Genomic DNA, 72089 nt, shown 5'->3' with positions numbered 1-72089 from the left:
GACCCACTGGATAGCACAGGGAGCTATATTCAATATCTTGCGATAACCTATAATTGGAAAGAATCTGAAAAAGTATTATATACAAGTGAATCACTTTGATGTAGACCTGAAACTAACAAAATTATAAACTAACTAGACTTCAGTAATAAAAAATAGTTTGAGGGCAAGCAGCTCATCCAGGTGGCGACTGTGAGAATCATGATGAACCAATGAGGAGAGGTCGGAAAGGAGCGGAAGCGACAGTACTAGTAACTCATAGGCTGATGACCGGGAAACTGCCATGACGACAAAGCTCAACCCCCAGGGAACCTCTGCAAAACTTGAGGAACAGGTCTCAGAACGTCTTCCTCCTGGGACTAGGAATATAAATCCTCTACCTCTTACCCCTCTTTATCTGCGGGTTACTGAGGATTAGGGTTCACCAGGGACCTTACTCCCCAGCACGTGCAAAGGCCAGGAATGCTCTAACAGCCAGAGAAGGCCTTGGTCTGGGGAGATGCAGATACATGAGGTGAGAAGCTGTGGACATGTGAAGAAATCATTCACCAAGATACACACGGCCTGGGAGAGAGCTGAAAAGAATGTCCGGGGTGGCCGCAGGCTGTACCCTAACCCACCCAGTCAGTTATGACACAGCACTTACTTCACGGCAGACCATGTGCCAGACGTGGGCACCACAGGAAACAAACAAATTCATTCTCTTCTTCTTCTCCTCTTGGCAATTTTCTAATGCTCCAAATAAAAACTTCAATCCCTCTAGCCAGGCTTTCCCCACCATCCAAATGTAGGGCGCTCTCTTTTCTGTACCCCACAGCATTTTGGTCACATTTCCATTTTAACACCTACCATGCCACAGAATTGAGTAGGTGCCATGTCTCATTTATCCAACACTCAAAAATGTTTTCTGAACTAATGAATGAGATGGTCATTGTGTTAGTTTTCTATCACTGCTGTAACTAGCTACCAACCACAAAGGTAGTGGCCTAAGACAAAGGGATGTTGTATACTTCTGGAGGTCAGAAGTCCCACACAGGTTTCCCGGGCTACACTTGAGGTGTCAGCGAGGCTGTGCTCATTCTGGACGCGGATCTGTGTCCTTGCTACGCCCCGCTTCTGGCTGATGCCCGCACTCCTTGGCTTGTGGACCATTCCTCCCTCTTAGAGCCATCAGTGCCGCCCGTCCCTGACCATCCTTGCACAGTCACATCCCTTGTCTGACTACAGCTCACTCGGTCCCAGAGACTGCAAGGAGAGATGTGCGAACCCAGTAACCCGCAGGTTTTTACTCCGTTCTACAGGGTCCGTGGTTGTGTCCTCTGGGCAAAGTATTGCCAATGGAAGCACAGCATTGTTCTCCTCTCCTCGGTAGAAGGAGAGGCAGCCCTGACCCTTGGTTTCCGAGTTTTCTTCCCACTCCTTTCACTCTCCTCTTCCTTTATGCTACTTTGGCCAATGAGGAATGTGCAACATGATTGTCTGCAGTTCATAATTCTGTCTATAACATTCATCAGGTGATTTCTTGCCTTCTACTCATCTGTGCTGGTTGAATGTGATGCTACTTCATGGGTTGAAGAGGCAAGCCCGGGGCACAGCGGGTCGGAGATCACTGGCTTGGACACTTTGTAATGAAGGGGTAACGCTCTCATGAGTTCAGGAGGGCCCCTCTTGCGGAAGAAAGGAGCCCAGGAACGGCTGTAACCTTATCAAAGTACTCCAGCGTACGCTGGTTATAACACCATGTCTTTCTCCTCACCCCCACCAAGCAGTGTCGAAGGCAGTATTCATATATCAGCATGCTGTTACCACTAGTATTAAAAGGAAAGTCGGACACACAGTTCAGCATTAACTGCACGCACGCACACACACACACATTTCATGAAAGTATGGGATTTAGTGTAATATTTTTCATTCTGTATTGAGTGATAATAGAGATACTGTGATATTAAAAAAAATTAAATATATTGCAGCCTCAATATGAAATACCAAACCTGATTATTTTAAAATATTAGTATGCATTAGAATAAAAATGTTAGATATTAAATATTTTATAAATGGATTATAAATTGTGATAATGATAGGAAAATTAGCAACAGGTATCTCAGAATAAACGTTTAACCCCAAAGGGTAGCAACTAAAACCACTATCACATATTCAAAAATGCCTCCCATGTGCATTCAAAATGACTTCATGCATATTATTTCCTATGTACACGTCATACCTCTTCAAGCTACGTTCCCCTTGCATGGATGGGAAAACGGAGGCCCGGAGAAGTTAAGAAGCTTACTAACCATCACAAAATAATTGGGTCCTCCAGCTGTACTTAAAAAGGACCTGAAGAAGTTAAGTTAATTATATTTTAGCCGAAGCTACCAATGGCAAAGGACTATGAATAATTATAGGAATTATTTCCTTTTGTAATAGGCTTTGTCTTTTAGAGCCGATTTAGCTTCACTGCAGAATTGAGCAGCAAATAGAGAGAGCTCCCATATACAGCCTGCCCCCTATACACCTACAACCTCCCCCTTTAGCAATATCTTCCACCAGAGTGGGACATTTCTTATCATCTGTAAACTTTCACTGACACGTCATCATCACCCAACTCCCAGAGTTTACATTAGGGCTCACTCTCAGTGTTGTACATTCTATGAGATTTGACAAATATATAATGACTTGTATCCACCATTAAAGTATCATGCAGAATAGTAGCACCGTATCAAAGAGTACCAATCCACTTCACTCTGTTTATTCATGATTATTTCCTTCTCAACGTTATAACCTATATTATTTTTTTACTAATTTTTTTTAAAGTCTTTACTGAATTTATTACATTATTGCTTTTGTTTTATGTTTTGCTTTTTTGAGAGGCATGTGGGATCTTAGCTCCCCGACCAGGGATCGAACCCACACCCCCTGCATTGGAAAGAGAAGTCTTAACCACTGGACCGCCAGGGAAGTCCCAATCCTATATTATTTTTTAAAAGCTTGTTAGATCACGGTTCTCTCAATTGTAAAATGAGGCATCAAATTATCCCTCTGTTTCCTGCAAAGATATTATGAATGCATTTGCAAATGGAAAAATCTATCTCATCTATAGAACTTTGAAAAAAACTATGGATCAGGTTTCTTCAATATCACATAAGTTATTCAGTATTAGTTCTAGCTCTATGAAATTCAAAGAAACCACGTTGCACACTGGCAGTAATCCAGAGTTACAGGCCTAACTCACCCACAGCAGTCCCAGAAGGAAGCTGAAGCCATCTCTACAAAGTGCCCAGTCCGTTTAATCTAATATATTAAATGACAGCAAATATTAAAGACACAGCATTCCCTCAAGGCTCAAATTATATATCAATCTCAGGATGACTTAAAGAAGGAATTAGGTATATGAAAATAAACAATTTTACTTCAAGCATGGAGTTGATAACAGAGTTACATGGAGCTATGGCTAATTGGTTATGCATAGTTGATTGAACTAAAATTCACTGGGTGAGCTGTATGTAAGGAAAATGGCAAACAGTAAAAGAGGAAAAATGGAGACTTTTAATAAAGTAGAGTCCTTGCTCTTAGAGAAAGAAGTCGACAAATAAATATGTTTTTCCCCAAAGCATGCCAAACTTTAAAAAAACCCTGCTATTTAAAGTTAATGGCTGTAATAAAGAATACTTTGTGTTCAGTGTATATACGTAGCATGATTTGAAAGTTGGATGCTTCCAATTAACATGACTAATGCCAGCTACTAAACTACTGAATAAAAGAACTACAAGTATGATACCAAAATGGGTCATGGAACTATCACCCAAATGAAATTATAAAACCCTCTTTCTGTCCCATGGTCGTACAGTGTCTGAATTCCCTTCCACCGGTCGTGTCTTTGAGGCAAGGCAATTCTGTTTTGGGGAGGATGAGCTCGTTAGACTGTTATTAATCATCAAAAACCAGCGTAGTGCTCAACTGTTTATTCTCCTACTCAAAGAAAATTATGAAAGAAGCAGTTTTTTGAAATTATGAAAGAAGCACCTCATACTCATTTTTGTAATGTCATCAAAGATAGAAAAGTGCACTGTACACAGTAGGTTTTGCTGAGTGGATGAATGAGTGAATGGATGGATGAATGAGTGGACGGACACATGAATGATGATTATATACTAGGACACAGAAGAGGCTTTTACAAAAGTTCACAGACTATTGGGAAGCAAAGAGATGAGACTGCTCATTTGTAGCAAGGACATCATATATAGAATTACATATCCAAGTACTAGGACATAAGTAATTTCAGCAGGAGGTCATGTGCCTCAGCTGAACTAGGTAGGCAATCAAGGCACACTGAGGTCAGCTGTGTGTATCCCATGCAAAGCTGCCGTTCTTTTAGTGCCTGTCTACAATGAGCAACTACCAAGCACTAGCTCTGCCTTCATCCAGTGAAATGTTTTACTGGACAAAAGTCACTTTTGAAAGAAGAAATAAATTACTCATTTGCTTCCCGAAGATAAGCCTTCAAAATATCTGCCACCTGGAGACCTTACTAGACATTTTTCCCAAGAAGACATACAGATGGCCAGTAGGCACATGAAAAGATGCTCAACATCACTAATTATTACAGAAATGCAAATCAGAACTACAAGGAGGTATCACCTCACAATGGTCAGAATGGTCATCATTAAAAAGTCTACAAATAACAAATGCTAGAGAGGGTGTGGAGAAAAGGGAACCTCCTACACTGTTGGTGGGAATGTAAACTGGTGCAGCCATTATGGAAAACAGTATGGAGGTTCCTCAGAGGACTAAAAATAGAACTACCATACGATCCAGCGATCCCATTCCTGGGAATATACCTGGACAAAACTATAATTCAAAAAGATATGCTATGTTCATAGCAGCACTACTTACAATAACCAAAACATGGAAACTACCTAAATGTCCATCGACAGGTGAATGGATAAAGAAGATGTGGTATATATACACAATGGAATACTACTCAGCTATGAAAAAGAACAAAATAATGCCATTTGCAGCAACACAGAGAAAGACAAATACCATATGATATCACTTATATGTGGAATTTAAAATATGGCACAGATGAACCTATCTACAAAACAGAAACAGACTCACAGACATAGAGAAGGGACTTGTGGTTGCCAAAGGGGAAGGGGAGAGGAAGAGGAAAGCACTGGGAATGTGGGGTTGGTAGATGCCAAGTATTACATTTGGAATGGACAGGCAACAGGCTCCTAATTATACTACAAGGAGCTGTATTGAATACCCCGTGATAGACCACAGTGGAAAAGAATATGAGAAGGGAGTGTGTATACGTGTATAACTGAGTCACTGTGCTGCACAGCAGAGACTGGCACAAAATTAGTTCAATAAAAAAATTTAAAACGAAAATCTGCCTCCCACTTGTAGAAGAGAAAAGTCATAATCGGCACAGAATTATCAAAAAATGAAAGCCTTGAGTGTGTGTTTGTAACACATGAACTTTGCCAGCTGATTCTATAGATAGATGCCAAAGAGAAATCTGTCCAAGAAAAAGGCCTACATATATTTTTAATCCCCAGCTTTTAAAGAACTAATATCCCACATGTCACGCAGCTTGGCCAAAAAATAAAGTTAAAAAAATAAATTGTTGAAATTAACTAAGCAAAATATGCCATGTACAGAGGCTTTAAATCATTCACAAAATAAAGGTGCATGGCCCTGCATATTCCTTGAATCTCAATCAGGGGGCTAAGATGTTTTTTTTTCTCTTCTTAATAAATTATCATTTCATTGCCATGGCACATAAGGCTCTCATTTTATCTCCATTTGCAGAATGGATAGAATGCTCTATTGTGAGTACACACACACACGTTTTTTAATATTTTTTAGAGTAATTTTAGGTTCATGGCAAACTTGAGCACAAGGTGCGAAGACTTCCCATGTATATACCATGTCCTGCCTCAGGCCCTGCCTCAGGCCCAGCCTCAACTATCACCATCCCCCAACAAATCATATTTGTTCTAATTGATGAACCTCCACTAACACATCATCACCACCCAAAGTGCATGGTTTACATTAGGGGTCACGCTCGGTGCCATACATGCTGTGAGTTTGGACGAATGCATAACGACACACATCCATCTTCTAGCATCATGCAGAGTGGCTGCACTGCTCCAGGGACACATCCCTTCCTCCCCCACCCCAACCCCTGGCAACCACTGATCTTTTTACTGTCTCCATCGTTTTGTCTTTTCTAGAATGCCAAAGTAGGAATCATACAACATGTGGACTTTTCAGATGGGCTTCTTCACCTAGTAACATGCTTATTAAGATTCCTTCGCATCTCTTCATGGTTTGATAGCTCTTTTTAGCACTGAATAATATTCCACTGTCTGGATGGACCATAGTTTATCTATCCCCTACTGAAGGACAGCTCTGTTGCTTCCCAATTTTGGCAATTGTGAATAAAGCTGCTATAAGCATCCACGTGCAGGTTTCTGTGTGGGCATAAAGCAGAGGCCTGAGCCATGAAATCAAGGGGTATCAGTATTCTTTTTGAAGAGCTTTAGGGCACTTACCAAACTCATAAGCCCAATATCAACAACACACGTCACACACACAGACACACACACATATACACACACGAAAAACCAACCACAAAAAGACATACACAATGCTTGGCCTTGCTATGTAAACTTGCATACTACACATTAGTTACATATTTCCCACTGAAGTAACCAGATTATCGCTAAGCGTATATTTTCCTTTTCTTTGAAAAGCAAACGAAAGCACATTAAATTAGTACGATTCCCCTTTTGTGGGGTATTTGAATTGTTATTATATTTTGAGGTAAAGTAGGTCATTGTGCAAAAATGAGATTGATGACTTGCTTTGAAATAGCTGGCATTTCTGAAGGTTGACTATGAACCACCTTAGAGTACATTATTACGCAAGTTGTCTGCAATAAAATTATGGAGTTTTGTGGCCGTGAGGTTACTTGATAACTCACCATGCTGTCATTTTAGAGCACCGTCATGTTAACTTTCAAAGTCAGAAACCACAGGTCAATTGTACTTCCCTTAGCACAGGAGATCAGAAGAAACTCACCTTCTCTCACCTGAAGGACTTAAAAATATCTTCTCTTACAAATGGAAAACAGCAATAGGTAGGATAATTTAAAGGTGTGAACAAATGTTCTCACAGACATTGATCTAAAACTAAAACTTATTTTTGAATATTCATTACGTTTCCTTGACCTCTCAGAAAGAGTCGTAAAATCTACTTTTTCATTTATTTTTCAAATGTATGTAAAACAAGGAGCTTTGTATCTTTTAAGTATCTCTTATGTAATATCATTAGTGATAAGAGAGAAAAAAACAGCATATCATGGCTTCGATTTAATGTTATGTCTCTGAAACTAGCCATATATAACTTAAAATGGAATATAAAATAACCACGTCTCAAAAGCAGTGCAAATTTAGAATTTAATGAAGAAAACTAATATAAAATTAGATTGACTACATCATTCCATATGGTGTCTTTTTAAGTAAAGTGAAACTTTTTTTTTTTCTTTTTGTTGTTCATTTCCTCCCCGCTCTCCCTGTCATCAGAAATGAAACTTTCAATTTTACTATTTGGGGCATCATGTTAATAGTTTGCATGGTATTTGCTGGCATTAAAACTCTTCTTCAGAAGACAACACAATTAGGAAAAATAATATGAAAGTAAAGATTTCCAGGGCAAACAATTTATGAGGAAAAAAACATTATTGTACTTCCATATTCATTTACTATTTCTAAACCTTCAATTCGATGATTATAGAATTACAGATCTTTAACATGGATTTAACATGGAAAGCAACATTTTCCAAACCCTTCACATCACAGAACCAATGAAATTTTTCAAATTGATTTTTAAAATAAAGTGCAATTTTTCCAGAAAAAAATAAATAGGAAAATAAAATAAATAATCCTAATTATCTGGAAAGAATTTTTACTGCAGAATATCTTATTCTCTAATTTTCTGGGATTCTTTCCCCCTCATGCTTCTGGGAATTTAAAAGTTGTTTTAAGCCATGCAATAGAAAGTCTTTTGAAACACAGTAAATGATTATTTTTCGAGGCAACTTGGGGGTAAGACAGTGAGGCAGCTATGTTTCCAATGCAGTGAGGAGAGGGATTTCTGTGTCTTGGGTCTGAATCTGTGTCCTAGTGAGGAGGACAGATGGGTGAGAGTGACCATTAACCCAACACCCTGCACGGAAAATGGGAAAAGCAGATGCTCATACAGACAGAAACCTGAAGACCCAGGGAAACCGAGCTTGTTGATGAGGACACTCAGGATGCGAAATTTCCTACACTCTTCCCCCAACCCCACAGCATTCCTGACTCTCTCTTTATCACTGATTTTCCCCTTGGTACCGAGTGTTAGCCAAATCCCCTTACATAATGGGTGGAAAAACTCCAACTGCAGTGCTAAAAACCAGGAAGTAAATTCCAGCTCTATCACTTAGGAGCTGAGTGACCTGCCTGAAAGCAGCCCTCAATGCCTTTGAAAATTAAAGACATGATAACTTAAGAAAGTGCCAGAAATGGCTTTTGTAAAATGTTGGTTGAATCCCATGTTCAGAGAAAGGACATCCAGTACTCGGGGCAGATTTGGATTTCTACTGCAAGTTGCTCTTATCAGATGACAGGGTTGGTATCGTTTTCATTACAAAAACACGATTTATTATTGTATCACTAACTAGATTGTTTCTCCCAGCACAGCAAAAGCCAAGTTAATTTTAGCATCAAGCAAGTACCAGTTCCTGGAAGTGGAATCTTAGGATCTTCGCAAAAGCTCCTTCCTACAATCTTGTATTCCCAGGAGGCTTAATCGTTTTCAACTTTTCCCTGTCATGTCAAAGCCCCTGGCACAATCATTGCCTTTGTTAACATCTGTGTCAAGTAAACATTGTGTCAAATGACAGGAGACCTTTGAATAACCAAAAAGTGTGTTCCAAAAGACGCTTTCCCACAAAACCAAAGGAGACTATCCTTAAAGGACATGTCTATTTCCTGATCATTTTAAAATCTAGCCACTTGAGGTTCCCGTAAAACTGCAACTGTGATTTCTTTAAAATATTAAGATGTAAAAATTATTCCAGGTGAGTATTTTTAGGTAACAAAGAGTAAGTATTCCCTCTGGAATTATCCAGAATCCCTACAAAAAGTTTCCTGACTTTATCCTCACTGATTTTTCATTATTAATGAGTATAATTAATTTTCGAATAAATGTTATCTGGTTATGCAAAATATTATTATTGAAATTTATCTGGCATAGACTTTTAACGATCACAACTGTGAAAGTCTTAATCTTTTGAGGCAAGCTTGGAACTTCAAAAGAGCTACAGCTAATTTGGCATTCAAAAAGAATGAAACGGGACTTCCCTCGTGGCACAGTGGTTAAGAATCCACCTGCCAATGCAGGGGACATGGGTTCGAGCCCTGGTCCAGAAAGATCCCACATGCCATGGAGCCACTAAGCCCGTGTGCCGCAACTACAGAGCCTGCGCGCTAGAGCCCGTGAGCCACAACTACTGGGCCTTCGCGCCACAACTACTAAAGCCCACGCGCCTAGAGCCCGTGCTCCGCAACAAGAGAAGCCACAGCAATGAGAAGCCCGCGCACCACAACGAAGAGTAGCCCCCGCTCGCCACAACTAGAGAAAGCCCGTGTGCAGCAACGAAGACCCAACTCAGCCAAAATAATAATAATAATAATAAAATAAAATTAATGTTAAAAACCCAAAAAGAATGAAATAATGTCATTTGCAGCAACATGGGTGTATCTACAGATTATCATACTAAGCGAAGTAAGTCAGAAGGAGAAAGGTAAATACCATATGATATCATTTACATGTGGACTCTAAGATACGATACAAATCAACATATCTATGAAAGAGACTCACAGACACAGAGAACAGACTGGTGGTTGCCAAGGCGGCTGGGTAGGAGAGGGATGGACTGGGAGTTCGGGATTCGCAGATACAAACTATCATATACAGGATGGATAAGCAACAAGGTCCTACTGTGTAGCACAGGGAACTATATTCAATATTCTGTGACAAACCGTAATGGAAAAGAATATGAAAAAGAATATCCATATACATGAATAACTGAGTTACTTTGCTGTACAGAAGAAATTAACACAACATTGTAAATCAACTATACTTCAATAAAATTTTTTAAAAAGTTTACTTGGTATCGAGATGGATAGGTGAAGTGATTTTTTTGGATGATATTAATTTGTGAATAGAAAAGGAGAAACTATGAAATATTTCAATCAGACTTTTTTTGACAACTTACATTCTCAGGACTCATTTCTTATTTGTAGAAAACGGAATAATATTTACTTCATCTGAGATATTCTATGTGAAAGTATTTCAACAGTGTCTGGGACACATTTTTCCAATGCATGTCACTTATCTTCCTTCACATGACTCATAAGCTGGTTCTGATACCAATTAAAAACACACAGAAAAGGTTTCAGCATTGTTTAGGGCCATAATAACATTTCTGGAATACAGGTGTAGCCTCTCGAGGGACCACTTTGAAGGAAAATACTCATTTATATGCGTAAGTTCTCACATCACTTTTTTCATAGTCATCTCTCAGGTTGATAGCATTCCAGAAACCTTGTTTGTAGACACTGGACTGACTAGCGTTTGGTATTCGTGGCATCCAAAGGGAAGGTTTTGAGAGGTCAAACCTTCCTGCTGCTTCTGATTCCTATTCCCCTGAGATAGTTTAGGAATGGGGAGGGTTAAGGACCTACCAAAATTAGGAATGCATTTCCTTCCTGGAAGGAGCTTTCAATGTTTTGAAATGGATGTATGCGGTGACCAAGACTGAGAGGACAGGCAGTCCCGCGTTTCCACATATGATTTACGTGGTAAGGAACTAGGACCCGGATCCTGACTGCTGGCCAATGCTTTCTGAAGGTGGGAGTGTGCTGCTGGCCAGATCCAGGATCCCACGAAGGAGTGCCAGCCTCAGGGCTTGCCTATGTATCCCCGTGACCTCCACGGAAAGACTACTCCTAATCCGTCTACTCATTTAGAACTCTGCTAACGCTGAGAAGCACCGTTTCCTCTCTGCTCCAATAGAGCCACGACACAGCAAGCATGCACGCCCTACCAGCAAGAAGATACCTCCCAGGGAACTTGACAACCCATCTTCTCTTTCCTTATGACTCTGCTTTGTAGAAAAAGACACACAAATCACTGGAGTACCTTGCTCAGGTGACTTCCTCTATGGCATGAAGGAAAGAAAAACAATATAAGGGTTTCCTGTGGCTTGCTCGTGAAAGGAGATTTGTAGCACAAAACTACTGGGAACACGGGACACTTATGGGGAATTTCGAAGTTGAAGTCACTATGGACTCTTTTGATTTAAATGACCCTCACGTATGGTGTTCATAAGTGAGACGGTCCAATTGCTTTTTTATGTCAGATGGTTCTATGATTTATGTGTGCAGCTTCCCGACATTTTAATTTTTTTTTCCAGAACAAGCTATATACAAAGATACACCACAGGGATTATCTTCTCATTGACATGGGCCCTGGTACTGTTTGGGAGAGAGTTACTTATTTAGCCTGTGTTTCTTTTATTATCCTAGATTTATTCAGGGATTTGACTGCTTCTTGGATCAAATATGATACTTAATATTTTGATTTTATCAATATCTCTTCTTGGTTTTTACAATGTTCTGAGCTTGGTTTTGCCTCATGTGACACTGATGTCATCATGCTTGCTTTTTTGATGTCTGCCTTTGGCTGATGAGACCTGGCCCAGGCCATTCTATTTAACCTTCCTTCCTCAGTTAGTTTTAGATGTGACGATTGCACAGAAGGAACACTGCTTAGTATGTTAACCTAATCTGACTGCCTTTGCCTTCTGATCAACAGATCAATCAAATATCACTCTAGTTATTTATTAGGACAGCTGATATATCTGCTTTTATTCCTCTCATTTTATTTTATATTTAATAAATGTGTGCATTTTTATTGAGGCACAATTTACATACAGTAGAACGCCCACATTGTGAGGGTGATGTTTGGTAACTTTTTACACAGGCACCTGCTCAAGCAACTACCACTCAGATCAAGGTACAGAGAACAGTTCAATGATCACGAAATGGTGTCGTGGCCCTTCCCAGCCAACAATTCCCTCTCCCAGGTGACCACTGTTCTGAATCGCACTCCGGAATTTAGTTGTGCATGCTCTAGAAACTGATGTAACAGTTTCTCATAGGTATGTCCTCATTTTGGTCTTTTTTCACGCAGCATAATATTTTCAGCATTCATCAGTGTTGTTCCAGGTATGGTTTGTTTGTGCCTCTTTTTTCCTAAGTAGTATTCCATGGTATGATTAGATGGAAGTTTATTCATTCTCCAGGTGATGGGTGTTTTGGTTGTTTTTATTTCTGCTTATTATGAATTAAGGTTCTCTATATCTTCTTATTAACTCTTTTTGTGAAGAAATGCATTCATTTATTTTGTGTATACAGCTAGGAGTGGAATTGCCAGATCACTGAGTGGGCATCTATGTAATTGTATCAGAGACTGTCAAGTAATTTTCCAAAGTATCATTTTATAATCCTACCAGCAAAGTATGAGAGTTCTAGTTACTCTGTATCCTTGCTAATACGTCATATTGTCATTTTAAAAAACTTTTTACGTGTTCTGCTGTGTATGTTCTGGTATCTCCTTGTGATTTTAATTTTAGTAAGCACCAGCTGGTCATGATACATCCTTTGTAATATATCACTGAATTCAATATGGTGTTGTTTTATTAGGATGTTTATATCTATATTCATGAGAGATATTGCTATAATTAATTTTTTCACGTACCGTGCTTGTCAAATTTTGGTATCAAGTGTCAGTTGGTGTCATAAAGCTGAGAAGAAATCCTTCTTTCTCTATTTTCTGAGAGAATGTGTATGATTGTATCGTTAATTAACTTAGTTCACTAGTGATAAATCTGAACAGTTAAAGTGAAGTGTGGGCTTTTATTTATTATTATTATTAAGGCTTTTTAAAAAATTAAATTTATTTTATAGATACAAAAATATTTAGTTTCTTTTCTCCGTTCCCTGAAGTTTAATAACTTGTGTTTTCCTTCTACAATTTTCTCCATACCATCTAAGATGTAAATGTTATTAGCATAACATATGCTAATAAATAACATTTAACACCTATAGAATCTCTAGTAATGTCTTCCACATATTTTTGGTATTTGTTTTACTTGTGTGTGAGTGTGTATGTGTTTATGCATGTGTATGAGTGTTGTAATTTCCAAATATATGGATGTTTTTTAATGTATCTTTATGTTATTGACTTCTACATGGACTGCATCTGTGAAATTGGTTCTGGGAAATTCGCAGCTTTTCTCTTTAAATTTTGTTTGTTCTCCATTGTCTCCATTCTTTCCTTCTGGGCCCTCCACTTTTACAAATGTCACATTTTCTTTTTCAATACCCTGAATCTCTTAACTTGTGTTTTATATTTCCCATTGCCTTTTCTCTCTGAGATACATTCTAGGGGAATTTCCCTAAATAATTGTGATGGTTAATTTTATGTATGTCAACTTACCAGCTAAGGGATGCCCAGATAGCTGGTACAGTATTATTTCTGGGTGTGAGGGTGTTTCTAGAAGAGATTAGCATTTGAATCTTAAGGATGATCCATCCTCACCTCTGGGGTGGGGCAGGGTGGGGGTGCGCATCATCCAATTCCTTCAGGGCCCAAAAAGAACAAAAGGCAGAGGAGGAGCAAATTTGCACTCTGTTTGAGCTGAGACTTTGGTCTTCTCCTGCCCTCAGACATCAGGGCCCTGGAGTTTGGATTGAGCTACACCACGGGCTTTCCCTGGTCTCCAGCTTGCAGACGGCAGATCTTAGGACCTCTCAGCCTCCATAAGTGCATGAGCCCATCCCTCATAATAAATCTCTTTCTATCTATCTCTATATAGCCTACAGGTTCTGTTTCTCTGGAGAACCTCAGCTAATGAATTACCTTTTCCAGCGAACTAATTTTCAGTTAAGTCGTCCATTCATATTTAGCCTGTCAATTGAGCTTTTTTTTTTTTTTTTTCGGGACGCGGGCCTCTCACTGCTGTGGCCTCTCGTGTTGCGGAGCACAGGCTCCGGACGCGCAGGCTCAGCAGCCATGGCTCACGGGCCCAGCTGCTCTGCGGCATGTGGGATCTTCCCGGACCGGGGCACGAACCCGTGTCCCCTGCATCGGCAGGTGGACTCTCAACCACTGCGCCACCAGGGAAACCCTGAGCTTTTTTTAATTTTAGCAATCATGGTTTACATTTCTAGTTCTTTTTTAAAATTTCCAAATGTTTATCTTCATTCCTAATAACCTCTAGTTACATCCATATTTTTGTGAACTGATTCTTATTTCAACATCTTACAACCATCTGTCCTATATTCCGTATCTAAAGGTTCTAAAATCTATAACGAAATCTGCTCTTTGCTCTATTTCTTAACTCCCAGTACAGGGGTTTTCCTTCAGGTCCACCCAATAATCTCCAACTGTGAGCTCACTGCTGATCTGAGTCATCATTAGTCCTGAAGGCCTAAGCTGAGATATGCTTTTGTTTCTACTGGTAGCCGGAGAGTAACACACAGCTGTAAGCTTTCCGTGCCTTCTGTAGGGACTGTGCTGAGGGTGGGGTCATGGGTTAGGCTTCCCCACCTCTTCTGTGTCCTAAGGTTTACTGTTTCCATTGCATATGCCCTTAGAAAAGCTTTATCTCTACCAGAGCTTCTTCATCAGTCCTCAGCGCCCTGACTCTGGACACAGCTCAGGTTTGTTTTCTCTTTGTAGGATGTAGTCCGTAAAAAATTCCACTGCCACTTGTGAGGCCAGGTATGTTTTTTGCCATTGTCTTTCTACCATTTAATTTTCAGTCTATAATGCAATATACATATATATTACATATGAATAATGTTAAATATATCATTAAATAATATATTATGTATATTTGTTAATATAAATATGATATTTAATATATTATATAATATATAATTATATTATAAATAAATGCATAATATGTTCACATATATGTTATAAATATTAAAATACAAATATATGTATTATATACTTATATATAATAATGTATTATATACATATAAAAATATATTTACTTCCTTGTCTTGTATTGCTTTTCATGCACTTGTTACTATTTTCTTAGAGGCCAAACCCCTCAATAAATTTTTTTTCAATTCACAGAAACAAGGGTAATGCTATGTAACACCACAACAAAAAAGTTTGTGTTTTAAAACAAAATGTTTGAACTTGTGACTAGGTTTTAATTCTAAAATTTATACTTCATGATATATTTATAAACATTCAAAGGCACTGGTGTCAACTTTACTCATTCTATTAGGACAAACCTTGTTAATGGGTTGGTTGAAGGGATTAAATAATGAAATTATACATTAGGGTAAAAGTTAAAAAGAAAAGGAAAAGTTTTATCTTTGAAATGAAAAGCTGGCTCTTTGAAAAGATAAACAAAATTGATAAACCTTTAGCAAGACTCATCAAGAAAAAAAGGGAGAGGACTCAAATCAATAAAATTAGAAATGAAAAAGAAGTTACAACTAATACCACAGAAATACAAAGGACCATACGTGACTGCTACAAGCAACTATATACCAATAAAATGGACAACCTAGAAGAAATGGACAAATTTTTAGGAAGGTACAATCTCCCAAGACTGAACCAGGAAGAAATAGAAAATATGAACGGACCAATTACAAGTACTGAAATCAAATCTGTGATTAGAAAACTCCCAGCACAGAGAAGTCCAGGACAAGATGGCTTCACAGGCAAATTCTATTAAACATTTAGAGAAGAGTTAACACCTATCCTTCGGAAACTGTTCCAAAAATTGCAGAGGAAGCAACACTTCCAAACTCATTCCATGAGGCCACCATCACCCTCATACCAAAACCAAAGATATCACAAAAAAAGAAAATTACAGGCCAATATCACTGATAAACGTAAAAACAAAAATCCTCAACAAAAATCCTAGCAAACCAAATCCAACAATACATTAAAGGGATCAGACTTCCCTGGTGGCACAGTGGTTAAGAATCTGCCTACCAATACAAGGGACATGGGTTTGAGCCCTGGTCTGGGAAGATCCCACATGCCGCAGAGCAACTAAGCCCGTGTGCCACAACTACTGAGCCTGCACCCTAGAGCCCACAAGCCACAACTACTGAGCCCACGTGCCACAACTACTGAAGCCCACGCACCGCAACGAAGAGTAGCCCCCGCTTGTCACAACTAGAGAAAGCCCGTGCACAGCAATGAAGAGCCAACACAGCCAAAAATAAAAATAAATAATTTTTTTAAAATGCAAGGGCTTTTCAATATCCGCAAATCAATCAGTGTGATACACCGCATTAACAAATTGAAGAATAAAAACTATATGATCATCTCAATAGGCACAGAAAAAGCTTTTGATAAAATTCAACATCCATTTATGATAAAAACTCTCCAGAAAGTGGGCATGGAGGGAACCTAACTCAACACAGTAAAGGCCATATATGACGAACCCACAGCTAACATCAAACTCAACAGCGAAAAGCTGAAAGCATTTCCTCCAAGATCAGGAACAAGACAAGGATGTCCACTCTCACCACTTTTGTTCAACATAGTTCTGGAAGTCCTAGCCAAGGCAATCAGAGAAGAAAAAGAAATAAAAGGGATCCACATCGGAAAAGAAGACCTAAAACTGTCACTGTTTGCAGATGACATGATAGTATACATAGAAAATCCTAAAGACACTACCAGAAAACTACTAGAGCTCATCAGTGAATCTGGTAAAGTTGCAGGATACAAAATTAATACACAGAAATCTATTGCATTTCTATACACAAACAATGAAAGATCAGAAAGTGAAATTAAGCAAACAATCCCATTTACCATCACATGCTTAAGAATAAAATACCTAGGAATAAATTTACCCAAGAGACAAAGACCCGTACTCTGAGAACTATAATTTGCTGATGAAAGAAATCAAAGGTGACACAAACAGATGTAAAGATACACCATGCTCTTGGATTTGAAGAATCAATACTGTCAAAATGACTATACTACAGGCAATCTACAGATTCAATGCAATCCCTACCAAGTTACCAATGGCGTTTTTTCACAGAACTAGAACAAAATTTTTTTTAATTTGTATGGAAACACAAAAGACCTCAAATAGCCAAAGCAATCTTGAGAAAGAAAAACGGAGCTGGAGCAATCAGGCTCCCTGACTTTGCACTATACTACAAAGCTACAGTAGTGGTGTGGGCACAAAAACAGAAATATAGATCAATGGAACAGAAAAAAAAGCCCAGAAATAAACCCACACACCTAGTTCAATTAATCTGCGACACAAAAGGCAAGAATATACAATGGAGAAAATATACAGTCTCTTCAATAAGTGGTGCTGGGAAAACTGGACAGCTACATGTAAAAGAATGAAATTAGAACATTCTCTAACACCATACACAAAAATAAACTCAAAGTGGATTAAAGACCTAAATGTAAGACCGGATACTATTAAACTCCAAGAGGAAAACACAGGCAGGACACTCTTTTGACATGAATTGCCTCAATATCTTTTTGGATCTGTCTCCTAGAGTAATGAAAATAAAAACAAAAATAAACAAATGGGACCTAATGAAACTTAAAAGCTTTTGCACAGCATAAACAAAAAGATAACCTACAGAATGGGAGAAAATATTTGCAAACGATGCAACTGATGAGGGACTAATCTCCAAAATATACAAACAGCTCATGCAGCTCAATATCAAAAAAAACAAACAACCCAGTCAAAAGGTGGGCAGAAGACCTAAATAGACATTTCTCCAAAGATGACATACAGATGGCCAAAAGGCACATGAAAAGATGCTCAACATCACTAATTATTAGGAAATGCAAACCAAAACTACAATGAGGTATCACCTCACACCAGTCAGAATGCCCATCATCAAAGAGTCTAAAATAATAAATGCTGGAGAGGGTGTGGAGAAAAGGGAACCCTCCTACATTGTTGGTGGGAATGTAAATTGGTGCAGCATCTATGGAGAACAGTATGAACATACCTTAAAAACTAAAAATAGAGCTACCATATGACCCAGCAATCCCACTCCTGGGCATATATCTGGAGAAAGCCATACTTTGAAAAGATACATGCACCCCAGTGTTCACTGCAGCACTATTTACAATAGCCAAGACATGGAAACACCCTAAATGTCCATCTAAAGAGGAATGGATAAAGAAGATGTGGTATATAGAGACAATGGAATATTACTCAGTCATAAAAAAGAATAACTCCATTTGTAGCAACCTGGATGGACCTAGAGATTATCATACTAAGTGAAGTAAGTCAGAGAAAAACAAGTATCGTATAATATCACTTATATGTGGAATCTAAAAAAAATGATACAAATGAACTTATTTACAAAACAGAAACAGACTCACAGAGACAGAAAACAAACTTATGGTTACCAAAGCAGAACAATGGGGGTGAGGGATAACTTAGGAATTTGGGAGTAATACATACACACCATTATATATAAAATAGGTAAACAACAAGGACCTACTGTACAGCACAGGGAATGCTACTCAATATTTTATAATTACCTATATGGGAAAATTATCTGAAAAAGAATATATGTGTGTATGTGTATATATAAATATATGTATACATGTATACATATGCATATATATATACACACATATATATATAACTGAATCACTTTGCTGTGCACCTGAAACTAACACAACTTTGTAAATCTACTTCGATTAAAAAAATAAAGACTAAAAGTAAAATAAAATGTTTGAGCTTGTGATTAATTTTTAATTCTAAAATTTATACTTCTTGAAATATTTATAAACATTCAAAGGTATTGGTGTGAACTTTATCCATTCTGTTAGGACAAACCTGGTTGATGGGTTGATTGAAGGGATTAAATAATGAAATTTTACATTTAGGTAAAAGTTAAAAGGAAAAGTTTTATATTTTCGTTTATGTACTTTAAGGAATGGACTGAATTTGTACTTAACTGGAGTGATTTATAAAGGATATTTACTGATTTAAGCAGGGGTTTTAACTATCAAAGTCCAAGTGGATATGACAGCCCTTTGCTCTTTGTTACATCCATTTATAACGTAACCCGAAAAGGTAAGTGCTACGCATCACTTTGAAATGCTTCAAAATTTTAATCTTCTATAAATGGAACTTACACAAAAGTTATTATATAACCTTAGATAGCAGAATGCAACTATTTATGAACAATTTTCATTTTAGCACCTTCGTTTTATCATCACACGTATCTCTTAATTATTTTTGTTACCAGCAATATTGTGTCAATGCTAAAACTTTAGTGAAGATATATTTTCCAGGAAATATAAGGTTGTGGAATTTATCATTCAAGAAGACTTTTGCATAATTATATAGAGAAAGTGATGACCCAGATTTGATTTCTATGTAAGAAAATCAAACCTGGGTCATCTATCTCCATATCATGCTCATTATCTTCATACCATTACCTTTTATTAAAACTCAAGTACTAGGGCCTCCCTGGTGGCGCAGTGGTTGAGGGTCCGCCTGCCGATGCAGGGGATACGGGTTCGTGCCCCGGTCTGGGAGGATCCCATGTGCCGCGGAGCGGCTGGGCCCGTGAGCCATGGCCGCTGGGCCTGCGCGTCCGGAGCCTGTGCTCCGCAACGGGAGAGGCCACGACGGTGAGAGGCCCGCGTACCACAAAAAAAAAAAAAAAAAAAAAAAACTCAAGTACTAGCTTTCAAATGAAAATGGTACACTGACAATATCGAACTAAGGGGAGCAATTCAATGGAATAGACAAGCTTCTTAAATCTTTAAATTATCTGAATTCAATTTTTGGTGTATGATTTTAGGCAAAAATAAGACCTGTAAAAATTTCCCATGAAACAAAACAGTGATAAGTTGTGAAAATACAGTCCTTTTATTGATCATGACCTTCTTAAAAATTTCAACCACCATTGTCCACATAGCAAACACTGAAATGTTCTGTCACTCAATTTCAGGTTGTGACATGACAACTATACAACCTACTGTATGGCTCCTGCTCACATGTTCTTTGTAGCTGGGCTAAAAGCTCATCCATCTACTTTCTTCATGATGTTTTCAGATCATCTCTCTCACTTATAGAGAGACTTCATAAGATTTCCAACATTCATATGTTTTTGCTCCTATCCTCATAAACTTGCTTGTGCATGTTGTCTAAACATTTTCAGGCCATGGTTTCAATACCAGTGTCTTTGTAGAGGCATACACACTAAGTAACTCACCAAGAAAGCATCTGGCAGCCTCGTCATCTTCACATTTGTGAAAATATACTAAGATTTTTTTTATATGAGATTATGGATTTTCCAGGTCGAATGTCTACATCTTTCCTCCAACGCATTTCTGACAACTGTTCTCTTAGTTCCGGGAGTACAAGGGGCTACATCAGCGAGAACCTCCCCGGCTCCACCTCCATACACACAGGAACATTAAACTCTCTGTGGTTGTTTCAGTTGGAATCACACCATCTGCAAAGCTTCATAAAGTGTCTGATTTATTCCAGCTAACACACTCCTAACCTTCACCCCACATTACTCAGAAGAATACAGTCCAGACCTGCATCTCTGCCCACCCATCACCTACTCCAACCTGACTTCAGGCTCCATTTCTGGGCCGATGAAGGGTCTTCCTGGGTCCACTGGTGTCTTCTCCTTCACTGAATTTAAGAAGGAGAATAAAATTTGTTGCACATTGTGTGCTGTTCACATTTACTAGGTACCTCAACACTTTTTCAAAGTGCTATTAATATTTTATTCCCCCAACCATGGTATCTCACCATTTCACATCCTCTCTCATACTGATAAGACATTTAGATTTTGGCCAAGCAGATGAATGCAAAATTGTACCTCATCATAGTTTTAACTTGCATTTTATCCATTAACAGTGAGAATGGGCATCTCTTCTTTTATTTATTAGCCATTTGTGTTTCTTCTTCTATGAAATGCTTTCTCAATTATCTTCTTATTTTCGCTTTGTTTTGTTTGAATTTTCCTTACTGATTTCTGGAAGTTATTCATCCATTTTGAAGAATCATCTTTTGCAGACAATATGTGCTGCAAATATCTCCTCTCAGCTTGCGCCTTGTCTTATTTTTATGATTCCCTCTACCTCCTTTTTTAGGATATTAGCTATAACTTTTTCATTTTAGTAGTTGCTGTGGGATTCACATTATGCATGTGAATCCTACTTTTTTTTTTTTTTTTTTTTTTGCTGTATGCAGGCCTCTCACTGTTGTGGCCTCTCCCGTTGCAGAGCACAGGCTCCGGACGCACAGGCTCAGCGGCCATGGCTCACGGGCCCAGCCACTCCGCGGCATGTGGGATCTTCCCAGACTGGGGCACGAACCCGCGTCCCCTACATCGGCAGGCGGACTCTCAACCACTGCGCCACCAGGGAAGCCCCAAATCCTACCTTTATATATGTTATATCCTACCTTTAATGACACGATACCACTGCACACTTAGTATAGGAACCTTAAAATAGGTTACTTCAATGTCCTATCCTGGAGTTGACACTGCTGTTGTTATGCATTTTACTCTTACAGGGGTTAAAAACCTCACAATGCATTCCTATAATTTTAGTTACAACAGTCAACTATATTCTAAATATATTTAAATGATGAAAAATATTATATATTTACGTGCACACTTACTATCCCCAGTGCTTTCACTCCTTTCTGTAGATGCATACATTTATCCTGATAATTGACATCTTGGGCCTAAACCCACACTATTGTTTGCAACGTCTTTTTGTCTTTTTCTCCTCTTTTTCTTGCCTCCTTGATCATTCATTGTGTTTTATTTATATTATTTTAGTGGCTTCTTTATGGGACTTACCTGCATGTTTATCTTAATAAAGCCTGGCGCTAATGACTATCTTCATTTTCTTTGTGCCTAAACAGTTCTAATCTCATACACTTTTATCTTTCAAGATCATTAAAATTTAATAAACTGAAAAGTACAGTAGAAAGAATACTGGCTATGAAATAAGACAGTCCTGATTTTTAATCTTAGTTTCATCTTTTCTTGGCTAGAAACCTTGGTAAATAACTTATCTTCTTTGAGACTTGGTCTTCTGATATATAAAACTGAGACATAATATTTAATTACATAATTGAAGGAACAGGATTTAAAGGCACATGGTAGGTTCTCATAAGTTCTAGTGACTTTCCCCTTCCTACAAAATTTAATGAGGCAGATTTTAATAAGGGAATCATATCCACCTGATTTGAAATACTCAAGCTAACACTGAAGCACATTTCTACCAACTCATGATACAATGTGAACCTAGCATCATGCTTACACAGAGAAGGAAATGAAAAACAATGCCTCAATGAATTAAAGAATGAATGAATACACTAGACTTGAGCACGGAAGTGATAGAATAAACACCAGTAACCGACTATACTTCAAAACTAGAAACAGAATCATGGAAAGTAGTCTATTTTCATCTTGTTTGTTGAATTACCATATTAGACAAGTCCTTTACTTTGATGAGTGTCAGTTTCTTAATCTATACAAATGCAGATATTAGATTATAACATATTCAATGTGGATTTGCAAATTTTTAGGATTTTCTGATTTGACAATTTGGGAAAGTAAACTGTATGTCTCTTTGTGAATGAAACCATGAACATGTCTAACATTTCAATTAGTAACATAATCCCACAAAGATACTTTTAGAAATACAGTTACAATCAAGGAAATATTTTAGATGAATAAAATTACCCCATGTATTCTTTTTTAACATCTTTAATGGAGTATAATTGCTTTACACTGTTTAGTTTCTGCTGTGTAACAAAGTGAATCAGCTATACATATACATGTATCCCCATATTCCCTCCCTCATGCGTCTCCCTCCCACCCTCCCTATCCCACCCCTCTAGGTGGTCACAAAGCACCAAGCTGATCTCCCTGTGCTATGCGGCTGCTTCCCACTAGCTATCCATTTTACATTTGGTAGTGTATATATGTCCATGCCACTCTCTCACTTTGTCCCAGCTTACCCTTCCCCCTCCCTGGGTCCTCAAGTCCATACTCTACATCTGTGCCTTTATTCCTGTCTTGCCCCTAGGTTCTTCAGAACCTTTTTTTTTTTTTTTTTAGATTCCATACATATGTGTTAGCATACAGTATTTGTTTTTCTCTTTCTGACTTACTTCACTCTGTATGACAGACTCTAGTTCCAACCACCTCACTACAAATAACTCAATTTCGTTTCTTTCTATGGCTGAGTAGCATTCCGTTGTATATATGTGCCACCTCTTTATCCATTCATCTGTCAATGGACACTTAGGTTGCTTCCATGTCCTGGCTACTGTAAATAGTGCTGTAATAAACACTGTGGTACATGACTCTTTTTGAGTTATGCTTTTCTCAGGGTATCTGCCCAGTAGTGGGATTGCTGGGTAGTATGGTAGTTCTATTTTTAGTCTTTTAAGGAACCTCCATACTGTTCTCCATAGTGGCTGTATCAATTTACATTCCCACCAACAGTGCAAGAGGGTTCCCTTTTCTCTACACCCTCTCCAGCATTTACTGTTTATAGATTTTTTGATGATGGCCATTCTGATCAGTATGAGGTGATTCCTCACTGTAGTTTTGATTTGCATTTCTCTAATGATTACTGATGTTGAGCATCCCTTCATGTGTTTGTTGGCAATCTGTATATCTTCTTTGGAGAAATGTCTATTTAGGTCTTCTGACTATTTTTGGATTGCATTGTTTGTTTTTTGATATTGAGCTGCATGAGCTGTTTGTATATTTTGGAGAGTAATTCTTTCTCAGTTGCTTTGTTTGCAAATATTTCCTCCCATTCTGAGGGTTGTCTTTTGGTCTTGTTTATGGTTTCCTTTGCTGTGCAAAAGCTTTTAAGTTACATTAGGTCCCATTTGTTTATTTTTGGTTTTATTTCCATTTCTCTAGGAGGTGGGTCCAAAAGGATCTTGCTGTTATTTATGACATGGAGTGTTCTGCCTATGTTTTCCTCTAAGAGTTTTATAATGTCTGGCCTTACATTTAGGTCTTTAATCCATTTTGAGTTTATTTTTGTGTATGGTGTTAGGGGGTGTTCTAATTTCATTCTTTTACATGTAGCTGTCCAGTTTTCCCAGCACCACTTATTGAAGAGGCTGTCTTTTCTCCATTGTATATTCTTGCCTCCTTTATCAAAGATAAGGTGACCATATGTGCCTGGGTTTATCTCTGGGCTTTCTATCCTGTTCCACTGACCTCTATTTCTGTTTTTTGTGCCAGTACCACACTTTCTTGATTACAGTAGCTTTGTAGTATAGTCTGAAGTCAGGGAGCCTGATTCCTCCAGCTCTGTTTTTCTTTCTCAGGATTGCTTTGACTATTCAGGGTCTTTTGTGTTTCCATACAAATTGTGAATTTTTGGTTCTAGTTCTGGGAAAAATGCTATTGGTAGTTTGACAGGGATTGCACTGAATCTGTAGATTGCATTGGGTAGTAGAGTCATTTTCAGGGTTGATTCTTCCAATCCAAGAACATGGTATATCTCTCCATCTGTTTGTATCATCTTTAATTTCTTTCGTCAGTGTCTTATAGTTCTCTGCATACAGGTCTTTTATCTCCTTAGGTTTCCCCATGTGTTTTAAAGACTTTTTTCAGTTGAAATAGGTATCTTCTTGCTCAAAAGCCGTAAGGACCCTACTTACTGTCCTCTGATCTCTCAGAGAAAAGTGTTTCATTAACGTGTGTTAAAATTGTGCCTTTCATCCTGAAGACGCTACACTTTGATGCATTTTTGCTATTCCTCTTCAGAATGCCAGTACATAAAGCCCTTTTATGACAGTGCACTAGGCTGTGCTGTTATTAACTGCTTTTTCCATGTTAGGTTTAGATGGTGTAAGACATTATTGACTTTCTTTCTAATGAGGAGTTGAATCTCATTACTGTCCTGACTCATGGTTATTCCTTTAAATTAGCGATAATGAATCAAAATATGTTGCCATAAGTTGACTGAATCCCTAAGAATATGACACACTTTTTTTACATCCAAGTAAAATCGCTTTATCTAGTGCTGCTTTTTCAAAAAAATGCAATACTGTTTGAACATCCCTTTATTGTAGAAACTAAATGCGTCAATTTCCTCTACTCCTGCTTGCTCTTGTCATATCAAGAGGGATATATTAATAACGTGCTCGATCTAATATTTACCAGCATTTCTTTGTGTTACTAAACTAAGTGAACATGTTTATGCTTTATTTCATGGCATAGTAATTAACAATTTTTATATCACTGAATAAATAAATGAATATGAAGTGCTAATCATCGGTGTTCAGTTTTGCGTAGAAAACTAATTTTATTTTTATGCCTGAGACCATTCTTTTTCACACAGGTCCCTAACTCATAAGAAACAGATTTTTCATATTTTGAATTCTTTGCTTTAATACTATGATTGTCATCCAGCACAACATCACTTGCTATCACCCCTTCCATCTCGAATGTTCCCTGTATTGTTACCCCTTCCTTCACACCTGAGCAAAATTCACAGCCCTTCTCCACATCAATACAAAACCTCTATCTCGGGCTCCCCTGGTGGCGCAGTGGTTGAGAGTCCGCCTGCCGATACAGGGGACACGGGTTCGTGCCCCGGTCCGGGAAGATCCCACATGGCGCGGAGCGGCTGGGCCCGTGAGCCATGGCTGCTGAGCCTGTGCGTCTGGAGCCTGTGCTCCGCAACGGGAGAGGCCGCAACAGTGAGACGCCCGCGTACCGCAAAAAAGAAAAAAAAAACAAAAAAACCTCTATCTCTTTCCCTCCTCTCCGGTCCTTCAATCTTCTCTGGAATTTTGCCCCATTTACAACCCGACTTCCCTCCATCCACAGTTTCTACTCTTCCCTCGCTCACTTCCCTACAAACTTGAACATATGCTCAACTTTTCTGCGTTCAAAGAAACCCACCTCAATTCCTTTCTCTTAAATTTGTACACTCACTCTTCCCTTCGAGGAAATAAAAGAATACTGTGAAATAATACTCTAGCATCAATAACGCCTCCTCTTTTCCCTCTCCACTACTTTTAAAGCTTCTTGCAATACAGATTCCTCCTCTACTGCAGAACTGAAGTTGTTTTTGGAGTTAGCTTCACCAGTTAATTTTTTTTAATCATTTTTAACCTGATGGGTTTTGCAGCATTTGAAACCATAGAGTGTACTTCCTGGTTTCTGTTCTTCTCCGCTTTCCCAGCTCCCTCCCTCCCTCTCTCCCTCCCTCCCTCTCTCTCTCTCTTTCCAGGCTTGCACTTTCTAAAGCTGTCCAGCTGGATCCTCTGTCTTCTGACCCCACATGCCCCTCAGTGCTGACATTTATTCAGGGTTTATAACCCGTTCTCATCTTTTCACTCTGAACCCTTGGCAGAATCACCGACCAGCATGGCTACAACTACATCTCCAGCCCAGTAACTTCCTCTTTTTAGCCTCATATTTTCCTTCCAGATTTCTCTTTCCAACTGCCTCCTGGGCATGTCCACACGTATGTGCCCCAGATGACTGAGATGCATTTTATTGGAGAGAGAATTCATATTCAAATGTCCAAACATACTACTCTTCCCAGTGCACGCCTCGATTATGAACACCGCTAAACACCCCCAGCCCCCAGAGATGAAAGCTAACGGCGCTGTGACTTCTCTCCTTTGACTTCTAACCAACCAGGTGTCAGTCTGTCTAGAGCTCTCGTCTTACTTCACATCCACGCTAACAGCGCCCTCTCAGGTCTCTATCACTGTTCTCTTGAACTATCCCTTATTTACGTGTGTGTTCATGCACAAGTATTCGCTGAGAGCCGAGAAGGTGCCCCATATTAGTGCAGACTCTGGGTACGGAAGCGCTTTAGCAGGTAAGCAAGAGGAGGTGGTAAAGGCACAGAAATAAACAATTATGAGCACCGGTACAAATGCCTGATGGCGATGCCTGGAGGGCACGACTGGGCACGTGTGGATGTCTGTGTACCTAAGAACTCTACCCAGGGGAGGGGAGACTTCAGTGGGGATTTGAACGTTAGCATAGACAAGCACACAGGGGAAACTGCAGGTCATTCAGAATGACCAGAACACCTGGCTACGTGCGGTGTGACCCAGGTGGAAATTTAGAGGTTGCCGGGGACACAATTACGAAAGGCCTTTTCCAACTGTGCTGAAGAAGTTAGACTTTATCTCAATGTGAATGAGGTGCCACTGAAAGAACTGAAGTAAGGGTTTTAAGCAATCGATTTCTTTGTGCTGCTCACCCCAGCACTTGACTGCAGCGTGGTTTGGTGTGGAGGTAGTTTAAAGATACAGCTGCTTTTTTTGTTAAAAAGCAGCAGCTGTATGAAAGAAGAGATGGCTTAGAGAATAAGGAGGATGAATCTTTTAGGACTTGTAATGTGATTAAGCATCAATTCATTGAATGTAAGTGGTAAGCCAGAAGGTGTAGGCAACATTTGGGACTTGACCCATCACGTGGACGGTGGAGCTTTTAATTGAGGAGAAGAATGTGGAAGGAGGCACGGATATAAGGGAAATATAAATAATGAAATTGAATTGAGAATCTTTAACTTCAGGGATCCTTGGTAGAAACAGTCTAACAGTTTCTAGGTTAGAAGGATGAGGAAGTTAGTTTCAGAGGGACCGAGTTAGAAATGTGTGGGTTTTCAGTCATCGGTGTGTATGTACTATTGGGAACAATGGAGATTTGGGAGAGAGTTTCCATTACTGAGAAAATGAGGAATATTTTTCAGAGCCTTAAGCGTAACAATGTAGCTGAGAATGCCACTCTGCTTTGTAAGAAAGCACAACAGAACTTTGTAAGGAAGTACATCCTGAAAAGAAAATTGAGATGGAAGACGGGAAAAAAATGTCATGACAGAAAATGAGGGTAGGGTCATAGGAAGAGGTACCTGGGAAGAGTTAAACAGGATGGAGCCTGGACATCCTTCCCCTTGGACCAGATTTGTCCACTTTCAGTATCTCCGTTGGAATCATCTCAATCACTCTCTGGCCCAAGTCAATGTAAACAAATCTACTGAGATCCTCTTCCTGAAGCACAGGGCTCTGCATTTCATCCCCTCACGCTAACCATGATATGGTTCTCATCAAGTTACCAAGATGGACTGAAACTTGAACTCGACATCCAAAACGTCTCACTACTTGGCCCCAACCAATTGGTGCCTCTTCCAAAAAGCAATCAAGAAAGAATCTCCCTAGTTTCAATCCCTCTCTCCCTTTCTTCAGCCTCTACATCACTGCCCGTGGGACTGTGTAACAGCAAAAACAATTTTATTATCCACTTCGTTCTGGGTGCATTTATTTGTGCCGCTCCCTGTCTCACTGGAAATCTGAAAGGGTTACTTTAGTGCACGTCTGCCCTTAATTAGTGGGGGAATTATTGTCAATTTTATTAAGTCCTAATGGCAACTGTTTTAAGCACTGATTTCCATCTAACATTTAGAATTATAGTTTTCAAGAGTCAAAGCACCTTAGAGATCCTTTAGCTCAAACAGCTCATTTTCCAGACAAAACCAAGGCCAAAAGTTATTTGCTCCAAGACATGAAGCAATCGGTGTCAAAGCAGACATAAACACCAGCTCTTGTGGTACAAAATGGAAATGAAAATTATTTCAGCTCACGTGATTAATGTGACTTTGGCACAATCCGTACTGAAAGATCTCATATAAAATGTCATAAATTGGAGAGCTTATGAGAGTATCCTGACCAGAAATGTACTGAGAGTGGTTTGTTCTGCAAAATAAAATGAGTTATTTACACATATAAAGTTGATTATGAGTAACTCTCACACTATACCTTACAGGTTAGGAAAGTTTATGTTTTGAAATTTTTTTTTTTTAATTTTTATTTATTTATTTATTTATTCATTTATTTATGGCTGTGTTGGCTCTTCGTTTCTGTGTGAGGGCTTTCTCTAGTTGCGGCAAGTGGGGGCCACTCCTCATTGCGGTGCGCGGGCCTCTCACTATCGCGGCCTCTCGTTGCGGAGCACAGGCTCCAGACGCGCAGGCTCAGTATTTGTGGCTCACGGGGCTAGTTGCTCCGCGGCATGTGGGATCTTCCCAGACCAGGGCTCGAACCCGTGTCCCCTGCATTGGCAGGCAGATTCTCAACCACTGTGCCACCAGGGAAGCCCCAGGAAAGTTTATGTTTTAATTTTTATTAATTTTTTAAATATTACAGCTATGTAGTTACATTTATAAAGTTCCTTGTTTTGCCTGGCATCTTAAAAACGTTTCTTTATATCATTTTAGGTTTTCAACTGACAAAGGTCAACTAGGTCTGCCCAACACTGATGAAAAACTTAGTCCAAAAACTGGAGAATTTGCCTTCAAAACCAGGTATTTCTACCAAAGTAGAAAAAAGGGTACTGTTGTTGGATTAAACTACAATTTTATTTTAAAATGTCACAGCCTCTCAGCAAACATCACTATAGCTTGAAAAATCACATTCCCTTACAGCTCACATTCTTGATCCTTGAAGTGACATTTCGTAACTCCAATATATGGCATGCTTCTCTGAGTCAGTCGTTTTATCTTGGAAGCCCTTTAAAGCAGCATTCCTAAATGTTAAAATGATGTATGACTTCTTATTAAGTTTACCAGCCAATACCGCTATCAAAAGTAACATTTCCTTTTCTTAAAAAGAAACACTTAGTTTTAATTTACACGGTTAGAAATGGTATGTGCTTGAAGTTCTAAATCATGCGGTTTTATCATCTGAACTAGCCAGTAATGTTGCGAGGAAGAAACCGTAGTATTTTAACGTACATTTAACTTCTTGGGCCTACTGTCACTTTAGATTCAGCAAAACAGCAAATGAGTTCCTGTTCTTAATCCCCGCCCTCCACCGCTGGCTGTCTTCTGCTGCACTAACGTTGACAATCTCTAGACAGAAATTTCGTGCAAGTTGTCTGTAACCTATTAGTTCTGGAGCTTAGCATCTATACTTCACTGCTTACTTAGAGAAGAAGGTAATTATCAAGTTAACAGGAAAAATAAAATATGACCCAAATTAAGAAAGCGACCGCTTTGTTTGACAGAGACGCCCCGACTGATATATAAATTGCATTGAGAGATAAGTTACACATGGAGGTGGAACAAAGGTATCAGGCTGAACCTCCCGTCTGCTGCGGGTTAGGTGGGTCGGTTATGACACTGTGCTAACAAGGTCAAGTGCAGGTTAAAAGCCCAAGTGGGCATCTAACTTTGCTCTGATCCACGGCCATAAAAGGTACCTTCAATTTCAGCTGTTTCAGAATCCTCTTTTTAGGGACAACAATTCTTAAGTATAGAAACACAGCAAGTATTTACATATGTACTCATAACATATGTCATTGGCGAAGCATATACGTGAATTTATCGTATGAATTTAGGTAACTGGGAGAAAAATGGTAAATTATCCAATTACAAATGACACTCTCTCTCATATGAGCGCCATCTGAAGGGGACCCTTCCACAGGCTCTATGATGGGCTGCCGACAGGGCAGGCGTGTATTTAACGTTCCATCTTTCCATAACCAGTTTCCTTCATTTTCTTAAGAATGTGCCATACCATGCTCCTGGATTGGAAGAATCAATATTGTGAAAATGACTCTACTACCCAAAGCAATCTACAGATTCAATGCAATCCCTATCAAACTACCACTGGCATTTTTCACAGAACTAGAACAAAAAATTTCAAAATTTGTTTGGAAAAACAAAAGACCCCGAATAGCCAAAGCAATCTTGAGAATGAAAAACGGAGCTGGAGGAATCAGGCTCCCTGACTTCAGACTATACTACAAAGCTACAGTAATTAAGACAGTATGGTACTGGCATAAAAACAGAAAGATAGATCAGTGGATCAGGATAGAAAGCCCAGAGATAAACCCACGCACATATGGCCAACTTATCTTTGATAAAGGAGGCAGGAATGTACAGTGGAGAAAGGACAGCCTCTTCAATAAGTGGTGCTGGGAAAACTGGACAGGGACATGTAAAAGTTTGAGATTAGATCATTCCCTAACACCATACACAAAAATAAGCTCAAAATGGATTAAAGACCTAAATGTAAGGCCAGAAACTATCAAACTCTTAGAGGAAAACATAGGTAGAACACTCTATGACATAAATCACAGCAAGATCCTTTTGGACCCACCTCCTAGAGAAATGGAAATAAAAACAAAGATAAACAAATGGGACCTAATGAAACTTCAAAGCTTTTGCACAGCAAAGGAAACCATAAACAAGATGAAGAGACAACCCTCAGAATGGGAGAAAATATTTGCAAATGAAGCAACTGACAAAGGATTAATCTCCAAAATTTATAAGCAGCTCATGCAGCTCAATAGCAAAAAAACAAACAACCCAATCCAAAAATGGGCAGAAGACTTAAATAGGCATTTCTCCAAAGAAGATATACAGACTGCCAACAAACACATGAAAGAATGCTCAACATCATTAATCATTAGAGAAATGCAAATCAAAACTACAATGAGATATCATCTCACACCAGTCAGAATGGCCATCATCAAGAAATCTAGAAACAATAAATGCTGGAGAGGGTGTGGAGAAAAGGGAACACTCTTGCACTGCTGGTGGGAATGTGAATTGGTACAGCCACTATGGAGAACAGTATGGAGGTTCCTTAAAAAACTAAAAATAGAACTACCATATGACCCAGCAATCCCACTAATAGGCATATACCCTGAGAAAACTATAATTCAAAAAGAGACATGTACCAAAATGTTCATTGCAGCTCTATTCACAATAGCCCGGAGCTGGAAACAACCTAAGTGTCCATCATCAGATGAATGGATAAAGAAGATGTGGCACATATATACAATGGAATATTACTCAGCCATAAAAAGAAACGAAACTGAGCTATTTGTAATGAGGTGGATAGACCTAGAGTCTGTCATACAGAGTGAAGTAAGTCAGACAGAGAAAGACAAATACCGTATGCTAACACATATATATGGAATTAAAAAAAAAATGTCATGAAGAACCTAGGGGTAAAACGGGAATAAAGACACAGACCTACTTGAGAATGGACTTGAGGATATGGGGAGGGGGAAGGGTAAGCTGTGACAAAGCGAAAGAGAGGCATGGACATATATACACTACCAAACGTGAGGTAGATAGATAGTGGGAAGCAGCCGCAGAGCACAGGGAGATCAGCTCGGTGCTTTGTGACCGCCTGGAGGGGTGGGATGGGGAGGGTGGGAGGGAGGGAGATGCATGAGGGAAGGGATGTGGGAACAGATGTATATGTATGACTGATTCACTTTGTTATAAAGCAGAAACTAATTTAAAAAAATAAAATTAAAAAAAAAAAAAAAAAAGAATGTGCCAACATGGCTCTCTGTTAGGTAAGTCATGCAGACCGGCCTTTAACTGTTAACAGAAAACACTCCCAACTATTTTCTTACCACTGGCTACCAGCATACTTTCTGCAGCCAGATTTTCAGCAAAACTAGGTTATCAATTTTCATATTCATGGAGAATTGCTGGAAGGTTATGCAAGCTGTACTTTAGAGGGTCACCCTTGGTTCCTGCCTTTAGAAACGGGATTCGACAATAAAGCTTCCGTTACAACAAGCATTTAGCTCAAGCTTGGGTTTATTATCCTAACTTCACTTTCTTTTACTCTGATTACATCTACTTTCCCTAGCCTTTGAATGTTTCTGTAAGTTACCACTAATTGTTTTACAGTGAGGTAAGCCAAGTAAACCTAATTGAATGAGTTAAAACCAATAAGAAAAATAACTGCAGACACGGTGGCCTCTGGGAACTAGTAAGATTTGTTTATCCATCCTGGTCTTTCCTCCTTCTACACCTCTGACATCAGAGGGAGAATGTGAATACTTGTTTTGTAAAATGCATTGCAATACCCTGGAAAGGACCTTTTGACTGTACTGAAATTGAGAGTGCAAAAACTAGTCAGAGAACAACGCCAATATTCTCATTTTCAGCTTCCTGGCCTCTCAGAGGATCTCAACACCACTCTGAGTGCCGGGAAATAATTTATCCCATTGGTAGATGTATCCATTTTGACAACAATACAATTCAGTCCAGTTCACATTACTGAATCCAGGAAAAACAAACAAACAAACAAACAAAATTGTCCCTAAAAGAACTCCTGGGCTTCCCTGGTGGCGCAGTGGTTGGGAGTCCGCCTGCCGATGCAGGGGACACGGGTTCGTGCCCCAATCCGGGAGGATCCCACGTGCCGCGGAGCGGCTGGGCCCGTGAGCCATGGCTGCTGGGCCTGCGCGTCCGGAGCCTGTGCTCCGCAACGGGAGAGGCCGCAGCGGTGAGAGGCCCGCGTACCGCAAAAAAAAAAAAAAAAAAAAAAAAAAAAAAAAAAAAAAAAAAAGAACTCCTGGTTGAGGAGGTTGACCTGACAGGAAGAAAGTAATTACTCCTTTTAATACTACTTCCAAACACACTGGCTATTCCAGTTGGATGGTGAAGAAAACCTTCCAGGGGTTGCCCGATAGAAATTCCTACAGTGATGGACATGTTCTACAACTGTACTTTCCAAGAAGGAATCACATTTTGAAATGTGGCTCGTGCACCTGAGGAACTGATTTTTAAATTTTATTTGGTCTTCAATAATGCAGATGCAGCCCCTGGTGACTGGTGGCTACCATACTGGACAGCACAGCTGCAGACTTCAGAAGGATACACACTGGCCCGTCTCCATTCCGACATCTCACTGTGTAGGTTTGCTGTCCATCCCTGTTATCTCTTCTAATTATTTAGTAATTAACTGCATTAATAAAATTCTCCAGTTCTATGCTTTTAATGCCTAAAGGCACTGTACCCACAAAACTAAAATTTGTCAGGATTACCTAGGGTCCCAAGAAAATTTAGGACTGATACCCTAAAGGTTCTCTAAAGTAACTGATGTAATTTAAGCTCTAAATTATACCCTATCACATTTATCTCTTTAATCACATAGATTTTTGAAAACAGGAGATATCTGAGCACTGTGGTGCCTATCAGTTTACAGATATAAAATTATATAAATAAATAAAATAACTCCAATCCTACAAATCTCTATATCGGCTCCTTAATATGAAGCCATTCCCCTCAGGCTTGGTAGAACATGCTAGTAAAGTTGATTACAAGTTAAGGACATACTGGTTTTGATCATTTGATGTATTTTTTAACTGAGTAAGAAGCAAGTGATAGTGATTCTAATGTGAGTGCTGGTGGCATTTCTGTTGTTTACACTCAGGATTTCCTTGTATAATTTCTAAATTATCCATCTATTCACACTCCATGATCTAATATATGATTGTCTTTTCAAGACACAGGGGGACAATGTGAGACAAATAATCTTGTCTATTTCTCCTTTGAGACATAAAAGCAGCAGATTTATCCTAGTATGTATGACCAAGCAAATACTGCAAAGGATTTTTAATTTAATAGCTTTTTTTTCTCTTCCCAACAGATTTGAAAAGATAGACTCTCTCTTTTAAATTAGTAAAAACAGCAACATGCACATGCATGGCCTTGAAAGTCAAATCCTTATATAAAAGTATTAAGATAAACATGAACAATTCCAATGTCAAGTATATTCATCATATAGAAATGGTGGGCTAATTTAATATTAAATACTCATACGAATTCTGTTTCTTTAAAAAATACACAAGTCAGGCTTCCCTGGTGGCGCAGTGGTTGAGAGTCCGCCTGCTGATGCAGGGGACACAGGTTCGTGCCCCAGTCCGGGAAGATCCCACATGCCGTGGAGCGGCTGGGCCCATGAGCCATGGCCGCTGAGCCTGCGCGTCCGGAGCCTGTGCTCCGCAACGGGAGAGGCCACAACAGTGAGAGGCCTGCGTACCGCAAAAAAAAAAACAAAAGAAAACTACACAAGTCAGAGACAGTTCTTATTCCTTCCTGGCTATTTCCTTTGTTACATTGGGCCTACTTGAGCTACTAGGGGAAAAATCAAGAAAATATCCTCTTAGTGAAAGATTAATAGGTGCATACACATTTTTAGCAGGGTGCCCTGTCAATTAAAAATAAACCTGAGACTTCCCTCAGTGTCTGTGCAATATGAAGCAGGATATTTCTGGGCCACCCTCTCAGTCTGTGGTTGTGCTAGGATTTTGATGATTTTTCTCCCGTTTCCAAGGAGTCTCCAGGGAACTGGATTGAGTTTTACTTCTGGGTTCCCATGGTTAAAGCCTAATTTGATTGACAACTGTTTGTAGAGAGCCTGCCGAATGCCCAGGAATTTGGCATTACGGACCGAGAAACGACAGACAGCCTCTCTCCACAAGGAGACGCATAGATGCATGCAGTAACGACAGTGCGAGGCAACGTGTGACGTAGAGTATCTAAGACGATGGTGTTCTAATGGAAGTACGGAGCCCGAGGAACGGGGAAAATGTGCAGAAATGCCTCTTCGTTACATGGCTGTGAGTCCTCCCCGTCTCTACCCGACTGCATCATTCCCTGGAGGCTCTCACCCCTGAGAAGAGGTTTCCTCTTGGAAGTCACCGTTCATTTTTCAAAATTAAAAGAAAGTGTTATGAATGGAAAAATAAACACACAAAGTTGAAGAGAACACACAACAGGCAAAACACTAGCTTTAAAACGAGAGTAGTAGAAATCAAGCTGAGAGTCATACACATTAGACTGGAAGTTGATATAAACTCATGAGAAGGAAAGTGTCCTCTCTACCAATTGACAGACCCTGGGGCTTCCCATTTTTCTTGGGATTTCATTAGGTCTGACTTGACTACTGAGTCCAGAAGTAGGTGGTGGGTGTCCGCTGAGTCACAGCAGCCCCGGTGCCCTGAGGCACTGGCTCACATCTTCCTCCCACTCCTTCCACGTAAAATATATCGCCTCCCTGTAGAGTTCCATATTTATATGATTTTTTTTTGGCGCCTAAATCAGAGGTTACCCAGGACAGATCAAACCTGACTCACTGTTTCCTCCATCGTGCGCCTCCTAGACTCTTGGTGAGTTTCTCACTAGTCTCACAGAGTCCAAACGTCTTCCACTGGCAGAAGGATCACGTGTGGTCTGGCCACCCCTTCCGTCTGCATGCCTGTCGGTCGTGGAACCCTCTCCCTTCAGCCCCTTTTCTGCAACAAAAAGCTGAAAAGGGCACTAACTGTTCTCTCTCACCCCACCCTGCCAAACCCGTGTCAGCAGGCGGGCATCTGCTTACCCTCCTGTCCCCAGCTAAACCCTAAGACTCTGGGCAGTCTTTCCCGCCCACCAGCAGGTGGGTCCCCCAGTTTTGTGTTTACAGGACCCTGTGTACCTTTCTGTCATAGCGTGTTTCACACTGTTCGATTAAACACAGAGCTGAATGGTAACATGAGTTGCACCTGTTTGCCAAACTCACCGTAGGTTTCATAAAGATGGACACATTTCTTGCACATGTTTTTCATTATTTCAAACCCTCAAGCAGCATGACTGCTGCAGAGAAGGTGTTCAGGATATTTTTCTAACTGAAGATTAATATGTATAATATCAGTTTATATAAATAAAATGTTTATGAATACAAGTTTATAATATCAATTGATGGCAACTCCAATCCTTCACACTGAGTGAATTTTCAGACTTAAATTTAAATGTCCCTCAGACGAGTGCAAATCCAACATACAGTTCTTGTAGAAGGGAACCAGTAACTCAAATGGAAGGGGACCAGTATTCAACTTGATGTTTTTCTGCACCTGATAGGTAATATCAACAACAAGAAGTGAAAACATGCCTCCTCAGAGTGTCACGCAGAACTTTAGAACCTTTACTAAATAGGTACATTATCAAGAATTTCAGGAAATGTTTGTCTTAATTCATCTGTGATCAAGATTTAAGACCAAAATTATACCAGATTATTGGAATGTAAATTGGTACAGCCACTATGGGAAACAGAATGGAGGTTCCTCAAAAAACTAAAAAAAGAACTACCTTATGATTCAGTGATCCCACTCCTGGGCATATACCCAGACAAAACTATAACTCGAAAAGATACATGCACCCCTATGTTCACAGCAGCACTATTCACAATAGCCAAGACATGGAAGCAACCTAAATGTCCATCAACAGAGGAATGGATACAGAAGATGTGATACATATATACAATGGAATATTACTCAGCCATAAAAAAGAATGAAATAATGTCATTTGCAGCAACATGGATGGACCTAGAGATGATCATACTAAATGAAGTAAGTCAGACAGAGAAAGACAAATATCATACGATATCACTTATACGTGGAATCTAAAATATGACACAAATGAACTTATCTACAAAACAGAAACAGACTCACATAGAGAGCAGACTTGTGGTTGCCAAGGGGTAGGGGAGTGGGGTAGGGAAGGACTGGGAGTTTGGGGTTAGCAGATGCAAACTACTATATATAGGATGGATAGACAACAAGGTCCTACTGTATAGCACAGGGAACTATATTCAATATCCTGTGATAAGCCACAATGGAAAAGAATATGAAAAAGAAAAAAATATATATATATATATATAAAATGAGTGACTTTGCTGTACAGCAGAAATTAACACACTGTAAACTGTAAATCAACTATACTTCAATAAAAATAAAAAATAAATAAATTATACCAGATTACCATAAGGCACCCTCAGCTGTTCTATGTGACACAAAAGAAAATAATCTTAAAAATAACTTCACTGGGGCTTCCCTGGTGGCGCAGTGGTTAAGAATCCACCTGCCAATGCAGGGGACATGGGTTCGAGCCCTGGTCCAGGAAGATCCCACATGCCGCAGAGCAACTAAGCCTGTGCGCCACAACTACTGAGCCTGCGCTCTAGAGCCCACGAGCCACAATTACTGAGCCCACGTGCCACAACTACTGAAGCCTGTGCACCTAGAGCCCGCTCTCCGCAACGAGAGAAGCCACCGCAATGAGAAGCCCGCGCACCACAACAAAGAGTAGCCCCCGCTCACTGCAACTAGAGAAAGCCCACGCACAGCAACGAAGACCCAACACAGCCCAAAATTAAATAAATAAAATAAATTTTAAAAAAGTAATTTCACTTTACAGAAATACAGATGGAACATTATATACACAAAATTGTTTTGGCATTTTCCTTTCAATCACTGATTTCCTCCAATTCAATGTGTTAAAATACACATTGAGATATATTAGCACTACTGAATACACATAACAATCATGTGAGAAACTTGCCCACGGCATGCCCTAGACTAATAATATACAAATCCCTGGCAGATGTGACAGAGGCACCAGTATTGTAAAACTTCTCAGGTAAGTCCCACGTACAGCCAGGTTGAGAAGCGCTGGGCTGGATCAATACGTCTCGAAATTTAATGTGCACACAGGTCACCAGGGCAAGTGGATAAAATGCTGATCCTAATTTCAGGGTGAAATCTGAGATTCTGTATCTTAACAAGCTCTAGGTGATGCGTGGAATACACTCTGAGTCGCATGGGGCCAGATGACCCTAAATGGGGAGAGACATCCTCATTCTAGAATATGCAGGGGTATTTAGAATTGAGTTCTCAATTATTTGGGGTCTGTATTCTTTATGACCAACCTACTTTAACCAAGTATTCCATTTGCTTCCACTGAAAAAGAGGACTACTGTAAAACCATAACATGCAATGTAAGAGGGCATAATACAAACGTGGTGAGCCACATGGTGGGCCAGGCCCCGTGACCCTCCCCCACCCCTGCTGTTTATGTCCTTGTAGAGTCCCCTCCCGGTCGGGTGCGGGCTTCACCAAGCGAGTCCACTCTAACTCAGTGAAGCATGTGGAAAAGGTGACGGGAGCTCACTCCTGTGACGAGGCTACCGAACACTGTGACTTCCATCTTGCTAGTAGATGCTCTGTGTTCTGTGCTAGGATTGTAGGCTGACAAAGCAAGCTGCCATGCAGGAGAAGCTCACGGGGCAAGGAACTGCAGGCATCCTTTAGCCAACATCCAGCTAAGAACTGAAGCTTGCAGCCCAACAACCTGGGAGGGACTGAAGCCTGCCAACAACCAGGGAACTGGCTCCACTAACAAGGCAGATACTGAAGCGTGCAGGGCACACCACCCGTCATCTGGAAATGAACGTACTATGTCCTGTCTGTGTACCAAATGGGTAGGCCCTTCAACACCATTAACGTGTTTGACTCTCTTATTTCTCAAAACTGCTACAAGATGTAAAATTGCTTCTGTTCTTTTTCAACTGCTATTTTGGCATCTGAAATTACAGGGTGAAGAAAATTTTCTGTTTATTAAGACAGAAATTTTAAAAACACTGATGCTGTAATTATTAATTTAAATGCCTAATGTATACATGTTTTTTGAGTTTTAACTACCTGACCAGCCCCCGCCCAGCTGCGATCCCTCTTTTATTTTTCCTTTATTCACAGTACTCTCCGAACTCCTAACCGTAGCTGGTTTGATACCCAACCTGTGACTATAAAGGGCGCGCACCCACTTAGTCACCAAGATGGTGGTAATTGAATGGAAGCTTCCATCTGGATTCATTACTTCGTCTTTAGCCAGCAGTTGCTTTTCTCCATAAACTTTCTTTCCCACTCACAAGAAACTCAAACTGCATGGTGATATCAAAAAACTGTTGTGTGCCCAGCTCTTCTCAGATAATCTGCTGCCATGTTTTCAGCTTTGCCTATGTCCTTGCTCCATCTGAGAAGTACTGGGATTTATCTCCCTTGTAAAAGGTAAGGAAATAAAACGGATTAAAAAAAAAAAAAGAGTCTAAACCATGCATTGCATATGTCAGAGTCCTCCAGGGGAGCTCTAAGCCCAGGTGCACATTCAGAAATGGACAGGAGAACCAACATATACCCAATTTATTCTCAGCTTAACTTTATAATCTGAGGTGTAAATTGTACAACGTTCAGGTTATAAAGTATCTTTCAAAGGTTGTATTTTAAACATTGTTTATTTAGAGATACTGTTATCTCTTTTACAATGTATGCCAATAATTCTGAGCCCTTTGAACATCTTTTATGAGACATGTCATATCCAATGGTTCACTCTTGAGTGATGCTTTGAAATTTTTAGGACCAAACTGAGAGATCACACACAAACGTATGTCAGTCATCTTTAACTGTTGCGAGTCAAAGTGATTTTGAAACCATGAATATTGTGCGATATTATTCATTGTAACTGAGTTATATATGAGGGAGAGGCATCATGCCCAAGAATTTCTTAGCTCACGCTCTTCCATCTACACAGATGCCTGTTTGGTTGTGCCTGTCTCCTGGGTGCCTGAATCTGCCCGTTTACCTCTCAGGTGCTGTCGTCTTTTAAGGACACAGGCAAAACCTAGGCTCTGTCCAGTATCCTCTGGTGCTGATTATGAGCATGACGCCCAAACTTTCTCACACCTCTTTGGTTCACAAATGCTGCTTGTTTTCCTTGCTATGAGGTCACATATGAGATCCTCTCAGCCACGGTAAAAACATGATGGGGGTCTCATCTCTACCGAGAAACGTTTCATGTCCTTTAAAGAAAAATGTAATTGTCCCTGGAATTAGAGAATTCTGCATGGGACTCTGCTGTTCTATGGAGTGTGAAAGAGATTTAATGTTTCTCTGGGCTAAAATCCTTTCTCAAGCAATACTTGACTGTTAACTTGCCATTCCATGCTAGTGGTTCCATAGGCTGGAATTTCCCCTCTTCATTCTCACTTCCCTGGTTCCTTCTCCCAACCACAGGCATCTAATAAGCACAGATTCCAGGGCATTCCCAAGCTTTTGAGCCAGCTCTTACGTGGGCGTGACAATATGCTTCTTGGGTTCATAATGCATCTGTGCTTTGGTTCTGGAAAATGAAGCCAGCTACTAGCTGGCGGCTGCGTTTGAGGTTTCAAAGTTTACTTTGAGAAAATGTAGGCAAATAAGCCTACACACATCTTTCTCTTTCCCACAAGGAGAAAGCTGACTGTGTTCCAACGTGATTTTCCCTTGGGCTAAGAACAAAATGTGGAACACAGCATGGAGATTACTTCAACTTTAATATTGGAATTTTGTTCCAAATCCACACTCATGACAGCTAAGAAATACTGTACAGGAGTATGTTTACAACATCTAACAAATGTCACTTTGATGCCATCATCTATAAATTACTCAGAGATTATAGAGAATGTATCTACAGTTAAATAATTTGCTCCTTTACTCATTCAATTAAATAGCTAATGCCTAAAACAAGATTTCAGACAAGTAGAAGCAATTTGATTTAAATTTGAAATGTGATATAATTCTGTTAATAGCACCACACTTTCATATTAAAGAGGGCAGACCACAGCACTACATCATATTTTAAAAATACTTAACTCCATTGTATAGATCTGTGAAATTTGTTTTCCCATGAAGACAAACTCACGCTTCTCAAAGGTAGCTTTCATGTTAATATGACTTCTTTTAGTCTATCAGTCTTTATCCATATGTAGTTTCCAGTAAACTAAGTTTAAAGGCATAAATGGTTCTGTAGTTATGTATGGGTCTATTATTAATATCACAGCTGGAATTTTATAACACTTTGAACTGATCTGAAACAAGCTGGTTGTATAGTTGCATCACTGTTGAAATTATGACAGCCAGTTGTCAGGGAAGCTACAGCTTGCTATGATATTTCATAGCAATATCTGAGCCCCAGAATGAATATATTGAGAATAAACAGAGCCATCTTGATCAGAAGAAAAACTATAAGAGATCTGACATAAATGTGTGGCAAAGAAAAACCAAAGATTGTATGAGAATTTTTAAACTCCAAGAAAATCTAAACATAAAATCTAAATGATAAAGATTTTAAAAATACACATGGCAGAGCATGTAAAGAGAGAGAGAGAGAACAAAAGTAAACTATAAAGAAGGAATATGTGCTTTCTGATTTGCCTCAAGGTCAATGGGAAGGCCCCTTGGCTGTCCTGTCAGAGAGCTGTCTTTACAGCAACTGACTCCAAAATCATACCATGACTTGCCATCACAATCTGGTAGTATATTATTAAAGTAAAAAAAAAAAAATCTCAAGGAAGGAACAAGTCCCATTAGAAATTCTATTTCCATTCAATATCAATTCCATTTTTGACTCTCCAATCCTTTTGCTTTTCTAAATATGGAGCCAAGTTGACACCCCATCCTAGAATTTACTTCCGCAATTTCTCTTAATGTGAGCAGCCAGCAATTAAAAGACAAAGATTATTCTATCCAGTGGAATGCAATGATTCCACAGCACAGTCCTCAAAGACAGACAGATGGAGGTAAATAGTCTATGGATTTTAATCCACCTCTAGGAGACAGAAGACTATTATAGCCACACGCACCAAAAAAAGTCAAAATTCTACGCTTGCGATGGTTATAAACTTCAAATGACTGTTTTTTTGTTTTTAATCTTGTAGCCGTAAAACAAGCACTGTAATTCTCAGGTTGTAGATCGGGCCAGTTTTTAAATCTACATGTATAATTCTCTATTTTTATCACATTACTGCAACCCAATTCATACAGCCATGGCTGATACCCATGCTGGTCTGAAGTTTCTGTTGGCACGAGCTGAGTGGTGACAGATTTCTTCATTTTTGAATATCTTCCCAGCCTGACAAGCTCAATTCTGCACCAACTCACAGCATATGTGCTTATCCTACACGTTTCAAAGATGACACCATTTTAAGGCACCACTTTCGCCTGAGTGCAGCTCTTTTACCTCTTCACCTATGCATTTGCTTTGCCTTTGTTTCTTGAATGAACATGTAAAAGGCAACTGACTACACAGACGGTGAGCAGGAGAAAGTGGCAGAGACATCAGGCTGCCCCTGAACTGGAGCAATTCCCTAACAGACACCAGGCAGGCCGACCTCGAAGACGCCACCACCCCAGGATACCCTGTGCTGACCCCCAGAACCGCAAACGCAGGACTTCACTCCCTGTACAAGGCAAAGGCGCTGTGGGAGATGCAAATAAGGGTACCAATCACTTGATTTCGAGTTATTTAAAATCCCTTTCTCTTTTTGATATTGAGCTGCATGAGCAGCTTGTATGTTTTGGAGATTAATCCTTTGTCAGTTGATTTGTTTGCAAATACTTTCTCCCATTCTGAGGGTTGTCTCTTCATCTTGTTTATGGTTTCCTTTGCTGTGCAAAAGCTTTTAAGTTTTATTAGGGCCCGTATGTTTATTTTTGTTTTTATTTCCATTTCTCTAGGAGGTGGGTCAAAAAAGATCTTGCTGTGATTTATGTCATAGAGTGTTCTACCTATGTTTTCCTCTAAGAGTTTGATAGTTTCTGGCCTTACATTTAGGTCTTTAATCCATTTTGAGTTTATTTTTGTGTATGGTGTTAGGGAGTGTTCTAATCTCATACTTTTACATGTAGCTGTCCAGTTTCCCCAGCACCACTTATTGAAGAGGCTGTCTTTTCTCCACTGTATATTCTTGCCTCCTTTATCAAAGATAAGGTGACCATATGTGCCTGGGTTTATCTCTGGGCTTTCTATCCTGTTCCACTGATCTATATTTGTGTTTTTGTGCCACTACCATAATGTCTTGATTACTGTAGCTTTGCAGTATAGTCTGAAGTCAGGGAGCCTGATTCCTCCAGCTCCGTTTTTCTTTCTCAATATTGCTTTGGCTATTCCAGGTCTTTTGTGTTTCCATACAAACTGTGGAATTTTTTGTTCTAGTTCTGTGAAAGATGCCAGTGGTAGTTTGATAGGGATTGCATTGAATCTGTAGATTGCTTTGGGTAGTAGAGTCATTTTCACAATGTTGATTCTTCCAATCCAAGAACATGGTATATGTCTCTGTCTGTTTGTATCACCATTAATTTCTTTCATCAGTGTCTTATAACAACAAACAACCCAATCCAAAAATGGGCAGAAGACCTAAATAGACATTTCTCCAAAGAAGATATACAGACTGCCAACAAACACATGAAAGAACGCTCAACATCATTTTTCATTGGAGAAATGAAAATGAAAACTACAATGAGATATCATCTCACACTGGTCAGAATGGCCATCAGCAAAAAATCTACAAACAATAAATGCTGGAGAGGGTGTGGAGAAAAGGGAACCCTCTTGCACTGTGGTGGGAATGTAAATTGATACAGCCACTATGGAGAACAGTATGGAGGTTCCTTAAAAAACTAAAAATAGAACTACCATACGACCCAGCAATCCTACTACTGGGCATATACCCTGAGAAAACCATAGTTCAAAAAGACTCATGTACCAAAATGTTCACTACAGCTCTCTTTACAATAGCCAGGACATGGAAGCAACCTAAGTGTCCATCGACAGATGAATGGATAAAGAAGATGTGGCACATATATATACAATGGAATATTACTCAGCCATAAAAAGGAACGAAACTGATTTATTTGTAGTGAGGTGGATGGACCCAGAGTCTGTCATACAGAGTGAAGTAAGTCAGAAAAACAAATACTGTATGCTAACACATATATATGGAACCTAAGAACAAAACAAAAAAAAAACCCAAAATGGTCAGAAGAACCTAGGGGCAGGACAGGAATAAAGATGCAGACATAGAGAATGGACTTGAGGATACGGGGAGGGGGAAGGGTAAGCTGGGACAAAGCGAAAGAGAGGCATGGACATATATACACTACCAAACGTAAGGTAGATAGCTAGTGGGAAGCAGCCACATAGCACAGGGAGATCTGCTTGGTGCTTCGTGACCACCTAGAGGGGTGGGATAGGGAGGGAGGGAGACGCAAGAGGAAAGAGATATGGGAACATATGTATATGTGTAACTGATTCACTTTGTTATAAAGCAGAAACTAACACACCATTGTAAAGCAATTATACTCTAATAAAGATGTTTAAAAAACTAAAAAAATAAAACAAAATAAAATCACCTTCTCTTGTGGGTCTAATCCTGTCACCCAAGTCCTTCAGAAGCAGAGCTTTTTCTCTGGCTGTTAGCAGAAGAGGAAGTCAGAGATATTCCAGGCATAAGAAGGAGTCAATGTATTGTTGCTGGCTTGGAAGACAGAGGGCCACATGCAGGGACAGGTGGGAGGTGTCTAGAAACAGAGTGTGGCCGCCACCCAAAGTCCAGTAATAAAGCAAAAACCTGCAGGCTACAATGGCAAAGGGGCCGGGTTCTTCACCATGGGAATGGGCTTGGACACACAGCCTTCTCCAGAGCCCGCAGCCAGAAGCCTACCCTGCAGGGCACCATGTAGACTTTGGCCTCGTAAGACCCTAAGCAGAGAATCCAGCAATGTCTTGCTGCGTTTTTGACACACAGAACTGTGAGCTAATAAACAGATGTTAAGTTCCCACATCTATGGTCAGCAGTAGAAAACTAATAGCAATGTCTTCCATTACAACTTAGGATCTGCTAGGCATAAAATAAGCTACAAGGATGCAATGTAAAACACAAGGAATATAATCAATATTTAATAACTTTGTATGGAGTCTAATGTATCAAAATATTGCATTAGTTTGTTGTACCCTTGAAACTAATATGATACTGTAAAGTCAACTGTACTTCAATAAGAACAAAACAAAACAAAATAAACCTCCAAAAAACCTTAAGATCCACTATTTTGAGAGGAGCATGAGCAATAAATGTCTATTTGGAGATTAATCCTCTCTCCTTTCTTATAGAGAACAAATCACACTGCTTCTACCGTGTACACATTTCTTAAATCCATCCCTTTCTTGATTCTCAGCCTGGCAACTTTCATCTAAACTTCTCCTCTTCTCATCTCCAGCCTCTCTCTTCTCATCTCCAGCCTCTGCTCTGAGCTCTCTCTAATAATCCACTGCTAGATTCATCATCCAGAAACATAGCTGTGACCATGCTATGCTGCTAATTAAAAAAAAAAAAAAGGAATCGTCATTACCTCTTTTATTAAGTAGGAAACCATCCTGTTGGAACTCAAGCTCTCCAAGACCTGACTCCACTCTTCCTTTCCGGCATCATTTCCCTTCGAGTGACATCAAAGTGTTGGCTCCAGTCAAACCTATGCCTTTGCTGTTCTTGCAGCATGTTCTAACTTGTGCCTTTGCACAGGTGGGACACTGGAATACCTGCCAAGATGCTGCCCATTCTTTACAGCTTAGCTCAGATATCACCTGCCATGTGAGGATCCCATGCATGGTAGGAGTGTCTCTTCTACTGTGGGTTTCCACGGCCCAGGGATGTAGCCCTGGGCAGTCTATGCCTCATGATCTAGCATGTCTTGTAGCCTTGACAAGCTCACAGAAGGCAAAATCTATACTAGATTCATCGCGGTATTCCTTCAAGCACTTGGTTCAATGCCCTACGTTATGAAGATTCCCCAAGGGGATGAGTTTGTGCAAGCTGTAAAGAATATCTAAGGATGTGGGAGTCTCCTCAAAATACACAGGCAGTACGCACTTAAGTTCAAAAAATGCCAGAGTACAGAACATCCTGCATGAGATGATCTGTGTTTCTGTTGCTGTGGATGCATTGGTTCACTTTCGGAAGAAAGGAAAAACAGGAAAAAAGAAAGGGAGGTTGGATTCAAGTGGTGGAAAAATACCAAATGCTAAGAGTGGCTACTTCCTGTGAGCAGACGAAATGAAATATAAAATACCTTACTTTTATACTGCGCACATTTCACAAATTACTTCTTTATTTTTATCTCACATAGTACGGCTACTTGTATTAGCAATTCCCAGGCTGATGTAATGAGTGCTAGGTCAAAATGCCCAGCTGATGTTTCCTCTGATATTTTCTCAAACTTCCAACAATGAGCGGTTCATTGCCACAGGCATCCTTTGCTGTTTAATTTCCAGTCTAATTTAGGCAAACAGTAGGGGTCAGATGGAAAATGTATTTGATGAAAGTACGATAGATATAAAATCCAAAGTCTAAATAAGAGTCCTTACTTGGGAGGCACTTTCTTTGCTTTTATTTGAAAAGCGAAGGCACAGCCTATAGTTCTGCAGCCCTGCGTTCATGAGGCAGGATGCAACCTTCCATTTCCATCATTTCAGAAAACAGTGAAAACAAAACTATTGATATTTAAAATAAAACTGTTGAAAAAGTAGGTGTTTGAGATGTGCTTTCATATTGAAAAATCAAACTATTTTTCTTAAAGTCCATACAAAAATATTTTTATGTTCTCTCCTTTCAGACATAAGGCTATGTTTTTGTTTGTGAAACTTAATTCCAATAAAATTGTGTCAAGTTTTAAGTGATTAATGTAAATGTCACATAAAATGGAACTATTTCATAGGAATGGGCTGTCATTTGTAATGAAATGTTTTTGTTTGTGAATCAAGTTTCAAAAATGGCATATGTTATTTGTGTCTTAAATGTTTTCCCTGTATTAGAGGGGAAGAATATAGAATATTCATGTAGAAGGAATACTACAGACCATTTATCCAATCTCTTCATTTTACAAGAGAAGAAAAAGCCAGTGAAATGAGGGGTTATTGGGCAAATTATGTTCTCTGTGTCTTAGCTGTGAATCACCAAATTGCACTGCATATACATGAAATGTGTTGATGGAAACGTAAGTTCCTGTAAATTAAATTATTTAAACATAAACTCTCAGTATCTTCTGGTTCAACATTGTGGGTGGAGGGCAATCATAGGTCTTCCCTCACTCCCAGATGCCCATTTAAAAAGAAAAAAACCCAGGAAGGAATCTATAATTGGAAAGAAAAATGGAAGAAGTGTAACACTGAACAACAAATTTCAATAGGTTTCTGGAAGGACTCTTAATGTCAGAAAGTGAGCAGCGCACCAGAACGTGTGTTACATTCTCCAAAGTCAATCAGACTCAGAGAACAAGAAGAGGCTAGTGGGTAGGGAAAAGGAGCTGGGTGATACTGCTGCCGAGAAGGGAAAGTTCACAGTTTCTCCACCTGCCTGCCACATGCCAGCACAAAAACAAACAAACAAACAAACCAAAGGACTCCTCTCTTTATAATTGGAAAACCACCTGGAGAAAGTGAGTAACTAGGGTGAGTTTTGATATCCCAGAGAAAATGATATCCTGATTCTATCACTCAGGGGCTCTGTGACATCGAATGCAACCCTCAAAAGCTCAACCCAGCAAAACCTGATAGCTCACAAACCCCGCTCATCTTTACTGAGCACCTGGAGAGCTCTCACTTTCCCTGGAGAAAACTGATGAAAACAAAACATCAGGAAACCACAGTGAAAGAAACTCACACCATCCACCCAGTATAATCAACCTTGTCTTCTGAAAACCAGAAGTCAATAGTCAAAAAGAAGAAAAATGGTATATATGAACCTGTTTGCAAGGCAGAAATAGGGACACAGACATAAAGAACAAACATATGGACACCAAGGGGGGAAAGGGGTGGTGGTGGGATGAATTGGGAGATTGGGACTGACACATATACACTAATATGTATAAAATAGATAACTAATGAGAACCTGATGTATAGCACAGGGAACTCCACTTCACTTTGCTGTACACTAGAAACTAATACAACATTGTAAAACAACTATACCTCAGTGAAAAAAATGTAAAAAGTTAAAAAAGGAAATGACTTGGGCACACTAAGGTCAAAAACAGGTATGACTTATGGAATTAGAAATTTTCATCAACCAACAAACTGACTATTGCCTAGCATATGGCATGGAATGATGTCTATAACAGGCTACCTAATAGACAAATCTCTATTACTAGGAAGTTGTCAAAAAAAAAAAAAAAAGAAATCAGGCAGAAGGTAAGGTAAAAGATTATGTAAATTTAACATAAACACTGATCTCAAAGAAAATAGACATGATTTAGGGAAGAGACTGTAAAACACACTGACTTAACCCTCAGCAACATTCCAGTCATTTTGCATCCATTAGCAAAGATTAGATTTAAATGAAAAAGAAAGAATGAAGATGCCAGAAAGAATACTTGAAAATTAAAAATATAAGGATGGAAATAATTCATTGGAATGATGGACGACAAAGTAAGGAAACTCCTAGAATGTCAAGCTAAAAGATAAATGTATACTATTTGACATATAAGCGATTTACTTGCTCAATCAAGAGCTTGTATTGTACTTGTAGGATTTTTAGAAAGAAAACAAAAGGGAGTACATTATTTTAAAAGATATAAAAATTTGAAACGGGGTTTTAGGTCAAAGGTAAGAGGAATGAGAGAGAAGTCATGTCCTTGTGAAATCTCAGAACCTCAAGAATTAAATCAACTCCCAAAGTGGTGGGACATACAGTCAGTGTAGATTATCTACAAAGTCATGCTATGGCCTGATGAATGCTCTGTTCTTGTTTTCACCTTTTAGAATCAACTCACAGAAAAAGCACAAAAGATCAAACTGTATTTCCAGAACAAAATCTAGGTGTCATAAACACTTGACAATGGATAATTAAATATATATATTTTATAAAATATTTTATCTAATTTTATTACTTTACAATTACTATATAAAATAATATATAATTATTTTGGAATTATATAAAAATACATATATCCATCTCCAAGAGGTACAAGGTCAGATAAGAACTGGAGGAAAAGTAGGCATGTTAGAATTCTCACCTTATTTAATGAAGAATCAACAGAAAATGTCAAATGGAAAAATACATTTTTCAAGTTCAAAAGTTAATCAGTAAAAACAGTTATAGTTGTCAGATAGAAACTGATTAAGAACTGCCTAGAGAATACTGTAGTAGACAGAATAACTACCTCCTCCAATCATGTCCATGCTCCAGAAACCTATGAATATGTCACCTTATAGGGCAAAAGGGACTTGGCAGATGGGATGAAATTTAGGATCTTGAGACAGAAAATGATCCTAGATTATCTGGATGGGCCCAATGAAATCACAAGCGCCCTTGTGAGAGGGATGCAGGACAGTCAACGGTGGAAAAATGACGTGAGGAAAGAAGCAAAGATTAAGTGATGTGCTTGAAGACAGAGGAAGGGGCCACGAGGTTAGGAATGCAAACGTCCTCTAGAAACTGGAAAAGGCAAAGGAATGGATTCTTCTCTGGAGCCTCTGGAAGGAATGAAGCCCCACCAACACCTGGATTTTAGTCCAGGGAGACCCATTTAAAACTTCTGACCTCCAGACCGGTAAGATAACACGTGTGTGTTGTTTTAAGCCACTAAGTGTGTATTTGTTTGTAATAGCAACAAGAGGAAACCAATGCAAGTATGTGCATGAATTAATACATGGCTGAATAAATGAATGGATGAAGAAATAAATTTACAGAGCTGGCTGTACAGAGCGTCTCCAGAAACAGGGGCTAGTACCACCTAGGTTCCAGGGTTGCTGCGACTATTTTTTATATATCATGTCTGGACGCACTGTCAACGTTCAGTTGATAGCTTGCTTCTTGCTCTCTCTCCTTCTACATGTTTACTTACTTTATCACCACTGCATACACTCATTTAAACTAGGGGAAGGCAACAGAGAGAAGATGCCCCTCTTGCTATTTGTTTTGAGACATCTCATTAAACTGTTTCTGACTTCGGAGTATGCATACATTCCTGGCTTGTTACGAAGCAGGAGGACGGTTTCTTAACATCTCCCAAGTTTCCCATCATCACAGCTGCAAACCACGTACCAGCCACTTGAAAAGAAACAAGAACCAGCCAGTTGACATCCTTAGCTGCAAGTGACACCAATCCTTTGGTGAGTCTGTAACCACCTTCTATTAATTTAACATGGGGGTGCCTGAAACATTTTTTTTTCAGACCACGACTGTGGGTCATTTCTCAGGGAAAATGCTCATTTAGAATGCACTATGTGCATTCTGATATTAAACTATAATGTGCAAAGATGTTTCTAACATATGTCGGAAAATAACTGTATATTTCACACCAGGTCTTGCTAATCTAATAGAAGTGAAATAGAAAAAGACACAAGTATGGAACTGGTTCTATTTATAACTCCAGGCAGGAGTTTCAGCTCAGGTTGCATATTCAAATCAACTCTAGGAGATTTTGGAAATGAAAAGGCATCCTCCCACCCCTCCCACCACTGAATTAGAATCTCTGGGCATGGTACCCCACAAATAGCATTTTTACATATAGCTCCCTAGTTGACCATAATGTGCAACCAGGCTAAAGAAAAAATGACTACAAGCAACTAAGCTATCAAGACTCTACATTTGTGATTTATTGTCCAATGAATAGAAGGATTTTCTGGCCCTGTTTCATCACACCTGTAACACTAGTATTGACTTATGCCTCATTCTTCCGCTCAGCTGAAAGCTGTCTCTCGTGCATAATATCTTGCCTTTAACATGCCATGTGCTCCGTAAGTGTTGTCATAGATATCACTAAATCTGACTCTAAAATTACTCTTGAAATTGATTCATAATCATATAACGGACATATTGGGCCTATTTACAAATTGTAAGACTGGACCTCCCTAAGAACAGTCAAGCTGAAATCAGGCACACAAATTAATGCTGTTAAAACTGAATTGTGTTACAATGGTTTTAAAATATTTCATTCTGTTTAAAAATTCATGAAACTGTTTGAATCCCTTTTTGAACTCACTTTCCAAATCAACTGGTCCTTATTTTGAATAGATACAACTGAAAAAGTATCATAAGTAAAGAAAGTAGATTTCAAAATATAGAACCTTGAAAAAAATATATAGTTCAATCTAATTTTCCCCCCCAATTTTAGTTCATATCTCTTCCAAAGATCTAATTATTTTCTGGGTGTTGGAACATTTTTCTCCATGGTAAAATCACCTTAAATGCCGCATTGTGTGGGAGTTCCGGTGTGTGTTGCTTATTTAATTGGGTGATTTCCCCACCTTTCTCTCATCTTTCTCATCCTTGGCACAATTTCGGATTATCCATATTTTCAAACACCTGATTAGCTCTTGATCCTAGTCTTACAGGCACAGTTTAATAGATTAAAGTGAGCACTCCACATCCCCTGAGAAGATCAAAGGAGTCGCTTGTGAGTATCTACTTTCTCCCCTCCATCCTTCACACTGGAAAGGATTAGTGAAAAAAAAAAAGTTACTCTGTAGCACTTGCCTAAACATTTTTAAGTGAGCGACAGATTGAATGGTAAGGTGCCCTGTCCGCATACTCTTATGTAAGGATCTCCAGAGCTGATTCTTCTGAAGTTTACCAGCCAATCTTAATGCCTTTATTCTTAGAGGTCTGAGATCTCGGTTATGCGCTGCCCAAGGATAGACTGATGAGTGTTGAGAACATCAGGTTTAGCAACACTGTTCATAATATTCAAGTTATAAATATTCCTCTGCAACGTCTGTGGCATTTTCTTTCTCTGCACTTAGTTTCCCCTTTGCATTGAACTCTTTTAAGAGATTACAGTAACATGTATCCACCCAAAAGGGATTGTCAAAAAGGGAAAATGACCATTTTCATCAGCAACCTGAGGCAGAACATTTTCTTTTCTATCTGAAAGTTAAAATCATCAATACCTGTGCACTTTTACACATTTAGGTAGAAGGGGAAGAGAGGTAATATGCGTTGGGTTGCTGACTCAATTTTCTGCTTTAACTTACTACAAAGTACTAGAGTCTCTGTATCTTTTTTATAAACAAAATGACTCCATGAAAAGGGCACATTGCATTCAATATATTAAAACACAAAATATTCTCAGTGGACCAGGAAAAGGATTACAAGTTACACTCAGCTATTTTAAGCGTAAAATCAGTCACTATTTATGTATTATACTGGGTATACACATGTCCAATTAAATGTATAAATATATTTTGCCTTCTATTCCCACAAAAAATATATCGAGTAACAACAACACTGGAAAATAATTACAATGCTTGCCATTCTATTTATAAGACACTGACTGAACTAGCAGTTAATGTGAAAGCCATTTTTCTACTACTCTAGGAAATACACATAACTATGACCACACAGTGTAATAAATGAGTCCTTTCGTTAAAACTTACACATATATAAAAGATCGGAGAGAACTGTGTCTAAGTATTAACAGACTGTAAAGGTGGAGAGGGCACATGGGTGGTTTTCCGTGGATGAAGAGACAGCGCACAGAGGACTCTTAGGGCAGTGAAACTACCCTGAATGATTCTATAATGATGGATACGTGTTATTATACATTTGTCCAAGCCTACTGAATGTACACCAAGAGTGAATCCTGGGCTTCCCTGGTGGCGCAGTGGTTGGGAATCTGCCTGCCAATGCAGGGGACACGGGTTCGAGCCCTGGTCTGGGAAGATCCCATATGCCACGGAGCAACTGGGCCCGTCAGCCACAACTACGGAGCCTGCATGTCTGGAGCTTGTGCTCCGCAACAAGAGAGGCCGCGACAGTGAGAGGCCCGTGCACCGCGATGAAGAGTGGCCCCCACTCGCTGCAGCTAGAGAAAGCCCTTGCACAGAAACGAAGACCCAACACAGCCAAAAATAAAATCAATTAATTAATTAATTAATTTAAAAAAAAAAACAAAAGAAGAGTGAACCCTAATGTAAACGATGGACTCTGGCTGGTGATGATGTGTCCATGCGGGGTCATCTTTGATAACAAATGTACCATTCCGGTGAGTGATGTTGATAAGGGGAGAAGCTATGCCCGTGTCAAGGCAGAAAATACATGGGACATCTCTGTACCTCCCTCAGTTTTGTTGTAAACCTAAAACTGCCATTAAAACATAAAGTCTTAAAAAAAAAAAATCACCAGGCAGGATGGCTCTGAGCTCAAGCAGCGTAGAGTCACATACGGCACATCAGCGTCACCCACTGCTCTCATCATTGCTGAAACTGGCTCCTTCACAAAACTGAGCTATGGCTCTTGAAACGGCCATCACACACAGTTGATCTCAGCATCTTAGAATGGGTACAGCATGTCTCCTCATCATTACAGGGGCTCCAACTTCTTCCAATGTGGGGTGAGGACCCCCACGTATCTCTTCAGATTTTCTGGGGTTTTAAATGCTCACGTTCTTTTTCCCCCGCCCCGGATTCCAAATGTTTTGGACCCAATATTTTATGCTTACTTCATATGATTAGAGAAACGATATGTCACCTGGGGATTCTAATGGGCCATTTAAGCCTGATAAATAGTCATTAAAATATTATCTGGAGTCTTAGTCAATGAATAGGATGGACATTCTCTTTATGCATTATTTTTTTTCCTAACGTAATAACTACTTGATTAATTTGAGAAGGATAAAATCAGAGAAAATTAGAGAAATCAAAATCAGAGCAAAGTTAATATATAATTTTAGGTTCAATACATAAGCCAGATATTTTAAAAAGGGATGTGCCCGGACTTCCCTGGTGGTGCAGTGGTTAAGAATCCGCCTGCCAACACAGGGGACACGGGTTCGAGCCCTGGTCCGGGAAGATCCCACATGCCACGGAGCAACTAAGCCTGTACGCCACAACTACTGAGTCTGCGCTCTAGAGCCCACGAGCCACAACTACTGAGCCTAAGTGCCACAACTACTGAAGCTCGTGCACCTAGAGCCCACTCTCCGCAACAAGAGAAGCCACGGCCATGAGAAGGCTGCGCACTGCAACGAAGAGTAGCTCCCGCTCGCCGTAACTAGAGAAAGCCCATGCATAGCAACAAAAGACCCAACACAGCCAGAAATAAATAATAAATAAAAAAGATCCCACATGTCACAACGAAGACCCAATGCAGCCGAAAATAAATAAATTAAAAAAAAAAAAACAACCCTGTATGTCATAAAAAGGGATGTACTCCAGGTGCACAGTAGGAGAAGAAAATACCACAACGCTTTCAGAAAGGAATATCACAAGAACCATGAAGAAAACATTAAACATCATTAATAAAACACTTGCCCTATTTTGCCACTGGACAAAATATTTTATTTATAAAGTGCCCTAATAACATTCATGTTTGATATGTGTGTGTCTACAATCATTTTACCAATAAGAAACTAAACTTTGAAGGGCTATGTGAAATGCTGAAGTCACACTGCTACAGGGATGAGGTGGGATTCACTGTGAGGTCTTTCCTTACCTATCCACTCTTGTGTCTTGTATCCAAATGTTTTACTCATGCTCTTGAAACTTAATCCCAGTAACCTCCCTCCTAAACCTTTACCAAAAAGAAACTGTTTTAACAAATCCAAAGTTGGGTGCATCAAAATATTCGTAACAGTAAAAACTGTGACATACCAACAGAAGGGAAGAGTAAATAAGGTTTGGTATATGGATCAAAAGACAAGAATTAACTTATGATTTATAATTCTGAAATGCATTCAAGTATTGTAGAAAATGATGCTGATAAACTAGTAAACAAAAAAGCAGACTAAAACATTTTATGAAGACTATATTTCTAATATATGAAATACAACTCTAATGCAACATTTAAAAATCATTTAAAGTGTGATTTAAGTATGTGAGAATTCTTTTTGGGGGGATCAAACCATTTTATTGAGGGGCTTTGGGCTTTTGACATTGAAAATATTAGTGTTAGTTGTATGTAATTTGAACTTAATGAAAATCTTCAAAGAATCCAATTTAGGTGTGATTAACAAAACAGAGACCCGTTAAGCCTGGAGTCTTATAATGAAAAAAAAAAAATAATACCATTAAGGTACCTTTTTGCCATTTAACAAACCCTAGAGAAAGTGTGAGGTGTCTTTTGCTATAAACAACATCTGCATTTTGGAATCGTTGGTGTAACCTCTCTGAATATGCTTCATTACCTGAAAAAGGATGGGTTTGGAGGCGATCTCTTAATTTGCCTTTAGTGGTAATATTCCATGAATTTATAAATCCAAGGAATATAAAACAAGAAGCAAATTCACCAGCATGGTACTATGTGTAATAATAAGAGAACAGTTTTAGAATAAGTGAGATAATCAAAAACATTGAACTTGGCCCATTTCAGCTAAGGATAAATTACATACCCCTGTATAGATGTGTAAGAAGGAAGATAGTTTATTTTTCTATTGATGGATACTTGGACAGTTTCCAGTATGGGGCTGGAAATCAAATATTCCAATGGAAAATCTACTTCATGCGTGTACCTGTTCCTTGGCTTAACCCAAGCAAACGATGGCCAAAAAAGTGAGGCAGGATGTGGACGATGGAGATGTAGTCATGCAGGATGAATTTCTTTAAATCCTCTTTGCTATCTTGAAACTTTTATTTTTTGCCTGTAGTTATACATTCAAACCCTTTAAAAAGGAGTGGTCCACAGCCAATGCCTCTGTGCTCAACATTAACTAAGTATGCAAATCAATTCCAGGATGTTCAAACCAAGCAGTTACACACGAGATACACTGAACTAATCTATATGCAGTTTCATTCTCTTCTGAATACTTTTTTATATTCTTCCCATCTGTTACGAATACAACTTACATAAAAAGCGACATCTCACACAATTCTATGTATCTATGGATTGCGCTTGATCCTAAAGATCCTAAAGCTTCTTAGGAGTATGATTTTAGTGGCCACAAGTAACATGCCCTTTTGAATAATTACCTACCTTCTTCTCCGTCTTGGATTAAGAGTTAAGTCCTTTCCTCTTACCTCACTAGTTTACAAAGTGCCCAGTCTAGATGGCATCCATACCTCATAGGCTAATGTTAGGAGGTTCTAAAAAATGGTCAAAAACAACACTAATATACTGACTGGACTTCTGGACCTACGTGAAAGAATGAACTTGACACATTTTTCCAAGGAAGCCAAGAAGAAAAGTGATTTCGGAATTTTGGGTTTGTGGAGTGGCCTAGATGTAAATTTCTTTTTAAGTGATTGAATTTCATCTTGTCTGAAAAACTAAAATAACAGGAAATAACTAACACCAAGAAATGAATTTCAAAGGCAATAACAGCACAGTACAATTTTTAAATGTCTCCAATTTTATTTGAAAACCAAATAGGTATTATATTTTCGTAGCATCAAACTAGACAAATAGGTCTGTGACAGCAGATATCCTTAATTCTAAACTTTTCCCTCAATTTGCCTTCTTAGGAATACCGACTCCATTACATGCAGAATGTTCCAACAAAGGCCATCACTTTTGAAGATATAAAATGATGACTACAGTCCATGTCTGTCTTCAGTTCAATTATTTGGTATATTATCTCCATGTTATCTCTCTGCAGGGTGCCATTATGAAAATTCGTATATTCACTCTTTTTTCAGCAAATATTCCTTGAGTCTCTGAGCTAAAAAAAAGTGATTATTATGGTGGTGACAGAGACTCATGAAGTTGGGTTTTTTTTGTTTGTTTGTTTTTAGTGAAAAATGACTGTAAAGGTTTAATCTTCCAGGTTTTCAGACAAGAACATGCTTGAGGCATATGTGTTTTAAGACTTCCAAATCTCTACATGACCATCCCTTAGAGCCTTTAACTGAATACCTTTATGTAAGAATTTAAGTCTATACCTCATTCTCTTTGTAACTGAAGGACAAGGTGACTTTATCTTAGATAGAACTTTGAGTTTTCTTATTTTCACCCTTAGAGCCTTATTTTCTCGGTGTGGTTTTCAACTGACTAGCCTACAAAGGATTTATTCTCCAAGTTACTGAGCACTTTATTGCTTGAATCTGAGAGGCCTCCTGAACTCTTCCAAATATCAGAAAAATGTCACTACTGATGTTGGATTAATACTAAACCTTCTTATAGTCATTATGAATTTCAAATAATTTAAATGAATTTACATGAAGCTCACGTAATTTATTGTCTGATGTATTAGTGCCCTGAACACTGGAAGGCAAGACACTCTTTCTCAAATGCTGATATTCACAATCTTAGTATCTGGTTTTATTTTTTTAGCCACTTACAATAATACCGTTGAAGACTTGGAAGGTCTTCATTCCTAGGACTGTTCATACACAGCTGGATGTACATGTAGCAGAAATGTAATAGCAAGTTTCCAAACAGTGGCAAATTTTAGTCTAGAAAATATTTAACTTCCCTTCAAATACTCACCTATTCTAATGTTCTGTGAGTCTAAGGATGAGTGTTTTTGCTTGACTTGCATTCTGAATCCTCCTTGGGGAATAAAAGGTCTCACCTTTATTTCCAGGGATCCAATAAATAGAGAACTGAGATCTCAGGGATTGACCCAATATGCTGATGACCTGTCACTGAGACAGAACTATAATCCAGATAATTAATGTATATCTATACAAGCAATTTCATTTAAAGGGCGGATAATCTTCCACTTTATTTTTGTTTTTTAATGATGATCCTGCTTACACAGAAAATGTAGTTAATTTTGCTTTTACAAAATGCAAAGAAGCCAGAGGCAAGCAGATGAAGCTTAGCACCCCCTTTGTTATTTTGTGCAATTTGTTCTTGAAATATTTCAATGTTTCAATAACAAAGTTATTTCTTATGCAGTGAATTTTTGCCAGCCAGGCACAGGAAGACGAGAACAGGGCAATAGTCAGCACTCTGACCTCAGAAGACACAAGAAAATCTGTGGTTCCCATACCCCAGAATTTTCTTCCAAAACTAACTAAAAGGGATGTTCAAAAATAACAGACTTTGGGACTTCCCTGGTGGCGCAGTAGTTAAGAATCCGCCTGCCAATGCAGGGGACATGGGTTCTAGCCCTGTTCCAGGAAGACACCACATGCCGTGGAGCAACTGAGCCTATGCACCACAACTACTGAGCCTGCGAGCCACAACTACTGAGCCCATGTGCCACAACTACTGAAGCCCGCGTGCCTAGAGCCTGTGCTCTGCAATAAGAGAAGCCACCGCAATGAGAGGCCAGTGCACCGCAACGAAGAGTAGCCCCTGCTCGATGCAACTAGAGAGAGCCCCTGTGCAGCAACGAAGACCCAACACAGCCAAACGTACATACACACATAAATAAAGAAAGAACTAACAGGCTTTAAAAACCAAATTAAATATAAAGGTTGGTCACAGACTTCAGTCAGTTTCCTCACCTATTCCCATCTCTATTTTTAGGTTCGTCAAATGGAGGTGAAATATACATTTCACAGATGGATGACATATACTTAAAACAGTCATAACATGTATTTCATAATAAGTGATTCTATAATATAGGTTTCCTCTTTACAAAATTCCACATGATTTTTTTTTAATTGAAGTATAGTTGATTTACAAGGTTGTGTTAGTTTCTGGTGTACAGCAAAGTGATTCAGATATATATATGTATTTTTTTTTCTTTTTCAGATTCTTTTCCATTATAGGTTATTACAAGGTATTGAATATAGTTCCCTGGGCTATACAGTAGGACCTTGTTGTTTATCTATTTTATATATAGTCGTGTGTATCTGTTAATCCCAACCTCCTGATTTATCCCTCCCCTCCTTTGCATACATTTGTTCTCTACGTCCGTGAGTCTGTTTCTGTTAGGTATATAGATTCACTTGTATATTTTAGATTCCACATATAAGTGATATCATATGGTGTTTGTCTTTCTCTGACTTACTTCACTTAGTATGATAATCTCACATAATGTTTCTAAACAATTCTGGAAACAAAGTTTACTCCTTCAGTCCACAAAGGTTGCTGAGCACCTACTAGGTGTTAAGTAATGCAGATACAAAAAAAAAAAAGAATGAGTGTCTCATACCTATAAACAAATCACTGCAATCAACAGAAAGATCTACTATCCACCCACCTATCTCTGTGTCCACCTGTATATCCACCTACCCACCTCCCTCCCTCCCTACATATATATCAGGAGAGTCACAAAGGAACAGAGGGAAAGCACTTCTCTTTGCAGAGAGTCAGATTAGGCTTCACCACACTAGTGAGAAGTAAGCTTTCTCCACCCAGCCAAGAAGAAATCATATTTCAGAGGGAACAGCATCTGCAAAGCTATTTAGGAACAGACATTGTGCTCAAGGCTAATCATATACAATTTGGTGGTGATTACAGCCAAAATAAGTAGGGCCTTTTTACTGCTATATTATGATACCAACACTCTGTGTCTTATTAAAACAATAATTTTATTATCTCTCATGATTCTGTGGGTTAACTGGGCTCAACTAGGCAGTTCTTCCTCAACATGATACTGGCTGAAGCTGCAGCTCTCTGAAGGGGCTCAACTGGATGGGAACATTTAAGATGGTTCAGTCATCTTTCCGGCAGCTTGTCAGGGATGGCTGGAAGGCTGGTCTCTGCTGAAATGTATCAATATATAGTCTCAGGGCCTCTTCCTGAGCCTCTCCCGGCTGTCTCTCCAGCAGGGAAGTTGGATTTCTTACATGGTAGGCTCAGGGATTACAGCATCACAAAAGTAAAATCTGTAACACCTTCCTGAGACTGAGGCATGCACTGGCACACCACCAAGTAGCCACATGCCACTGGTAAAGTAAGGTCACAGCGCCCAAATTCAGGGGGGAAGGGACTACATTATGGCTTGCATACAAGAAGTTGCAGTTCAGTGGGAGTTATCTTTGGAACCAGCATCTAATATCTGGCTTCCAAATATTCACTTCTCTTCCAAGATCCCAAAGTCATGTCATTGCAGAGTCAAGGTCAGACTTAAGTTAGAAGAGCATGTCTCCTTAGTAACCTTCAGGTGCAGACAGGTTTACTTGGGTGCGGGCCCTCTTGATCTGAAGGCCTGTGAACTAAAGTGATGAGTCAATTGCCTCTCAGATGTAAACATACAACCATGAGACAGGCAAACAGGCGGGAGAACTGCCACAGACACATTAGGATGAACGCTCAAGTTTCATACAGACTTTTCAACTACATGAAAATTCTTAGGAACGACTGAGGGGCCATGGCCCTTCTTAGCACTCATATTTTGGTTTTGATATACCACCGCCTATTTCAAGAAGGCAGAGTTTCTTAGAGAAATGACTGCTTCTCGTTCAGGATCAGGGGGTAAACAAGATGAGACTAGAACATCTGGACAAATCAGAGAAATAAAGATACCAAAGACAAGCAGGGTTCTGTCAAAAAGACGCAGTGGCCAAGCTGAAGGAACTTGCGCTGGCCGAAGCTTAGCCAGTCTGAGCTTCAGTAAGCATAGATTTGTAAATGAGTGAAACCCAACAAATACATTTAGATCCGTGAATTTATAAATATATTTAAAAAATAAAACTAGTTGATCGCATGTGAATATGAGAGGTGGCCAATTTATTACCTTGAAAATCTAAATGTATATCTTGCTTTTTCCATGTAAGCAACAGAATGTTAGCAGAGAGTTATACTTTTACTACAGTTAAATAAATGAATAAAAAGTCATCAGATTAGAACATCACATTTTGCAGGCCTCAATGAATTCATGGATATAGGCATTGAATACCAAATGCTGATCAGAGCAAAAAGATTAAAAGCCAGACAACATGCATCTCCTGATGAAAGAATTTAACTCCAGCTACAGTCTTGCCAAATGGACCAAATCTGATTTTGATCGAGCCTCTGAATTCACCTGATGATCATGTGGAACTGCAGGGAACAGAACAACCTGTTTAACCACAGCTTAAATACACAGTAAGGAACACTCAGACTGTGGAAAACACTACAATTCAAACAACCCAGGTTCTTCAACAGATAAGCTGTAATAGGGGAAAAAAAGGGGGACAGTATAAGCAAGACTGCAATTTAAAGACACACAGACCAACCCCTAAGCAGCCCACTCCCTAACACCCACAGCGTTCCAACAAAGGGAAGGATTTATGAGCAGCATGTCATCTAGCCTGACATTCTCGTGCTGTCTGCAAAGCTTTGCTGGGTGCAGCTCCATGTGGCCTCTCCTCTCTTCCTCCTTTAAGGAAGGAGAGAGTTTAGTAAGACTAAAAACCTGTGAAATGATCCACAATTACCCTCAACTTTTAAGAGAGGCATTAGGATGGACAAAGAATTTGGCCCAGGAGGGAGTGGAGGAAGTTTTTCAAGAAGACAAGCTCCTTGGTGAAGATCACGTACTATCGAAGACCTGAAAAGACCAATGGAGTCCATGGTGAGATGAGAGACTGGGAAAGGAATACAAGTCTAGTTCTTTCCTTTTCCTTGCTTTTCTGGCTATCAGGAACTTAGGGGAAAGGAAAATTGAAGAGAAATCAAGTCATTCAAGATCTTCTCAGCGAGTTGGGCCACCCAGAGAGCCCCACATGAAGTTGACCTCCCCTCCCTTGGAGAAGGAAAGCTGGGACTAGATACCAAGTCTCCCTCCCCTTTTCACTTTCTGCGAGGGGTTGTGGAAACCTCGGGGGAAGCAGTGTGGCTTTCTCCAAGGAGAACCAAGCTGACTGTGTAATGAAAGGAAAGGCTCCAAGGGGTTTCATTTGAATTCAGAGAACACTCAGATACCTGAGAGTAGCACCTTGGCGGGGCGGTGGGGGAGAAGCCATCCCCTACAGAAAAGAGTAGAATACTGTTTCACAAAGAATGGCATGTCCCAGAAGGGCAGAGACCAGCCCTCCTTGAATCCAAGGGCTCAAGAAAACAGTATTTAGAACCCATTCCATAGAAAAAACAAGGGGAAAGGTGTTGAGAAGCATTTGTTTATGTCCCATAAGTAAAAGCAAAATCTCTGGACACAGCTATACCCATGACAAACATGACCAAAATGCAACAGTAAACCAAGAATCTCTGAGAATGTAGGAGGCTGTAAAAGTGTCAAGGAAACTGTTCTAAGAGACTGGAAAAAACTGTGATCATGTTTTGCAGTCACAATCGATGCACTGGTAGAACCGTTGTCTCTGGTAACTTTGGAAGACAGAAAATGTACCTAAGAAATTGGTGCCCTGGGACAGAGAGCTTTATGCAAATTACCATAAGAGGCAGCTGGTCCTTACTACGTGTGTATGAGGAGGTACTACTATAAAAAGGAATAGATGCAGAAACAGCAGGTTAAAACTTGGAGACAGAATTTAGAGAAAATAGAGATTCTGGGAACAGCAAAACTGGAAAACAAATATGTGTCTTAACACCACCTGGTTTAGTGAGAAAATGATTCCCCCAAAAAAGTGAAAACCCTGGGGAAAAAAAAAATCCAGCAAATGACCAGAAAGTTGTAGCCTCAGGGTAAAGACCAAAGCAGGAGTGTAGCACTAAGACCCTGTATTAAGACTTCGGAAATCTATTAGAACCTGTTGGCTGGGCAAAATAGCTACTAAGAATGTGAGGGCATTGTTCGAGCACAGCCTTGCATACCCAAAGTAGTGACTGAGTCCAAGAGGAAAGTATCTCAAAAAGAAGTGCTAATTCCATTCTAGCACCAGCATGGAATCCAATTCATAGGAGACCCTCCAAAATTTTGAGACAGTTGTACTGGCAAAAGTGTTACCAGTCTGGAATAAAACAGAATGACTTAGTTCAAAATGTAAATGTGAGCCTCAGCATCCTCAGCTATGTATGGGCAGGAAGCAGAGAAACTGAGAAATTTGTTCAAAGGGTGTAGTTTCCTGTTATTGAGCAGCTAAGGAACACACAGAAAAGAAAGAACATTCCAGATCGTGGAGCCCAAAGCACTGGAGAACAACAAACTAGGTAGCCACTTCTGGGAAGCTGACTTAATCTAGAAATATTTCCCACCCCTGGGTAGGGGCTCTTCAATAATTCATAGCCATGTAAACAATGAATTAGATTTGCATGTGCTCTTATGCAGAGCTCTCCGATTTATGCATTTCAAGAAAAGGAAAAGAAGGAAGTTGTCACTTGTCACTTTCAATTTTTTAGTGCTCTATGAATTTTTAAACATGTCTACTTCTTAAAGTATCAGTGGTGTCATCTGGATGGTGCTATTAGGAATCATTTTCTCTTTTCACTGTACTTCTGTATATTAAAAAATAAACTCATGTTATTGTTAAAAAGCATAACTAATGAAAGAGAAATCCTGATTCTAGGATCTTCTGTTGAAACACTTCAGACAAATATTCAAAGTTTATGAAAAATAGCTGCCGTAACATTGCTTATTTTAGGGAAATAAATGAACCACTTTATTGCCCCAAAGTTGAAGACTGAATTTTTTTCAAAGTATACATAAAATATTCTTTAGCCATTAAAATGCTCTAGATGCATTTTATTATCAGCAACCCATGTTTCTAAATATCATACTAACTGGTTAAAAAAAAAGATGATCTGTTAGCAGATACAGTTACAATCCAGTTTTTGAATACATATATATGTTCAGTATTTGAATATATATATATATTCCAATATTCTAGTATTTGAAAAAAAATATATATATATATACATACACCTTTCCACGCAGGCAGTAGTATGAGTGCACATACACTTCTAACTTAAATACATATAAAAATAAATCAATTAGATAAAATGTCATACTATTAAAATATTCCACCAAGTTTAAAATATGTAATTAATTTTCAGTCCTGAACTCTGCCCATTGTTAGAAGCCAATATGAATGTTAAGTATTAAATTGATTATAAAAAGAAATAACTCACACATTAAATCTTCAGATGAAAACCTAGCATCACTGTCAGTAAGGTGATGATTTCCAAATGTATGAGCCCAACTCTCACTCCCCCAGGTGAGCCCTAGAGCTGCCTTTCTAATGCTTCTGAGGCACCTCTACCAGGATATCCCATAAACACTATGTGAAAAAATATATATTATTTTTTTCTCCCAAACCTATCATTTGCATTCTCTAGTATTTACCTATTTCCCAAGACTATTCTCTGATAATCACCAAGGAGTGTTGTCATCACAGGCTTTAGTCAGTATTTATGGTGAGTAACATCTCTGGCCGGTAAAATGAGAACAATATTTATCTCACAGGGTTGTGAAAGATATTTAAACGCAGTGCCACTAATATGCCCAGAAAAAGTCCTGAGACAAAGTAAGCACTAAATGAACAGCAGATACCATTTAAATTACCATCATTATCATTCTCTTTATTCTTCATGTCATATTTACATACGTATGCTTCTTTTGTAACTGGCCACCTTATTTAACATGCTTGTGTTTTCTATTATCATTACCATTATCATATAGTTCATTATCATTATCACAATGAATTATTTTGGCTTTCCTATCTTTAAAAAATGTTAATTTTGATTTCCAAAATTTTAAACAATTGTATTGGTTAATACTTCCACACTGATGTTAATAATAAAAATGACATCAGGCACCCTTCTTTCTTATTGACTCTAGTGGAATGTTTCTTTCATCATCAAGACATAGTTAAGCATCTGGTTGAAGTTATTTTTATTACTTTCATGTCTATTTTACCTAGAACTTTTGTCTGAAATAGTGGTTGAATTTTATCCAATTTTTTTGGCACTTACTGAGACACCGAAGTTATTTTTTTCATTTAACTTAATAATGTCATAAATTACATTAATACATTTCCTAATACTGAATCATTCTGGTATTCCTAAAATGGATGTTATTTCATCATGGGGTATTACTTCTTAATATACTGCTGGTTTAAATGTTCACTTAAAGCGTCTGCATTAATATTTATATAACTGAGATGACACATTTTATGCATATAACTTTTTTACTTTGTGATCACTGTCAGGTTTTAATGTCAGAGTTAATCTACCTTCATAATGTTTAATACAACTACTCCTTCTTTTTATATGGCCTTGGTCAGTTCTAGTACCATAGGGATTACTTGTTCCTTTAAAGTTCAATAGCATAGAAATTTCACTTTCCCTATATTACGGGGGAAAATTACCTGTGGAATAACCTTCATCTGTCGCTGTGTGAGCAGAGAGTGGAGGGAGGCTTTGACAACTGTTTTCAGTTGGGACCATGACTACCAGTCTGTTTAAACTTTTCTAAGATTTCACCAAGAAAAAGACGCACCTCATAACTTATAAATATTCTATAGTTTCCCGTATATTTTCCAATTTTACATTCTTACTTATCCTTTATATTTCTCTCTCCCTCCCTCTCCCTTTTCCTCACTTAGACTGGTGTACACAGGATTTCATCTACAGGTTCTGCAATGTGCACCATGCCTTAGGAAATTAGACTCTACTAGTAATTATCAAGTTTGTTTCTAGACTATAAGACCAGCTCTTAGGACAGCAAATGTAAATCTACAACCTACTAATCCTTGGCTTATCATAAATTGCACAGAGAAATTCACTGGAACCAACAGGAAACAATCATTAAAGTGAATACGGTCATCTCGTCCTGGAATAAGACAATGAGAAGCAAGCTCCCAAACCTAATGAGACAAGAATCAAGAAAACAAAGCAATGAACAAACACTGGGCTCTTTGCAGAACCAAGGCTGCTGCAGTGGACATTGCTGGTTTGTTGTCTGGAGGGTGCTTTGAACCCTGACTCTGCCCTGGGAATTCCCCAGAACGTGGATCTGCGGTAGGTACCCAGCTGCAGCCCAGCCAAGAGAGACCAAGTCACTTGTATCCCCTGGCAACCACCCACATCCCTAGCAGAGCCCTGGATCCTGAGGATGCCTAGCGCTGGGAATAAGAGCTACAGAGTGCCCCCCTGGGTCCATCTTCTCCTCCTCTTTCCTCTGCACCCAAGTAAATAAGTCTGGGCAAAGAGTCTGGATTTCTTAAAATACTTAGTTTGGTCAGCTCAGGTTGGAGAGCTGAACAAGCCAGATTGGTATAAGCTGATCCTACCGCTGGTGTAGTCAAGTCTTTCCACATCCTGGGAACCGGATCCAGGACTTACACTCTTGGTGAGGTGCACCCAGTGTGGACCACATGAAGCTGTACTGAGCCACATCTAATGCTCTGACCACAGGGGAACTTTATCACCTCCAAGCTCTCAGAATTAGGCCAAGGGACTTCCCTGGTGGCACAGTGGTTAAGAATCCGCCTGCCAGTGCAGGGGACACGGGTTCGAGCCCTGGTCCAGGAAGATCCCACCAGGATGTGGATCCCACTTAGGCGCGGAGCAACTAAGCCCGTGTGTCACAACTACTGAGCCCGCGTGCCACAATTACTGAAGCCCGCACACCTAGAGCCTGTGCTCTGCAACAAGAGAAGCCACCGCAAGGAGAAGCCCGCACTCTGCAACGAAGAGTAGCCCCTGCTCGCTGCAACTAGAGAAAGCCCGTGCACAGCAACGAAGACCCAACGCAGCCAAAAATAAAAATAAATAAATTTATTTTAAAAAAAAGAATTAGGCCAAAATACTTGGCACTTAAACTGACTTTAGTTCCAGAACAGGTGGACAGCAGGTAACTCTACAGAGTCCTATGAATCTACCCCATAATCTCCTACAAACACTCCCCTACTTCCTGTTCTGGCCTTATGTGTTCTGTTCTCCACGTCCAGCACCTTCTCTCTTAAGAGGACCGGGGATCAATGGGGACAAGGAGAGTATCGCCAGATTTTAGTTGTGTACATTGCACATTTGTTGAAAGAAACTGGCAGAGTATTCATTTATAAATTCTACCCTGTCTTCCTACTTTCTAAGTACTATTCTTGTTTTTAACTTTATTAATTTTTCCTTCCTCCTATTTTTAGCGCTATCTAGTCAAATTACTGTAAGGTGTATTTTATCGAATTAGAAACAAAAACAATTCTAAGGACACTTTGGACTGGACTGTCTGCCAGCGATGTCTGGAGCTAGCTCACGCAGATTAAATGTTCAGGAATTCGGGGAGCCTGCTGTTCAACGCTGTCATTATTAAAAATTAACTTATATAAACTTTCAGTCAAAACTCTATTAAAACCATAGTAATAAATAAAAAAATGCTGTAATTGTCTCATCATCTCCCTACTTGTTATCTCTGCTTTGGAGGTTAGTGGCGTCTATGGTGGAAACGGTACATACTGGCGGCTACTGTCCATCTCCTCCCATTTCTGTGTCCAGTGACCATGGTGGGAGCTTGAGATCGGCCATGGTGGGGGCATTTCCACCACAGAAACTGACAAGTGCTACGAATCAGGACTTTATTGTTTGGTTGATTTCCTAAAGAAAATGCTAGAGAAAATAATAATAGTGCAGATTAACCATAAAAAGAGTGTTGAGTCTTCAGCCATTACCCTGTGAGTAACAAACACAAAAAAATGGAGGAAATATCTCCCAGCATTTGAAGTTTATTATCTACCGAACTCAGCAAACAAATTGCTCAGCTAGGGGATGCACAAGTAAAGTTCTCATGCATACTTTCCCTGTTTTATTTTTTCTCTCACTCATTAACATAAATGAATACACAAACACCACTCAGGCTTGAAATACACCCACAAAAGCAACTGTTAAATAGTTACCAACCCACCACTAACCATGCCCAGCTCGTTTTGATCTGTACTCTGCCCAGCAGCATTATTTTCTAAATAACTTGCAATTACATTTTAAACGTTCCCTTGTTTGAATGTCCTTCATCTCTAAATGCCCTCTTCAATAACGCACTACTTCAAGAGTGCTATTTTTAAAAGCACACACCCACTTAGGATTTTATTGCACTTTTTTGGTATTAAGTTCTCATTTTATTGTCCCCTAGTCGTAGAATGTGGTGTCTACTACTTCTCCCTTTATTGAGTGATTGCGGGGTGACCTTGTGGCCAACTATAAAGCCAAATTTGGAAATGTTCTGTGGGTCCTGGAGGGGAAGGCATGGTCTGCCTAGCTTGGCTCACGGGTATTAAATATACAGCCGCACATGCTCAATTCTGCTAATTATTCTATTTGGGTCTTCTGCCAAGCTTCCAAACTTTGTTTACATGATCTCTGGAGGTCTCAGCCTCCCATTCTCCCTGTATTTCTAATGGTTTTACCCATGATGATTAAGCACAGTCATCGTTTATTGATGCTTGTTGACACTTTTCCTAAAGGTGTGGATCGATTTGTCTTAGGTGTGTCTCTGGTAGACAATTTATCACTTGGTTTTAATCTGTCATGAGTGCCTTTCTGTATGAAGAGAGACCCTATTGGCACTTACTGTCAAAAGGCAGTTAAGATTCAATTGTGTCATTTTACATGGTGTGTTATGTACGGTGAGATGTCTGTGCTCTCCCGTCCGATTTCGGTTTCATTAGTGATATGCGGAGCGTGAAGTGAGTTTTTAGCAGTGTAAATTTAGGACATTTCTTTTGCTGTCTTAACAGGACCACAGAAGTACACTATTTTCTCAACAGCAGTAAGATGGTCTAATCATCTCTACCTGGTTGACAGCTGACGGAAGGCTGTGTTTTCGCTCTCTATCTGATCTTCAGTTAGTCTCTGAACCACATACACAGCGTGGACAGGCCAAATCTCACCGACTCACTGCCTCACTGCACTCCTTGTGGAGCGCAGGCCCTTCCCTGCCTCCCCGTGGGTGCTGCTCCCCTGTAAGACCAGCCTTCCCATGGTGGTAGCGTGAAAGTCAGGGGAATGTTGGCCATGTCAGTCTTTTTAGTGGAGCTGAGCTTTCCTTTCTCCACCAGAGCCCTCTGTTTTGCTACCGTCCCCAGAGGAGACAACTGTTGATGATTTTATGGATGCTAAAAAGTATCCCATCACCAATGTCATGCGAAAATAAAATGTCTTGTAAAGATTAAACCACGTGTGATACATTTCCGTGTTTTTACCTCTAGAACAACCTGTTTTACTGGGAGCCTCGTGACCACACTTCAATAACCCGTATGGATTGTTATTACGCATCCAGGCTGCAATCAAGGCTGCAGGCTGAGTTTCAATGCACATGGCAATATATTTTCAATTTGCTGTTCGTTAGTTTTGTAAAACATCTATTACAGCCAACACTGTTTCCTTAAAAACTTAGGAACTGGATCTAAAACTTAGTTAAATTCAAAGTTATAAAAAGCTAGAAATAAATCACTGAAAACCTGAAAAGAAGGAAAAACTAATAAGACAACAATCCACTAATTTCGTTCTCTTTTTATTCCAAATACGTATGTATTTCCTAATTTATGAGGTATAGACATACAGGTATGCCTGTGTGTATGTGTGACAAATATACAATATGTATAATATGTAATATACATATATCACATTTTTTTTGTGAGATATATATATATCACAACAATTGAATCACTATTCTTTTTGCTTTAGGGTTATTCCCTAATTTATTGCTGAGACCTTAGTAAGTACAAAGCAGAAAATTACTTTATAAGCTCCTGGGAATAGCAAACCAGAATCTATCCTCAAGTTACTCAGAGTACCAGAAAACCAAACATACGAAGAAAAAGCTGCAGATAGGGCTTCCCTGGTGGCGCAGTGGTTGAGAGTCCGCCTGCCGATGCAGGGGACACGGGTTCGTGCCCCGGTCCGGGAGGATCCCACATGCCGCGGAGTGGCTGGGCCCGTGAGCCATGGCCGCTGGGCCTGCGCGTCCGGAGCCTGTGCTCCGCAACGGGAGAGGCCACAGCAGTGAGAGGCCTGCGTACCGCAAAAAAAAAAAAAAAAAAAAAAAAAAAAGCTGCAGATACACCAATTATTGTATGATTCGTAAGGAAAAGGTAGACTATGACACGGTATCTAAGAAGCACCCCCATTTCAGTGACTCCACACAACAAAGATGTATCTCTTGCCTACTCATCCTCGGTGGTCCTGCTCATCTATCAGCTGTCATGTCTACAACTTGGTGGCCTCCCGGATCCCCAAGCAGGGGACATGAGGCTGAGGCATTCTGCAGGACGCTGGTGCAGAGTAGGCCTGCCCAATCAAACAATGGGCAGAAGACCTAAATGGGCATTTCTCCAAAGAAGACATACAGATGGCCAATTGGCACATGAAAAGATGCTCAACATCGTTAAGTACTGGAGAAATGCAAATCAAAACTACAACGAGGTAGCACCTCACACCAGGGTCAGAATGGCCGTCGTTAAAAAGTTTACAAATAACAAATGCTGGAAAGGGTGTGGATAAAAGGAAACCCTCCTGCATTGTTGGTGGGAATGTAAATTGATACAGCCACTATGGAGAACAGTATGGAGATTCCTTAAAAAACTAAACATAGAATTACCATATGATCCAGCAATCCCACTCCTGGGCATATATCCGGACAGAACCATAATTCAAAAAGATACGTGCAGCCCAATGTTCATAGCAGCACTATTCACAATAGTAAAAACATGGAAACAATCTAAGTGTCCATCAAAAGATGAATGCATAAACATCTATACGATGGAATACTACTCAGCCATAGAAAAGAATGAAATAATGCCATTTGAAGCAACATGGATGCAACTAGAGATGACCATACTAAGTGAAGTAAATCAGAAAGAGAAAGACAAATATCATATAATATCACTTATATGTGGAATCTAAAACACGACACATATGAACCTATCTACAAAGCAGAAACAGGCTCACAGACATAGAGAACAGACTTGTGGCTGCCAAGGGGAAGGGGGGTGGGGGAGGGATGGATCAGGAGTTTGGGGTTAGCAGATGCAAACTAGTATGTATAGGATGGATAAAGAAGGCCCTACTATAGAGCACAGAAAACTATATTCAATATCCTGGGATAACCCATAATGGAAAAGAATATGAAAAAGAATGTATATATATACATAACTGAATCACTCTGCTGTACAAAAGAAACTAACACTGTAAATCAACTATACTTCAATAAAAAAAATTTTAATGAATTATGTGTTTTTCTAAACATGACATTTACGTTACGGTTCGTACACATTTTTAAAGTCATATTTTATCCAAGTCCTTCAGGACATATTTCTTTAAAGTAAAATCACAAATAATCCCATAATTTATATTTTCTTTCTAGTACACGCTATAATTTTTTGCCACTTTTGTCTAGGGATACTTAATGATTTTCATTATTATTAAAGAAAAAAATAAGTCCATTAACATTTGATGAAAGTGGATTTTTTAAAAAAACCATGTTACATACGACAAACGAATATATGATCTGAACCTGAAACTACTGTTGCAATCTCTTGGTGTTGGTCAATTTCAGGAAAGTTGATTAAAGAAAAATATTCAGATGGCAAAATTTACAGATTTAAATACTAAAAAAAAAAAAAAAAAGAAAAGAGAGATGGTAAAAAGATCGGTGGTTGCCAGGGGCTAGAGGGGAGGGAGGGGTGAATAGGGGGACTGCCAAGGATTTTCAGGGCAGTGAGACTCTTCCGTTTGATATTGTAATGGTGGACACGGGATATGGTGTATTTGGCCAAACCCATAGCACACTCAGCACAAAAAGTGAACCCTAATGTAAGCTAGGGACTTT

Source organism: Hyperoodon ampullatus (assembly GCF_949752795.1).
Source record: "Hyperoodon ampullatus genome assembly, chromosome: X".
Classification (NCBI taxonomy): domain Eukaryota; kingdom Metazoa; phylum Chordata; class Mammalia; order Artiodactyla; family Ziphiidae; genus Hyperoodon; species Hyperoodon ampullatus.
The sequence above is the reverse complement of the archived record's forward strand: the minus strand, read 5'-3'. Positions refer to the sequence as shown.